Source organism: Peromyscus californicus, unplaced genomic scaffold (assembly GCF_007827085.1).
Source record: "Peromyscus californicus insignis strain IS unplaced genomic scaffold, ASM782708v3 Scaffold_20__1_contigs__length_68692818, whole genome shotgun sequence".
Lineage (NCBI taxonomy): Eukaryota > Metazoa > Chordata > Mammalia > Rodentia > Cricetidae > Peromyscus > Peromyscus californicus.
The window spans coordinates 51,703,650-51,775,738 of record NW_026294503.1 but is presented as its reverse complement, the minus strand read 5'-3'; the positions used below and the strand labels follow the sequence as shown (position 1 = coordinate 51,775,738).

The window sequence follows — 72,089 nt, the reverse complement described above, 5'->3', positions numbered from 1 at the left end:
CCTCTTTTAGCCCGTCCTGCCTCTTTCCAGGCACCTGGCTTCACATCTCCTCCTTTAGCCCACCCAAAACCTACACATGTACTTCCCCAACCAGAGATGCCTATCCATTCTGCCGGTCTCTGAGTCCCTGCTGCTTATCTGGTGATCCCTCCCACTTCCCACTGCACATTCTTGCTTGCTGAACAGACCTAAGATTCCACTGTAGTCTCCCAAGGACTGGAATATCATCGATGACACATTGCTGCTGTGACCCAGGACTACAACAAGGGCTCAGCAAGCATGCTTTGGGTGAGTATGTGAAGACAGCTAATGGTGCCTCAGTGCGTAGAGTTGGTGAGCATGGGTGTCAGGCAAGGGGCTCAGGTTCCATTTGCTTCCCAAGTGCCAGGACCCACTGCTATGGGGCTTGATCTACATTATTGACTACATCTTACATCTTTCAGGGTGTCCTGCTTCCTCAGAGTAAAAGTGGAAGGAGGCTCTCTCAGATGGGAGGAGCTAATGGCAGCAGTCCCACTAGGTGAGGGATGTAGCTCAGTTGATAGAGTGGTTGACTCTCATGTAGGAAACTGTGTTCATATACACTTGTGATCCTAGCTCTCAGTAGGCAGAGGTAGGAGAGTCAGAAGTTCAAGTGCAACCTTGGGCTATTAAGCAAGTTCAAGGCCAGCCTGGAATACATGAGAGCTTTTCTTAAAAAAAAAAAAAAAAAATCCCCAAAAGGCAACAGTCCTTTTGCTGCTGAGTGGGGTCCCCTCATCTGAGATGACTTAGATGACAGTCACACCTGCCTGAATGCCATCCTTACCCTTCCTTACTGTTTCTCTGTCTTTAACACCTGGCACCGCTGAGTCTCTGCAGGAGAAGCCATCCACAAACTTTCTGAGGCAGGATAGTTTTTGGTTTCCTAGTCCTGTTCAATCCTTAAATAATTCAAAGCACACAGCCCTTGCATATCCCCGCAGGCTGGGCACCCTCTCGGGGAAACAGTTGGAATGAGAGGAAAGAGCCGCCTCTCAACCCTGAGTTCAAGAGATGACCAAAGCTTTTAATTTAGTTTGATTGATTTAATATCCTGCGTCCTGGGAGCTGAGCTCAATGTGATCCCTGCTGCTCTCCTCTCCCTGCTAAGCTGGAGCAGCGTCTCACAAGTGGGCTCAGAACAATAATAAGACGCTTTCTCTTCACAGCACACAGTGGCCAGGGACCATTTGCAATGAGTGATGGGTCCTGGCGACTGCCAGTACATAACCCTGAGCTGCGCTCCTTGCAAAGTGGAATCCTCTTGCTGTGGGAGCCCTCTTCCCTTGGCCTCCCCTGGAGGACTGAACTGTGTCATTTTACAGATACAGTTCTGGACAGAGAGCCACTGCTTGGGAACACTGGAGCTGTGTGCTCACCTGGGTAGCAAGCTCATGCTTGGGGTTACTGTGTACACAGTTCCACACAATGGCCTCCTTTCCAATTTGTCCTACGCCTCCACCAGTGAGAAAAGTTTCCATGAGTTTCCTGCCACTGGATGCGCCTCCACTAGGAAGTTCTTTCACTGCCCCAGAGACTTAATCCACTTTCTTGGGAATGGTTCCGGAGACTGCTTTTACTCATTACTTACTTCTGATGACCCCTACAGGAAATGCTAATGCAACTCTAGACAGATTCTGGTCAGGTTTTGTCAACTTGACACAAGCTAGAGTCACCTGGGGAGGGGGATCCTTAACTGAGAAAGTACTATCTATCATCAGGTTGGCTGGTAGGCAAATCTGCAAGGACATTTTCTTAATCAATGATTAATGTGGGCAGGCCTAGCACACTGTAGGTCAGTGGTTCTCAACCTGTGGATCGTGACCCCTTCAACAAACCTTTATTTCCAAAAATACTTACATTATGATTCATAACAGAATTACAGTTACGAAGTGGCAGCAACGATAATTTTATAGTTGGGGAGGTCACCACAACATAAGGAACTGTATTAAAGGGTGGTAGCATTAGGAGGTTGAGAGCCACTGTTAGGTGGTGCCACCCCTGGACAGATGGTTCCAGGTACTCTAAGGAAGCATGAGGAACAAGCCATGAGGAGCAAGCCAGTAAACACTGTTCCTCCATGGCCTCTGCTTCGGTTCCTGCCTCCAGGTTCCTACCATGCTTGAGTTCCGGCCCTGACTTCCCTCAATATTGGATTGTAGGTTGTAAGCTGAAATCAACCCTTTCCTCTCCAAGTTGCCTTTGGTCATGGTGTTTACTACAGCAACCGAAAGCTAATTAGGACTGCACCTCAGAAGGGAGAGCCCAGAGCACCCTGCAGAGCAGAACACACACACACACACACACACACACACACACACACACACACACACACACACACACATTAGTTGCCCTATGGAGGTGGGGTCCTACATCTATCTGCATTGTCACTACCTGACTTTCACCTGAAGACCCCACTCTCAGGATCCATGAGGGAGCACCCATGAAGGAGCACCCACGAGGGAGCATCCATGAGGGAGCACCCATGAAGGATCATCCATGCTGTGAGTCAATGGCATGAAAATCCCCTGAAGGATGGAGATGTTTCTTGGAGCAATGTCAAGGGAGAGAGACGGAAAGGCAGAGATCAACAAGGGCTCCTTGTGACTCACCCTGCAGGAGTTCTGGTCAACCCTCTGACTCCTACAACAGGGCAGCTGTTTGCATGTCTCCTCCAGGCTGGTGAGGCTAGCACTCACCACTGAGTACTGTGGCTGCCATGCAGTCAATACCATCACATGTGCCCAGGCTATTAGAGAGCTAATGTTCACGGGCTTCATGTGGAGAGCCTTGTCATCTCTGGTCACCCATGACAAAGCTTCTGGAACCCTGTCAGCACCCCCCTCTACAGAGGACACCCTTCTCTGAGGCCAGGGAAAAGTGAAATGGGAGGTAATGCTGGGTCTGGCTGGGTCTGGCTGGTACATCCACTCTCATCTGCCTACATTCAAAGGATGCCTCATATACAGAAGCAGCACAGCTCAGTGTATCCCTGAACCTCTGGGTATTTCCTGCCTTGTGCTTGTCACTACCACAGCCACAGAACTCATCACGACAGGTCTCCAGAGCCACTTCAGCAACAACAGGAGCCAACAGCACAGACTGGCCATGGCTGTTCTAGGATTGTGATGTGACTCAAGGGCCAGGAGACCAACAGCAGCTGTGGCTGGGAGTTTAGCCACTCCCAGGAGACAGTGGGCATATGATGTGCCAGGCAATGATCATGGTCCAGCCTGCATCCAGCAGCCAGGAGCGCCTGGTAGCTCAGTGAATGGAAGGCCCTCATCCATGGGGGACAGATGAGGAGATCATTGCCACACCAGGGACTTGGAGCTGGGCTCAGCCAAAGCTCTACATGGTTTGCTCTGGTTCAGGGCTGACTTTGCTACCCATGACATCTGTGACCCTACAAGTCCCACAGTTCTAAAATCCTGATGCCCTGGGCCCTTGTGTGAGCTGAATGATATGGTAACTGAAAATTCACTTTGAATTTGGGGATGGTATTAAATAAAAATTACAATAAGCACACCATGTAGATAGAGGGTTCCACATGTGATGGTCATCTGTCAATCCCAGCATGCAGGAGGAGATATGGAAGAGACATGACCACATAGACACTGTTAGCCACTTGGACCTCAGTGAAAGGTAAAGTTGGTGTCCTGGTGTCTGCAAAGTTGGCAGAAGCCAGTGTCCCAACCCATCAAGGTTTGGAAACCCAAAATTAGGAGGTCAGAGATAAAGACCAGGAGTGGGAGGTCATGGGTGAGAGGTCATGGGTGGGGGGCACTCCAGCCAAGGTGCTATCCTGAATTTTGCCCGAAGGAGGAACATGTTTAAAAGCCCTGGGAATTGCTAGGTACCAAGGAAAGGTGAGTCAGGTAGGCACAACACCAGCACAGGATGCTCATGGGAGATACGTCAAAGGAGCATGGGCCTAAGCCAGGAAAGTGTCTCCCATGACGCCAAACCCCTGAATCAGCTGCCTGTTTCCTTTTGTATCTGTGGATGGACTGCTTATCTTGGAATGGTCACTGGGAAGGGTTTTGCTGGCCCCTGTAGGCTCTGAGCTATCGGAGTGCTGGCTGATACTCCTGCAGGCTGAGGGGCTGCTTGAGACAGTGTTGGTTTCCTAAGCAACAGCATCCAGGGGAGAGACAGGGAGCCACTTCTGGACCAAGTGCCCCAGTTGGGAAGGCGTGTAGTCCTTCAGCCAGGCTGTGTATTTGTGAAACACTTTGTTGCTCTCCTATAAGACCTGCATTATGTAACTGTGTGTGGATGTGCTTCGTGTGTGTGTGTGTGTGTGTGTGTGTGTGTGTGTGTGTGTGTGTGTGTGTGTGTGGTGTATGTGCACTGTGTGCAGCTATCCACCCCCAGATACTCACATCATTCACACACAGAGGCCAGGGAAGACACAACCCCTTCTACCTCATTTCTACAATACAGGGTCTCTCATTGAGCCTGAAGCTCACTGTTTTGTTATTTTGTTTTGTTTTCTGCTAGCCTGGAGAGCCAGCAAGCCCCAGCAATCCTTTTGCCTATATCCCAACAGTGCTGGGTTAAGGGAGTACATGGCCAAGTCCATGCAGGATGGAGAGATAGTTCAGGAGTTAAGAGTGTGTATTGTTCTTGCAGAGGACCTGAGTTCAGTATCCAGCACCCACATCTGGTGGTTCACAGCCTCCTGTAACTCCAGCGCCAGGGGTCTGTTGTGGTTAAAATGTGAGCCCCACATGTATGAGAATTTGAGCTCACATTCTCAGCATTCATATAAAAAGCCATGTGTGGTGGTATGCACCTGAAACCCCAGTCCTGGGGATGGAGAGGGACAAGAGACATGCGGGACTGCTGGTAAACTGACCTAGCTAATCAGTGAGTTCTGGTAATCAGTAAGAGACCCTGTCTCAAAGAATAAAGTGGAAGGCATCTGACATGACCTCTTCTGACCTCCACACATGTATGCACACACATGCATGAGCACGCGCATGCACACACACACACACACACACACACATACATACACATATACATACACACATACACACACAGACACATACATACACACATATATACACACACATACACAAACACACACACATACATACATACACACACACACACACACACACACACACACACACACACACAGTAAAGAAGCCATTTTTGGAGTCTTGGAGTTTCCTCTCTACTCCTGTAGTGTGGCTGTTGTTACATACCTGTTTGGTTGATTGTTTATTTAAAAACTAGGGACTTAACTTTCATTATAGGTTTAGGCATTGTAAATCCTGAGGTCATTTTTTCCCTTTTATTTCTTAATGGTATTAGTGCTTCACCACACAGACACACAGACACACACACACACACACACACACACACACACACACAGTAAAACTCTTTGCATTCCAAAAATAAAGTCTGATCCCATGGCCTACCTTCACAGATACATTCTTACACACAACTGCACCTGATTTGGTGGGGTTAGTGTCTGTGTTCATACTCCTATAGCATAAATTAGTATACTATATTATTTTTACTGCTCATGTCCAATGTCCCTGTCAAGAACATTTCGGTCTTAGAAAGCAGTAGGGTGGGCCCTCTGATCTTAATGCTCCTTTGTGTTAGGGGAAACAGGGAATGCTTGCTCTTTGATGGCCCAGGGGGCTCGCCCTTGACCCCCACTTCCCAACTCTTTGATGGTGGTACTCGGGGTGGAGGAGGAAGGGAAGATTGTCAAGCAGTTTGTAAGACAGTTACGAGTCCATCCTGGAGTTCAGTTTCTCCTATAGTAAATTTTTGTATTTTATGCTTTCCTATAAAATTTCCATTTCATCATAAATATCAAATTTATGAGCACAAAATTGGCTCTGAGACAAAGCTCTCTCCCTCTAAACTGCACCATAATCATGAAAGGCTTCGTCCCCCATAGTTTCAACTTGAGATTGTGCTGTTTACTCAACTCTGTCCCCAGAGCTCTGCGTATTGCATTAATGTTGCCAAACAAACTCTCTTAGCCATATTGACTTTTCCTATTATTTGGAGTGTTTTACTAATGTATACACTAATAAATTAATTTTCTAATTTCTTTTCTTTAGGATGTTTTTGGTTTGGAATGTGTTGTTAGCCCTGTGTTCAGGCTTGCTCTGTTAACTGACTCTGCTGGACATTTATGACGTTTCCAGTTTCCTGTTTGTGCTAAAAATGGAACATTGATGTTAAGCTAGGATTCTGTAACCTTTGCCCCTTTGGTTCTTCCTTGAATGATGTATTAACATGTGTGTATGCTCACACACACACACACACACACACACACACACACACACACACACACACACAAACACACACACGGTTTCCCCTGGAATATCTTCTGTCTAGCACTTTGTTCTAATTGTTTCTCTTTAAACACTCTTCACCCACTTACAATCCTTTGAAATTTGGCCCATCCAACCCCCCTGGGAAGGTATGTTCTGGTCGTTCCCACTTTGAAATAATCAACATTCTAACTGGAGCTGGCTTTCTAATGGTGCAGACAGGCTAAAGATTTAACTTCTCCTTCAGCCAAGAGGCAAGTTTACCAAGAGCTGATCAGGATCATTCAGCCACACACATCCAAAGGAACATTTCATCTAAGAAAGAGGAACAGTTTAACCTCAACTGTGAAAGCGACATGTTGAATGTGCCCCTTTTCACTGCCCTGCCCCTTGGCTGTACGAAGGTCTTCCCTTTCACTTTTAGCCTCATGTTCCTGTTCACAACTATCTCACTATTTCACTATTACTAATTTGAGATCAACAGCAAAGTCTACCTTTTTTTTTTCCACACCATTTCATACTGCTTGTGGAGCTCTTGATTTTATTTATAGTTATTTTGTTTAGGTATATTTTCGAGCTGTCTTTCACAAAGAACCCATAGACGGAAAATTGATTTCCTGTGGTTTCTCATGCACGAAAATCACTTTATTTCCTTCGACTTGAATTTTTTTTCTGGGCTTAGAATGATAGAATCGGAACGCTTTCAGAAGCTTCGGGCTGTTTTCTTTGGGATGCGGGTTGATGTTATGAACTTGCCACTAATGCGAACTGGCTCATTCTAGAAACCCCTTCTTGTGAAGTTAGTAAACAGGTTTTGATAGAGTTTCTTAATGATTAGAATTCTGGGGCTGATCCAGAGCACATGCGAGCACTTTTATTGCTGTTGTTTTTTTAACCTGCTGTGTCCTGCCCCGCACTCTTCTCAACCTAAGCATCATGAGCATGCTGTCAGAAATGTGGGGCGACATGTCTGCGTCTTTCCACAGTGTCTGGATTTATTGAATGACCACAAATGATGACCACAAGCCATGTCACCCTCACTGGCTGCACTTCAGCAAGTAGTCCCAATTTCTCTCGATAGCTGGCTACTGACTATCACAGGCTTTCAACATTAACCCCATGCACTCAGGTAGGCTGACATTCTGAGGGCCATGGCCAGAGCAGTGTTAGGTAGCTACTGCCCAGTGGGGGCCAGGTGGGAGAGCTGTACCATTTCTCAGTCTGTTGGGTTCTGTGAGTTCTCAGCTGGTTTTTCTGACATGGTTTGATGAGCCCAGATGTTCCTATTTCCCATCCTCCTTTCCTAAGTTTGTAAGTGGCAACTTTTAACTTTCAGGAATCTGACTGCTAGGTTTGTCCCACGCAGTTGGTAGTCAACAGCCACTGGTGTCTCCCAGGGACAGCCCTCCTCTGTGTTTTCACTCACAGTGCAGCCAAATGCTGCTTTTAGAGTGGCGTCGCCAGGGTGAGGCACAGCCTAAAGCCACTGTTTCCCAATATGAAGTCACTTAGAACAGGGAACAGCCCGGTCACCATAATAAATGTCAGGCAGGGGCCCATCACTCCAGGAAAACCATCTCTTCTCTTGAGCAGCCCCTTTCCCTGCCCCCACAGTCTGTCCTTTTTTTGTATCCACAGTCCACACCTCCAGGGGAGAAACGACCTCTTCGGTTTGCTGCAGCCGCCCTGCTGCTCAGTCATGGGAGGCATCTCAGTCACTCCAGGTTCCCACAACTCTAGGAATTTCCGGTCGGCTCCATACTTCTCAGGGTACAATCTGGGCATTTCACCTGAATAGAATCCCAATTTATCAACTTCCTAAGGTTCAATGGGAGGGCACCATGAAAGGAGAGAAACAGGACAGAGGCAGGCTGTGGTGGTTAGACTTGCTCATCACCTTGACTGGATCTGGAGTCAGCTAAGACCTGGATGGGTTTGTGAGGGGGTTTCCAGGAAAGGAAAACTAAGGGACAAGGACCCTTCTCCAGTAGGCAGCACTTTGCAGCAGGCATGCCAGATACACCAAGATCCCAGGGGATACCGAGACCTCTGTCTCCTGCCAGCTCTTCTCACTGCTGGGCTGCCAAAACCTGGTGACATCATCCATTGTTGCTACCAGAACATGGCCTCTTTGAATTTTCAATACTGACTGAAGACTAGAGACTCTTGAGGAATCTCTCAGGCCCAGAGAACCAGACTGGGACTACCCAGGTACCCAGCCTCGTATACTGAGCAGGTACCAGGTTTCTGGCCTCTCCAGGATGCAGATGGCCATTGTTGAACTAATGTGCCCCCATAAGCCATCATTGTAACTCCCCTTTCAGGAGCTCTGCCTGACACACAAAGACAGAGACAAGAGAAGACAGACAGACCAAGAGTATGCTCCCTCTGTCCCTAGGTCCCCTCCATTCCCGTCCGTCTCTGCAGCTGGCTCGCTCTGCCTTTCTCTTCAGCCTGCCATCCCGTTCGTATTGTGGTAAGAGAGAACTCTACTGACATTCCATCCACCAGAACTTGGGGTTGCACAGTTTCATTTTAGAGGAAGTTTAGGACTAGACACTGCCACACCCAGGCTTCCCCAGCATTAGTAACAAATATGACAAGGAGGTATCCATCCTATGCTGCGATGGTCCAGCCTGGGCTGCCTCTGCCACCTCTGCTCACGCCACCCTATACCTCACCCTACCCCAGAACTCCTGCAAGGATTGCACAGAGCTAAGCCTAGGTCTCGGTCTGATGGTCACATGGCTGGCTCCTCATCCCTTTACCTGGAGCTTTTGTCTGTCAGTTCTATTGGTAGTCACATCACCCATCTAGATCCCAAAGGACACTGTGTCCAGGATTTACCCTAACTTACCCAAGTCCTGGCAAGCGCATATGTTTGCTGAGTGAAAACTCACCTTGTTAGGCATTTCCATTTGGGCAGATATTTTGCATTCAGAGGCCCACTCATCTATAGGTAGGGTTTGGGGCCATTCTGCTGGATCCTAGGGCCCATTCTGATTTGTTGAACATTCTCTGGGGTATTATCTCAATGCATTTGAGGCAGCTTCACAGAGTACCTAAGACAGGGTGTTTTGGTCCAAAGGCTTCTTGCTGATGGTTCTGGAGGCTGGGAGATGGGTCCAGAATTGAGTGATCTCCATCTGACCGTTGAGTCTCATCCCTGGAAGGAGGTGGGAGAGAGAGAAGAGGAAATTCACATGTGCACAAGGGGTAACTATGAAGAAGGAACTAGACGCCTTCTATACTTGTGACGAGGGCCCAAACGCATGCCTGTGGAGCCCTCCAGCCCTTTCTTCCTCTGCTAGACCCCCTGTCTCCAATACCTCTGAGTTGAGGGTAAAATTTCCAGCCCAGAGATCTCCAGGGCTCAGTCAGTAGGGCCTCAGCACCCACCTTCACGAAATTCCCTTTCCCACTGCATTGTAAGAGTGTGGGAGTTATCAGCTGGGGGAGTGAGCAGCCTGCCAGAGGTAGGGCAGGATCTGCATCCAGGCCTTTTAAAAACTCTCAAACCCACCTCTCCACCAATACTGCTTTTTGCTGCCTCCCCTGACAAGTCACAGCCACAGAATACACGGGGTTTGAAGTTCCTTCCTGAATTTTTCAAAACACTATGAAAGTTTAATACCGAAAAGCATTAAAAACTCCCACAAAAAAAAAAAAAAATACTGTCTGTCTCAGCCCTGGGATGTGTTTCCTCCCGGGGGACAGGAAGCAGAATCACCCCCTTGTGTGAAGGAACATATGTATCTGGCTTGTCTAGTGAATCCAGCTAATAAAGCAAATTAAAGATTGAAGGCCCGGGCCAGTGCCCTCTCAGAGGTGGGACTCAGCTTCCTGGCTCCCACCCCAGCCCTTTCTTCTCCCCTCTACAGTCCTTCATCAATACCTGCCACGGACTCAAGACACATAGATGGAAATGGCCTCTGACTGGGGTCCCTGAGGGCATCACTACTGCAAATATATCTCAAGCAAATGCTTAAGGGTTCAATGGGTTTTGCTAAAGAGAGTGGGGGAGCAGATGTAGCTTTCAAGCCGTGGCCTATACTAAGGCTGCTTATTATCTCCAAACCCTGATGGGACAGTCAGGAGGGAAGCTGATGGGACTAAAGAGGCATACCACCATACCATGCCTAAAAGGGACCACTGAACCCATTTCTGCCTTCCATATGCTGGAACTCTATCCTCAGAACTTCATTATACCACTGCATTTGAGCGCAGGGTCACTAAAGAAGGGAGTGAGGTAATGAGAGGATGTGGGTAGATCTTAGGTAGCAAAACTGGTGCAATGATGCTGGAACACATATAGGGATGGGGAGATGGCTTCATGGGGAAAGGTGCCTGCCACACAAGTAGGAACACCTGCGTTTGACTCCCCATAACTCACGTAGAGCTGGATGCATAGTGAGGGTGTCTGTAATGTCATTCATTACTCCTGTGTGTATCTAGATGGGAGGTAGAGACATGAGAAAATTCTCAAGTCAGCAAGCCTGGCGTACACAGCAGAAAATCAACAAGGAGACTCTGTCACAAACGAGGTAGAAGACAAGGAGTCATGACAATGACCCAAAGGAACTTGAGAAGGAAAGGGTTTATTTAGTCCCACAGTTTACAGTCCATCATGAAGCAAAGTCAGGGCAGGAACCTGGAGGCAGGAACTGAAACAGAGGCTGTGGAGGAATGCTGTTTACTGGCTTCCCCCCCCCCCCCCCGTGGCTTGCTCAGTCTACTTTCTTATATCAGCTAGGACAGTGAGCTTAGCCATCCCACATCAATCATTTATGAAGAAAATGCCCCCACAGATATGCCACAGTTCAATCCAGTGGAAATATTTCCTCAATTGAGCTTTGCTCTTCCCAGGGAACTCCAGCTTGTGTCAAGTGGACAAAAATAAAACTATCCAGGACAAGGACTAATGTCCAAGCTTGTTAATCTGACCTCCAGATGTGTGAAGTGGCACACATAAACCTGCCTTCACACATATGCACACACACACAAATACTACACACACACACACACACACACACACACACACACACACACATCACAGAGAAATACAGAGAGAGGCAGAGACTGACAGAACAGACACATATCCAAGGATGGCCGTGCAAGAATACAGGGATTAGACAGAGATGTCTCAGGAGGAACCATCCCCATGGACCTTGAACTTGTCGCATCCAGGCTGTGATATGGCACCCTTCCATTGTTTAAGTCACCCAGCAGCTTTATGTCAGCTTTCTCAGCAAATGAACACAAGGCCTCGCAGAAGCTTCTGCAGGAGGAGACCAGTACCTCTGTGCCTCTCCCATGCAGAGAAAGTCATTGCCAGAAGAGACATCTAAGTTTGCAGGGCAAGTAAAAGCTAGGCAGGGACTCCAACAGGAAGAGATACTGGGGTCTGCAAGTTCAGTGGCTGGTGGATTCCAGAGGTACAAAAGTCATGGTGACAGAGACATCTAAGGGACACCAGGATACCACTCAGAATGAAATGCCAAAGGGAAGTTGGGGTTATTATGACCTGGTGCCATGTCCCCCAGTCATTTGAGGCTTACAAGACAGTGTCCATCTATGGCCTGTGCAGTGTGGAGACTGGCCCCATGGCACTGCAGGACCCCAGTAGATCTCAGCTGCACTTGAATCACCCAATCTTAGAATCCTACAGGAAGATAAAGCCACTCCCTGGCCCTTGCTCTAGTGGTGAGGCAAGGGTTTCCTCAGAACACTACTAACTCTTGAGGACCACAAAAAATGGCCCTGGCTCCCCAGAGGTCTCTGGTCGCAGACACCCCACCCACCCTGGCCATCACTTCCGATCTCCCAGCTCTATCATTTCCCTATACATAGTGTATTCTCTCCTCCATACACGTGAGGGAACACAGCCTAATGCAATCAGGACATCGTGGCCCCTTGCCTCACACTGAGTTCTCAGGTTGGCTTCCTGGCTAGGCCATATTTCTTCACGTGTTCCATCAAGTGTCACTGAAGCCCATGGGGACTGTTGTGATCCAGTCCCAAGCAGGGATTTCTCAGTCCTTGGAACCATTCAGCTTGGATGTAAGGCAGTCGTCTCTGGGCTCACACTCTCTCCCTTTTCAGTATCTCTAGGTGGGCAAACTTCCCTCCTGTGGCTCCTCCTAAAGCTCCCTGTAAGTGGAATAGTTTTCCTCACACACCTCAGACACCTGCTGTGGAATGTTCTGTATGGCAAATGTGTTGCTAATTAGTTAATAAATAAAACACTGATTGGCCATTGGCTAGGCAGGAAGTGTAGGCGGGACAAGGAGGAGAATAAAGCTGGGAAGTGGAAGGCTGAGTCAGAGAGACACTGCCAGCCACCATGATGAGAAACAGCATGTAAAGATGCCGGTAAGCCACGAGCCATGTGGCAAGGTATAGATTAATGGAAATGGATTAATTTAAGCTGTAAGAACAGTTAGCAAGAAGCCTGCCATGGCCATACAGTTTGAAACCAATATAAGTCTCTGTGTTTACTTGGTCGGGTCTGAGTGGCTGTGGGACTGGCAGGTGAGAGAGATTTGTTCTGACTGTGGGCCAGGCAGGGAAACTTAAGCTACAAATGGCGTCCAATGTGGTGGCAAGAGTTTCCACCTAAAAACTGACAAAAAAAAAAGATTCTAAAACGGAGCTAAAAACAGCTTCCTAATTGTCTCTCTCAAATGAGCGGCAGCTGCTGGTTTGAGCTACTGGTGGGTTCCTAGCGTGCGTGCTCGACCTGCCTATGGCGGGAATGAGGCCTTTGCAAGTGGCACTTTGAGCTGCATGGTGGATTTAGCCTTTGCTGGTGCAGAGCAAAAGGGGAGGTTTCTGGGCTACACGCTGCTTGGCTAAAAGCATAGACCCCCGATAGCTCCCAGAGCTGGCGGTAAACCATGGCCATGTTGGGAAGCTGAGGTGGGTGGATCCAGCAGCCACAGCTGCTGCAGTTTAAGGCAATAGATTCACAATAAGACAGATTCAGATGTAATAGTTTACAATGTGTGTAAAAGATACGTAGGCTTGAAAGAGACAAAAAAGATGATATATAGAGTTATAGAAACAAATACATAGTTTTAAAAAATAAAGTCTTTAAAGAGACAGTAAAGGTAGTATAAAAAATAAACCACGTAAAAATGGATATTACACAGAGAATCTGCATTGTGTTGTCTTTGGGACTTTTAACTGCAGAAAAATATTTGATTGTAAAAGCTGTTGAGTTATGCCAATATGTATATTTTAAAGGTACCTTGACTTCAAAATTTGGATATAAGGATATGTTACTTTGGAAAGGAGACTCTGCTTTTGTTCCCACAGAAAGCCAAAGGCTATGGATTTGTTCCAGATTAAGATACATCAGGTTTGACCAGCCAAGACCCCCTGAAAGGTCTCCTATGACACCATGGCCCAGATGATCCAACATCCAGAATGGTTTCAAGGCAACTAGTTCAGACGATACAGCCTCATGGACTATTCCATAATCCTAAAATTTTCTTTGTTTCCCCATAAGATACAGCGTCCCCCTCCAGCAGGAAGTAGTAAGAGAAGCTACGCCCAAATTCCCAAATTATATGTAATTTTACTTTGTTAAGGTTAAAACCTTCCTTTTTGAAAAAAAAAGGGGGAAGTGCTGTGGAATGTTCTGTATGGCAAATGTGTTGCTAATTAGTTAATAAATAAAACACTGATTGGCCATTGGCTAGGCAGGAAGTGTAGGCGGGACAAGGAGGAGAATAAAGCTGGGAAGTGGAAGGCTGAGTCAGAGAGACACTGCCAGCCACCATGATGAGAAACAGCATGTAAAGATGCCGGTAAGCCACGAGCCATGTGGCAAGGTATAGATTAATGGAAATGGATTAATTTAAGCTGTAAGAACAGTTAGCAAGAAGCCTGCCACGGCCATACAGTTTGTAACCAATATAAGTCTCTGTGTTTACTTGGTCGGGTCTGAGTGGCTGTGGGACTGGCAGGTGAGAGAGATTTGTTCTGACTGTGGGCCAGGCAGGGAAACTCTAGCTACAGACACCTGTGCCCACCCTAGTCTTTCCTCTAAGCATTCCTGCTTCTCTCCATGCCCCTTGAATATCCTTCCTCTCAAGCCACCAGGTCTCCTCCACCTTTCTCTGGATATCCATTCACCATTATCTTCCCACTACTTGTCCCTTTCACCCAAGCCCTCCATCACCAGGGCTACCTCACAGAGGTTTCCTGTCTGTCAATTCCCACTCTCTTGCTCTAGGAATAGAGGCCACGTACAGCTCTGAAGCTGCTCTGCCCAGAGTCTGGCTTCCAGCTGACTTGGATGAGATGTGTGAGTTGATCTCAACTCTGTCCACGTGACCCTGGTCTCGCCAGTGTCATTTCTAATGTGTGAAATGGTAAATGATAAACCTGTTACAGTCCTTGTAAGATTGGATGGCTCAGTTCATGTGAAAAGCATGGAATGGTATTTGGCACATCTCAAGAAAGCAATTGATGCTAGATGCAGTTATTGAACGGCATGACTGAACTGCTCTACCACCACAGACATCTAAGACACAGTCTTCCCCTCCCCCACTGCCATATTGAATTAGTCCAAATCCTTAGTATGGCTCATTCGCTTGTCCACTTCCCATTCAGCAACTAGCTGTTTCCCTGGCCATAATCAGACACCATACATACCTGTGGTGTCACAGGGTCCCTCCTCACTTTATTTACATGTAATTTAGATGTTTAGTTCTCACCGGAGTGAAAACTGCCTGTATCCTATACCCAAGGCAAGCCTATGAGAGAAAGCAAACATTAGGAGCCCGCATCCTGTTCAGAAACCCAAGGGCACAAGATTACAAGGGCTATGGCTGTTATCAGGATGCCACTCACTACACTCGGCCTCAATGCATGCTGGGAAGAGTGCACAGCTGACAGATGGACTGCCTCTAGGCCTGATGCAAGACATGAGACCCTGCTCCAACACTGACATATAGCAACAAAGACAGAAACATGGCCTCAGTCTCCTCTGGAGAACAAAATGCTATCACCCAAAGCCATGTGCCACGTTGGAGCAGATGTCTGACTGGCTGCCATATTGATACTCTGGAAACTGACTGTAGCTTGGGTAGGCACAGCTGTTCCAGTTGGCCGTTAGGGTGGTGGAAAGATTCCAGCTCTGAAGAAGGAGACTGCCCCTAACAGCATCAGGGTACATTGCAACTCCCTATCATGTGGGTGGACCATGTCAGCTTGATGACGTAAGATTATGAGGACAGTCACAATTCCCCATGATCCCTCTGTGCACAAACCTGGAGGCGGACCAGAAACCATCATGGTGAGCACACAGAGTTTGGGTCATTGTCAAGGTCGCTTGAGCAGAGGGATTGGAGAGTCTGGCTTGTTCTCACTAATTCCCAATGGGGGCAGTGATGCAGGTTGCACCTGGCACAAGGCAGGTTGTGAGGCCACTTCCTCAAAATTGAATCACTCCCTCCTGGAGAGAGGCTCTTACCACCCAGGAAGATAAAAAAAAAAAAATAGAAGGCTCTTCACCCAAGGTTATTTGAGCAGAAATAAGTAGGAGCAGGATTCTGCAATCTTCCAAGACACCTACAAGTTACTCAGGGGAGCCAGGGATGCAGCACTCATGAGTTGGTACCCAGGACATCCTTAAGTTGCCCATGCTCCTGTAAGTAGTCCCTCACCCATACTCCTATAAACAGCCCCAGTAAACCCATTGTTCACCAAGCTAGAAATGGCTGAACTGTTTCTTTGATCTGTCATTAGCATCCTACCTGGGAAGAATGGACATTTGTTTACATCTCAAGAGAAGCCACATAAGCATGATAACTTAAGACAGGTTAATGTTTATCTGTCCATCCACCTGTCTACCTGATGAGAAACATTAATCACTTAAACTGAATATGGTAGCCAGCCAGTGGCACAGGAAGCTACCTAGCTACCATTTGAAGACTTCTTGGATCAGCAGGCAGCAGCTGGCAGCAGGTAGAGCTGTTGAGGGGGAGGCACCCAGAGAGGAAAACCAGACACCCCTCACTGCATAGACCAAGGGCTGAGGGGCTTCCTTCCTCATGGCTGTCATTTTGGATCCCATATTGAGGAACCTAGCCCTCAGCTCTGTTGACCCCATTATCTTCCATCAAAGTCTACAGCTGAGGTGACTATTGGAAGTCTTAAGAGGTGTGTTATGCCAGCAAGGTCCTGGTGAATCTCATCCCTCCAGGGACAGCTAATGCTGGAGACTCAATATTTGTTGAGTGAAGAGTAAGTCCCAGATATGAGTCTCTGATACAATGGCATCCAGCACAGAAGATGGAATGTTGTTGCCACCATGACAAAGCAGCTGACATTTTCAGGGCATCAAGGTATTGAGCATTAAGGCAAGGGAACCATTCAGGCTCTGTCTGAGGTACTTCTCATCTCCAGGAAGAGCTTGCCTTTGCATGCAGTATCCAACTCTCCATGCAGTTCTGGGGGCACTCCCCAAGACCTGGAAAGAGGTGTTTAACATGCAGCCTGCCGCTCACAATCACCTATTTCAGGGGGGTAGGGAGCACACTGACCTTCCCACTGTGGGGAAGTGGCCGTCTTTTGAAGCCATCATGGCTGGCTTACTTAGAAAGTGATTTCCCCCAGGATCAGATAAAATGTGTCTGCACAGCCCTAGCCAGGCTGTAGCAGGGAGATATCCCCAGCCCCACTCATGGTCGGCAAATCCCACAGATGGCAACTTGATCAAACAGCAGTGTCTGAGCTAAGCTCCTTATCACTCCCCATCGGCGGGGGCTCTTGAAGCTCGCCCGTGGGAGGACAGCATCCTCTCCTCATCCTTCCTTCTGCTTACAGAATTCTAGTTACTCCGCCAGGAGAAAGCTCAGCTTTTGTTCAAGTCACAACCCCCAGGCTTTGGGTACAGGGAGGCCTCACTTAGGCAGTGTGGCTACCTGCTGCCCTCTGCCTGTGCTTTCTCCGGATTCATCTGGGAGCATGCGAGGGCTCTGCAGATGGGACAGGTGGTCTCTTCATGTCTGCTTGGTCACACTGTAGAGAATGATCCAACTATGAAGAGACAGTTGGGACCTGTGACCTCCCAGTCTCTCTTCAGCACAAGCCAACTTCTAGTGATGCATTCGCTCGGTTCTCCACTGCTGCTGGATTTCCACCTGCAGTGTTGGGATACACGAAGTGGACAAGATGATCTCCAGCCTATAAGACATCTTATAAAGCCCCACTAGATGTTTTGCATAGTGTTGTTTTCCCCATCTCCTAATCTTACTTACCCAACCCTGATCCTGAGAAGCTGCAACACCCCTGCTTTATAGTCCAGGAGCTTGAAGCTCAATGGGCTACACGATGCTCCTTGTCCAAGCAGGTTTAGAGTCTAGAAACTGTCAGAAAACCCCAGAGCCATGACTCCTCTGCATAGCTACATCCAGACAGAAAGGAAGCACATGATAATTAATTCAGAAGGAATTCTTCTCAAGGTGCCCTAACAGGAACATTTTGACAAACCCTTCCCTCTGCTGAGGCCACTTCTTAACCCTGGTAAGGCACTTCTGGGAACACTTAGTGTCACTCTGGTCAACAGGGTTCAGTGAATGGCATCCCCTGTGGGCTCAGGGATTAGGAGGGACCAATGGCCCACAGGTAGGCTCAGGCACAGAAGGGCAGCTATGCTTTACACTGTGACTCGTGGCACCTCTGGGTCCCTTAGGGGCTATGTTCCTCAGGACTCACCTGGCACTGGAGAGCCATAGATGGTGGTGATATAATAGCTATGCATCCTGCATGAAGCCCTGCCATGTGCCCAGCTTTCAAGTCACGTGATAGATGGGTCCTGGTCCTCCGGCTGAGGGCTGAGAACCAATACATTCGGCAACTGACATCAGCTGTACTCTGGACTGGCATCTTCAGTCGGTGGGTCAGTGAAGAGGAGGGAAAGCTGAAGGACTGCTTGTGTGCCACTCATAGGCAACTGCTGCAGGCTTGCAGGCATTTACTTGTGGAAGGGGATAGGAGCCTCCCAGGCAGAGATATGCATGTGAATAAAGCTGCCAGTTGCCAGGAATGCTGAAGGGCCTCCAGTACAGGCAGCCAAGAGTCCCTGAGTTCTTACCATGGCTGTAAATTGTCAGGTAAAGCAGAGCAGTCACAGACAACAACAGCAGAGCAAGACCAAAGCTCCTACAAGGGGCTGCCTCCCCTCATCCTACCCAAGCTCCAGTGACTCAGGTGACAGGGCTGGAAGCACAGCATTATCCTGTGTCACAGATGAGAGAGTCACAGAAACTGTCTTAGGACACATCTAGCTCTAGACTGGATGCAGTCCATCAGACATCACAGACTGGCCTCTCAATGATGAGCCTGCTCTCTGAAGCACACAATGGGGTAGAACTTTGTCCCCATTGCCTGGCCCTGTCTCTTGGTCTCCTCAGCCCTGCCTCATGCTCCTGCCCCCATCCCTGATCCCACCTCTGCCCCTGTCCCTGCCCTTGGCCCCACCCCTGGTTCCAACCCAGCTCTGCCCCTGACCCAGCTCATGACCCCTACCCATGGCCCTGCCCTCTAGCTTGCCAGTTCCATGTCATTGGGATGGAATCCACCAAGCTTTTTCCTCATGCCCCTCCCCTGCCCATGTCAGAAAGCAAGAGGGATCATGTGCCTCAGCCTGGTCCATCAGCTCATGGACAACAAGTTAATATTTCTGAGAAATCCAGTGAGGTCAGAGATTGGCAAATGACTGAGAATAACTTCCTTGTATCCCTGTGGATGATCTCATAGACAGGCCGCCTCTCATCACAGTTGGTAGAATAGCCCTTGAGGTTGTCTGCTGCCCATCTTGCTCCAGTGTGGAGAGAGCTGTTTTGAGAATGAAACCAAGCAGTTACATGGGACCAGTGAGTAGAAAGATGGATCAACCCACTCCTATAGATAGACATCTTTGGAAACTTTTAGTTATAGGAACTGTCTTAGAGTTTCTATTCCTGTGAAAAGGCACCATGACCACAGCAACTCTTTTAAAGGAAAACACTTAATTGAGGTGGCAGCTTACAGCTTCAGAGGTTTAGTCCATTATCATGGAGGGACATTGCTGTGTGCAGGGAGACATGCTGGAGAGGTAGCTGAGAGTTCTACATCTTGCAGGCAACAGGAAGTAAACTGAGATACTTGGTGTGGCTTGAGCATATATGAGACCTCAAAGCCCATCCCCACAATGACACACTTCCTCCAACAAGGCCACACCCATTCCTACAAGGTCACACCACCTAATAGTGCCACTCCCTTTAGGGACCATTTTCTTTCAAACCATCCCATTCCACTCCCTGGCCCCCCAAAGGCTTGTAGCCATATCATAATGCAAAAATGTGTTCAGTCCAACTTCAAAAGTCCCCATAGTCTATAACAGTCTCAACAATGTTTAAAAGTTCAAAGTTCAAAATCTCTTCTGAGATCCATACAAGTTCTTACCTGCAATCCCCTATGAAATCAAAATCAAAAAAACAGATCACATACTTCCAACATACAATGGAACAGGACATACATTACCATTCCAAAACAGAGCGAAGGGAGCACAGAGAGTAAATACTGGACTGAAGCAAGACCCAAAACCAGCTAGGCAAATTCCAAATTCTGCATCTCCATGTCTGATGTCAAAGCGCTCTTCAGATCTCCAGCTCCTTTCAGCTTTGTTGACTGCAGCAGACTTCTCTCTCTTGGGCTGGTTCCATACCTGGTTAGCAGCTCTTCTCAGCAAGAATACCACAACTCTGGAATCTCCAACTTCTTGGGGTCTCCAAGGCTACCCAAGCTTCAACTTCACAGCTTCACACAATGACCTCTCTAGGCCTCCATTCAGGGACACCCCTGACACATGCCTGCTCTCAGCAGCTTTGCTTAGTCTGGGAGGCAATTTCCACAGCCCCTTTATTCTATCCTTAAAACCAGAACCATGTGGCCCAAGCTGCTTCTGCTGCTTTCTGGGGCTGGAACATGGCCCCCTCGTTCAATTACATCTTCTAACTTTCTCTTTTCAATGATTTCCTTTACTGCCTAAGCTTAGCTGACCCGAAACTAGATCTGTAGACCAGGCTGGCCTCCAACTCAGAGATCCATCAACCTCTGCCTTCTAGATGATGCGATTAAAAGCACACACCACCACAGCAGGCTCTAAGCTTTTCTTTCCCAAGTTGGAAACTTAGGTGGGTAGGATCTTGCCACAGGAACCAATGCATTTAGTATTCCTGGAGTTAGGGCCTTAAGACTTGAACTTGGGGGTCACAATGTAGTCCATCCCTGCTCCATTTTTTATTCTCACAACAATGTCTTTGCAACAAGGGCTTTTGTCCTTAGTACAATCCCAGGTGTCCTTTTGTTCTTCTCTGGGTTGTGTTATGTTAAATCTCCAGCAGTGTGGCCCCTACAATGTCTCCCCAGTGCCCTGGTCCTGATAGTTTTCTACTGAACTTATGCTGGAGGTTCTACAGACTGCCTTGACAGTGGGATGGCACAGTCATGGTGGTGTGGAGATGTGGGCTCTCAGCTGGTCTTTTTCTCCTTCTGATGGAGTTAGCTTTTCCTTTATTTTGTGGTGCTGGGGGTTGAACCTAAGGCCTCAGGTGTGAGGGGCCAGAGCTCTACCACTGTGCTACAACTTCATCCCTTGTCTTCTAAGAAAACCATGAGATTTCCATGTTTGCTCTGTTCAGGTCCTTTTGGGGAGTCTGCATCCACAACCCATCTATTCCTTCACATTGTCACTTCCATGCTGCCTTGATTACAGTATCTTGGAGTCAGACTCACAGTCTAGCAATACAATTCCTGGTATTATTGTCTCTCATAAAGCTTTGATCTAATTTACTTGGCATCTCATATAAATTTTTAAATTATCTTGTCTCACAAAAATTCTTTGGTTTTCTTCTTTTACAATTCCATATATGCACAGAATGTACTTTGATCATGTCTACCGCCCCTCATCACTTCCTCACCCCCTTCTACTCCTGCTGATGATCCCCCTCATCACTTCCTCACCTCATCTACTCATGCTGCACCTCCTATTCTCCCCAACAAATTCCTCTCTTATTTTTATATCTTCATCTTTGGTTTTTAATTGGGCTTGCTTACACGGGTATGGGAGGGGGCATTTTTTACTGGAGCTCGGGTAGCTGACTAGAAAGTATACCACTGGAGAAAATGACCTCCCTGCCCCTGGTATCCTCGAGGTCCTCAGGAAAGGGTGGAGCCTGCTGAGATCCTCCCCTACCCATATGCTGGAGTGTTGATGGGTTCACTTTGTACTGGTAACTACAGCAGCTGTGAGGTCACGGTTGCAGAGGCCACGCCATGCCTAGAACCCAGCATCTCACAGTACTCCTCCCCATCTGCTAGCTCTTAAATTTTCTCTGTCCCCTCTTCTGTTACATCATCTGAGACTCGGAGGGAGTGAGGTAGACTTGGAATATAGGGTCAAGCACTCAGCAGTCATTTATTCTCAACATTTGAAACAGCTACAGTCTCTGCAACAACTGCTGCCCTCCAAACCAAAGTCCTCTGACCAAGGTGAAGGACAACACTAATCTGTGGGTATAAATATCCATTTAGAAGATGGTTTTGACAAACTATCCATTCAGCAAAACAACAGTAGTAGGTCCCCTCCCACCCAGGGCCTATCAACTCCCCATACATGAGCCTTGGACTGGGTTTAACGTGTAAGACATAAATTTCCTCCTATGTAACAGGCCTCAAATTCGGTAATAAAGCAGTTGGTTACCCCCACATCACTCAAGTCACTATTACGTCAGTGGGTACATGCCACTATTGCCTGGCAGGTTGATATTATAGCATTCAGGGTCCAGCTAGGGATAAGACCACTAAGCCCTGCTCTCCCTCTGCAGCCTGGCCAGAAACTTCCAGCACTACGAAAATTGGCCTTCAGGGAAGAAGCTTCCCAGTAAGTTCTAGATTTCTCTATATCCTGCAAGCAAAGTGTGTGGTGCCATCAGCAATTGGGTCTTACCATTTGGTTTTGGTGGGCAATCAAAAGCAATAACAGGAGCCTGTGCTGTTTTATACAAGTTTATAATGTCAAATACAGCTGATGAATGAGAACATTTTATTCTTTCCCCAGTTTTAGGGGTAAGTAACTACGCCATTGTTGAGTAAGACGCTAGCTGTAAGTTGGAGAAATGCCCTTCAGTAGACAAAGGCCCATTACTTCCCTTCTTAGTTTATTTTGCTTTTTTTCTTGTAAATAGATTTGAGTTTTGTCCAATGATTATATGACATTATTTCTCAAAGAGTTATTATTATTCATTACATTTCTAACATTGATCCAGTTTTGAATTCTTGTAACAAACCCCGTTGAATGACAATACATTAATTGTAAGTTTGCTGCCAGAACCAGTAGTTGGTTGAGTAGATTTGCAGACATGGACAGTGCTAACATTTCATCTTTGCTCTCTCTCTCTCTCTCTCTCTCTCCCCTCTCTCCATCTCCCTCTCCATCTTTCCGATTCTGCTTCCCCTTCCTCTGCTCCTGCTCCCCCTTCTGCACCTCAACCTAGTTAAGTGTTTGTGTAATGTTTATTTTATAAAATGAAAGAAGAAATTTTTCCCTTTTTTTTCAGTATGTCTTATATAACTAATAGTGTTTTAAGTACTGGGTACTGGGTGGAATGTTCCTTTGGCCTGGAAGTTTCTTTCTTGGGGGGCTCCTAACTGCATATTCCATGGAATTCACAGAAATATGATGGCTGAGGTTCTATTTCATCTTGGGTGAGTTTTAAATAATCTGATTTTCAAGACCTTGGTACATTTCCTGTGAGGTGTACAATTTACTTACATGTGTGGGATTCTCTTTTTATGTTTTTCTTTTATTTAACAACAAAAAAAGCAAACCCTTGTTTCTGAGGACGATAACGGCTTGATTCCCATCTGCCCTTGCTAGCCCTGCACTAATTGGTCTGACCTTCACAGGGAATCAGCTCCGGTGTCTGGATACTTCCTATTGCTGTTCTCGGTCCCACTGACCTCTGCTCTCACCCTGTCATCTTCCCTAACTTCCCCTGTGTTTATTCAGCTCTTCACCCTCCATTTTTCAGGTGAAGTTAAGAGTATTTGTTTGAAAGCATTCGTCTTTTCTGACAAAGCCATTAGACGATTTAGATTTCCTTGCTGGAGATGCATTAGCTACAGCTCACAAATTTTGTGATACTTTATGCTCATTGTTACCCGGTTAAAAATATTTCTAAATTCCCTTCAGACTTCCTCTTCGACCAGTTACCACCTCTGCCGTGTTGATGAGTTTCCAGGGGTCTGTTTATCATTCTGTTGTTGATTTCTAGCTTAATTCCGTTACAGCAGGAAAGAGGGTTGGCTAAGAGCTCAGAGGTGGTCTGGCTGGGTGCCCTGAGCACAGCTGAAATGTGAGTTCGCTTTCCTCCGACAGGGCATCCTGAAAACAGTGACCACAGCAGAATTTCACAGCGGGTGCATGTCACCACCCCTGATGCTGGGCCAGTCCGGGGTCTTCCTCACAGGAGTGTGTTATCTCCCATTGGAGCTGAGGATTCACGCCTTCCTTCTCCTGGTTTCTGCAGCTTCTGTTCCCTTGCTTTGGAAGCTCTTTCATTAGAGCAGATGCTGCTGCCATCACTGTGTCTCACCAGTGAATATATTCTCTTATCATTCCTCAACATCCTCATTTATCCCATTGAGGTCTACATGTCTGTTATTTGTATCACAGGCCCAATTTTTGTGATCAGTACTCAGAATGGCAGCCCCCCTCCTCCCACCCACCCCCGTTCATATGCTCATGACACTATGTTTGAAGTGAGCTCTCTCTGTGCATTATGAGTAATATTTACATCCACTCCTTAACAGTGTTTTTTGTTTGTTTGTTTTGTTGTTGCTGTTGTTGTTTTTATATGTATAGAGACCTGTTTTGCTCTAATTGATACATTTGAACTTGTTTCCATCATTTCTTTTTATTTACTTTTTCTCTCCCTCTTTGTTCTGTCTGGTTTTCACGTTTCCATCTCCTTCCTCCTTTGGGGCTATTGGAATATCTTTAGTATTCTGTAGTCAGAGGTTTGAGGGACATTGCTTTGCACAGTTTAATTTTGAGAACGAGAAGATGCATATAGTGCACCTAGCTTCCTAGTGGCTTTAGGAACAGGATGCCATCAGGTCAAGCTCAGCGCAGAACTGGCCTCCTCCAGGTCCCCCTGCCTGCTCCCATATGACCATTGTCTTACACATTATGTCTCCTACGTGGGAATGCGATCAGGCAAGGGCACAGTGTTTCTACTTTCAGCGTCAGACATATTTTGAAGCCTGTAAAGTGCAGAAGGCTCTTCAACATTGGTTCTCTTGTGATACCCCACGTCGTCTCCTTCCTCTGTCCTTTTCCTCAGTCTAAAGTCCTCCCCTTGAGAATCTTTTCAAGCATTTCTGCAAACCCTGAATTCTCAGATGGGATGCTCAATGTTGATTGCCAATTTGACTGGATTAAGGAATGCTCAGGTCATCTGTTAAGTAAGGCAGATGTTAGTTCTCTCTATAACAGCGTTCTAGAAAGGGCTGGCAGAGGAGGGAGACTGTGAATGTGGGTGGCACCATTCCACGGACTGGAGTCCCAGACTTAATACAATGGGAAAGGAAAAAATTAATGGAGTACTACCATTCCTCTCTCTGTTCCCAGGTCCACCAGTAAGCCAGCAGCACCCAGGTTCCTGATGCTGCCACTGAGAGCGACTACCACCACCACACCTGCCCCACCAAGGTGGGACACACCCTCCAATTTCGAACCGTCCTCCGCTGCTTCTGTCAGGTGCTGTTCTGAGGAAAGCAGGGAGCACACCAGGGCTTCCTTCAGCTGGGAATGTTCCGTTTCATCTTCATTCTGAAAGGTATTTCCTGTGGGTATGTATTTTCGAGGCAGCAATTCTCTCCTCTCGGCACTTTGAAAAGCTCAGCACCACATCCATCCCACCGCAGCGGCTTCAAGTGGAGAAGATGCCTGTGTTGCATCCCTGTAGGCACTCCAGCATGGTACTGACTTCGACTCTGAAAGCTCCGCCCCCCACCCCCATACATTTCCTGTTCTCGGTTTCTCTGTGTGCCTGGGTCGTATTTCCTTCATGCTCATTTTCCCTGGGTTGTTGAGCTTCTTGATTGTGTTAGTTTTTGTATTTTTCCAAACCCAGAGAGTTTTCAGCAAACATTTCTCGAACCGTTTTTGTCTTAAGGTTCACGTTCTTTCTCTCAACCTGTGTCTGATACCACAAACCCTGGACACCTTACCTGCTGCCAGGTCCCTGGCTTGGTCTTTGCTGTGAGGCTTGGGTGCTTCCTCCTGGAATGTCCTTGCACTTCTTTCTCTGAGTTCCTTCCCTTCTGCGATGGAGCCTGTCTGTGTGCTTTTTATTTTGTGCAGTTCTCACCCCCGCCAGGGCTTAAGGTTTCAGTTTCTGATTTTTGTTGACTGTGAGTGTGTTTGTGATGTGTTTGCTAACAGCTTTTTAAAGTCTCTCAGATAATCCCAACAGCAGTGTGTTCTGGGTACCAATGTCTGCCCACTGTCTTTCCCCAGAACGGAGATGATTCTGTTCTGCTGTTCTTGTGCTAAGGGACCTAGATTTTCACCCTGAACACTGTGCACCTTGTGATGTGAGGCTCTGAGAAAAGGGAGGAAAAGATGCTGATGCTGTTTGTGCAGGAGCTGCATCCAGGCCCCATGTTCCCAATTCTTTAGACTGGTCAATTTAGTTTGCGAGATCCTACTTTTTTGTTTGGATCTTCCCTGTGTGTCCTCCAGTGGCCAATGAAAGATCTGCCTTATGGTGTCTAATCAGACTCTAATCATTTGGGATGCTCCACCAGGGCTATCCAACCTGCAGGCCATAGGACCCATGCATTGCAGAATAGCCACAAAAGTGGCCAAATAAACCTATTTAAGATGCGATCAGAATTTTGTTTTGCAATAACTTTGTAACTAGATTGCATGGTTCTCAACCATGAAATTTGCAGATGACAGTGTCTTGTCACGGCATCAATACTGACCACACATGCCTGTGAATGAGTGCAGAAGATGGCATCCCCATGCATCCTGTTTGTGTGTCCAGGAATGGGCAAGCCTAGGTTTATACACAGCTTCAAGGGTCCTCTGCTGGCTTGAGCTGCATTGTTCCTAGGTTCTCATGGGGCTTCTGCCCACAGGAAGAAAAAAAGTAGGAAGGACCTGGGGCTGAGTCTCTCCCTCTGAGAACATGCTTGAACTAGAACAAGCATCTTTCCTACGGAACACTCCTCCCAAGCACAAGGGCCACTTGGGACACTAAGCTCAGTCCTGGAGAAATGGAACCGGGGAAGGTCATACATATCTGAGAGAAGTTGGGCCCGAGGAGGTCAATCCTGGAAAAGCTGGGCCTTTAGAAGGTGGGACATAGGTACACAGGAAGATCTGGTCTGAGGATGCTGGTTGGACCTCGGAAAGCAGGGCCTAGTGTGGAAACAGCCCACCCTCCATTAGTCCGGAGCATATAGGCTTTCCAATTCTTCCCCATCTGTCTGTTGCTGACTTTCCAGGCCCCTCTGCAGCTTGCTGTTCATTTTTCTGCTTTTCTGGCTGTAACCCATTGACCCCCTCCCCCTGGAGGGGCTGACTCTGAGCTCTCACGTCATTCTCCCAACCTTCTCCCACCCAGAGTCCCTGAGCTAGAGCGTGTGCTCGAGCCCATCAGAACTACACTACCTGGCCAGTCAAGCAGTGGATTTTGATGTAACTTTTACATTTGTTTTTTGTAACATTAAACAGTGTATCCATGTGTTTATATTGATTTGGATTTGGGAAACGCTTTTTTGAACACTTTTAACAGAATTCTGGCTCCTTGTGTCCCAGACTCAAGTGTGTGGTAATAAGCTGAGAAAAAAATGAGAAATGGATTTACTTTTCTTTTAAGAAAATCAATAAATCACAAGAGATGAATTTAATAAAAATCAGAGTGGAATGAAGGGCCTTGCCTTATTAGAACTTTCATGTTGACACAAGAAAGTAGCAGATGTATGACAATCCCCAGGGGCCAAGACCAGGCAGCCTGGGTTGGGAACACATGTACAGGGAGCAGGGTGGTGTGTGGCTTCAATCTTGTGATGGAGACCTCACTCTGAGGCCTAGTGTGCCGTACTTGCTCTCTAAAGTCTTCAAGCTGGTACCTGCCTTCCTCAGGTGACTCAGCCTGGGAGGCTTTGGAGTTTCTGAAGCTCGCTGTGAAGGAGCGCCTGCTCAGATCCCAGCTACACACAAACTAAATGTGGAAATGGGGATCCTGTTGTGTCCAGAGAAGGACATAGGAAGGAAGAGGCAGGACACTGATAGATTGAAAGGAAGGCACATGTGAAACACAAAAGGGTCCAGGTACCTCTGACGTACGATGGATTCGCCTAGGGTACATGGTGAAAGTTGAGTTGCTTGTGATATCTGGCTCTTGGGGTGCAACAAGGCAGGCAAGAGTGGGTGTCACCATGGAAAGTAGAGGATTGGGTAGCACTGTGTAGAGAGAGAAGAGCGAGTGTCACAGCAGAGGAAGGAGGAGGAGGAGATGTCATGCCAGATGTCAAGCTTAGATTGCGAAGTAGAGGGAGGAGTTGGGTGCCTCAGTGGAGGGAGGAGCAATGGGAAGTCACGGGGCAAGGAAGTGGATGTCACCGTGAAGGATGGGGGAAGTGAATGTCACAGTGCAGAGAAGAGGTGTACACTCTTTCAAAGTGGATATAGGTAAGGAAGTGAACCTAGGAATGTATTTCTGATGGGCTCTGAGAAAAATATACCCCTGCTTTTGTGTGTGTACAGGTATAGCAAGTGAGGGATACATATGTGTTATATATGCCGTACATGTTCATATGTATATATTGTGCATATATATACATATACAGCATACATGTTTCCCCCACATCACAGGTATCTGAATTCAAATGAGTTAAAGAAGATGGACTTCAGGTAGAGCTTATTGGTAAGACCACTTGTCAAGTATGTTCACATTCCTGGTTCCTTCCCTAAGGACATACAAACATACACACACTGAGACACACATGCACACACAGACACAGACACAGACACACACACACACACACACACACACACACACACACACACGGACTTTTGTACATGCAGAGAGACATATATTCAGACGTGCACAAACATATACACACTGAGACACATGCACACACATGCACACACAGATATATGTACACACATAAACACAAGAGACGCATACACACACTGAGAGACATATATCTAGTCATACACACGCAGACACACACCTAAACACATCCATACACATAGAGACATGCACAGAGAGACACATACACACACACTGAAATGTATACAGACACACAGAAACATACATATGCATACACAGAGACACACAAGCACACACTGAAATGTATATAAACACACAGAAACATACATATGTGCTGTGGGATGTTCTGTATGGCAAATGTGTTGCTAATTAGTCAATAAATAAAACACTGATTGGCCGTTGGCTAGGCAGGAAGTGTAGGCGGGACAAGGAGGAGAATAAAGCTGGGAAGTGGAAGGCTGAGTCAGAGAGATACTGCCAGCTGCCACGATGAGAAACAGCATGTGAAGATGCCGGTAAGCCACGAGCCATGTGGCAAGGTATAGATTAATGGAGATGGATTAATTTAAGCTGTAAGAACAGTTAGCAAGAAGCCTGCCACGGCCATACAGTTTGTAACCAATATAAGTCTCTGTGTTTACTTGGTCGGGTCTGAGCGCCTGTGGGACTGGCAGGTGAGAGAGTTTGTCCTGACTGTGGGCCAGGCAGGAAAACTCCAGCTACACATATGCACACACAGAGAGACACATGTGCACACACAGATACACAGAGATACATACACAGTCATGCAGACAACGCACAGAGACACATATACACACAGGCAAACTCACACAGACACAGGTACACACACACAGGGACACAAAAATGATTAGTATTGTGAAGAAAAAAGTGACACAGAAATATGGTCAGGGAGAGATGAACACTGGGATGGCTAACACTGCTGCCAACATTACAGCCTCTAGAACCAGTATGATGGCAAGGCTCTGAGCATGCTATGAGGAATTGCCTAAATTAGGTTAATTATGGAGAAATGAGTAGCACCATCCCAAGGTTCTTAGTCCTAGGCTTTAATTTAAAAAACAAAAATGCATTCAACTCTGCGCTTTACTGCAGATGTATTGTGACCAGCCACCTCAGTCTCTGGCACCAGGCTCTCCTACCCTTGAGCTGTGAGCCAAAATTAACTCTTCCTTCCTTAAGTTGCTTTGGTGATGGTAACCAGGGCAGCCAACGTGAAATGAGTGGTGGACAAACTCACCAGGAGAAGCTGCGTCACAGCTAACATGGACAGTCACCATGCATGTTCTTCCTCTTTAAACCGATTCTTGAGCTGGAAGCTTTGGCAGTGTGAGATCTCCCCTTCCAGGAAGCAGGGGCTCTCCTGCTGCAATGCAGACAGGAAGTTTCTCACTTGCAGCTCACAACGTGGCTGCGACTTTAGACAACATCTTTGCTACATCTTTAAACTTGCCTGAACTCTTTCCCGCATCAGACTGCATTTTCTGTATCTTTCTGCCCCGCTGCTGCCTTGGATAGACCAGGGAGTAGTCACCATACACCAGGTCTGAATGCTCTGCTGTCTTGAAATCCCCTGGGCCAAACACCTTTGTAAATTACTTTTAAAATTCAGGCTTGAATTTAGATTTAATTTAAATTTGAATGTGATTCTCAGGACATGGGCAGAATATAGCCAGATCTGTATCCAGAATGAAGCCTGCATGCTACTAGTCTGGTTCTTTACAGTGACCATGAAGTATAGAAGCTTCATGAGCCAGGCCTCTGCTGTCCACATTTCACTCATCATTCCTGTCTTCCGTTAATTTCTGCTTATGGGATTCAAGAGCTTTTCTATCCCAAAGTTCCAAACTTGTCTACATTCCTCCTGCAGACCAACTCTGAAGACCTAAGAATCATCCTCACATTTATTCCAGTAATGGCCCACCACCCACAGTTCAGTACAAATCTTCTGATTAGATTTTTGTGTATTTTTGCCTTTGTGTTTGTTTGTTTGTTTGTTTGTTTGTTTCTTTTAGCTGCTGCTGGGACAAAATGCCTGTCAAGGCAATTCCAGGAAATAAGAGTTTACTATGGTTCCCAAGTTGAGGGCACAGCCCATCAGGGATGGCCTGGCAGTGGGAGCTTGAGGCAGATGCTCGCACTGAGTCAGTGGTCAGCACACAGAGGTGACTGCTGGTGCTCAGCTCACTTTCTCCTTTTTATGCAGTCCAAACCCAGGGCCATGGGATGGTACATTTAACCCGATTTAGATAATGTCTCACAGGCATGCCCAGAGGTTTGTTTCCATGGTGATTTTATATCCCTTTCCAGCTGACAATCAAGATGAACCATTGCAGATGTTCATAATAAGCACGTCAGCAAAGTCATGGAGGGTGAGATGGACAGCAAGGGCTTGTAAACGGGAAACCTGTGACAGGAGGAGACCAAGGGAGGTGTCCACCTCAGCCTACTGAGAATCCTGAGTTTTGATAGAACCCTGGGAAGGTTCTTCAAGTCCTGAAGCCAGGATGAGGACGCGGGTAGAGAAAGAGAGGGAACAGAACGGCACACAGACATGACTCACTAGGCTCCTGCTGTGGCATCCTGCAGACGAAATTTCTAAATGGTCTTATTAAATAAAAAACATGGAGCCAAATATAGGGGTGAAAGCCTTAGAGAAAGGTCAGAGAAATAGGGAAAGCCACAGATAACCTTCCCTAACCAACTCAGCAGCTCCCAAATGCGAGTTACTTCCTGTCTACCCACGTCTTTATTGCCTTGCTGTTCTGCCCTCTCATTGGCACTCTTAGTCCAGCTACCTCACTTCCTCTTCCTACACAGCTCTGTCACTTTCTGTCTGTCTGTACAGACCTCCAGGTCTCTATGGTTGTTACTGGGATTAAAGGCATGTGTCACCACACTTGACTCTCTTCCCTAGAGTGACCTTGAACACACAGAGATCCTGCCTGCTAAGTGATAGGATTAAGGGCGTGTGCTACTGCTGCCTGACTTCTGTGTTGACTTAAAATGGCTTGCTATTTCCTCTGATCTCCAAGCAAACTTTATTTATTAAAGTACAAATAAAATATCACCACATTTCCCCTTTTTTTGTCTGATAAAAATTCAAAAAAATTTACAAAAGTTATAACTAATATAAGAAAAACTATTATCTGATACATGGAATACTCACACCAAATGTGAGGTCAAGCTGTGGGCCTTGTGTACATCCTACTTCACAAATGAGTCTGTCAGACATGCTAAGCCTGTAGGCTGAAGATGATGCCCCAATGCACAGAGAAACCTCAAGTGACTGTCCAGGAAGCTGGCTGTCTCTGTCATAACTCATTTTTTGGAAGTTGCTCATTTGCACTTCCTGTTTTACTAGGTAATATTATTTCCTTTTGGGGTCTTTGATGTAGTTGATGACTAGATAGTTGTAATTATGGTTTTCCTTGGTTATGATAAAAGATAAATTAGATATGAAACTTTAGACTCACAAATATATATATATATAGGATATAGGATAGACAGATTATTTTCTTTAATTTTGCTAAATACAAATAGGATATTTTCTTTAATTTTGCCAAATACAAATAGACAAGATATTGTAACTGTAATTTTGCTTGATAACTGTTTTGTTGTATGTAATTTTACTATGTTAAAGTTAAAATCTTCCTTTTAAATAGAAAGAAAAGGGGAAATGATGGGTGATACCACTCTGTAGGCTGTGAATGTGTTGCTCTGATGGTTGATAAATAAAATGCTGATTGGCCAGTAGACAGGCAGGAAGTATAGGTGGGATAAGCAGACAAGGAGAACTCTGGGAAGAGGAAAGCTGAGTCAGGAGTCACCAGCCAGACACAGAGGAAGCAAGATGTGAAGACAGAGCTCAAAAAAGGTACCAAGCCACATGACTAAACATAGACAAGAATTATAGATTAATTTAAGCATAAGAGCTAGTCAGTAGTAAGCCTGACCTAATGGCTGAGCAGTTATAAATATTATTAAGCCTCTGTGTGATTATTTTATAAGCAGCTGAGGTACCATGGGGCCAGGCAGGACACAGAAAAACTTTCAGCTTCAGCATCCTATACCAGACCATACAATCCTGAAACCGTCGCCTCTGGTAGTGAGAAAATGAAGGTTCAGTGATGTCAGCTGTTCTCAGGGTCACCCAGAAAGTCACCCAAGCGAAGGGTCCACTCAGGGAACCATAGGGGGAGCTGAGGCTGGAATATGGCCAGGAAGAGGAAGAGGCAAAGCTCATGAGTAGCACTGCGTCCTGAGAGGTGATGGTGGCTGGGGTGGGGTGGTCTTTAGCAGAGGGAGAGGTGCTGACAGACAGCTCAGAGACGCAGTCATTCTCCATGCAGAGGCTGCAGCTACCCCTTCTTCTGCACAGTTGTTTTTCAAAGTCGCCTGCAGTCCCTTGTGCCTGGTTTGGAAATACAAAATGAAATATTCCAAAAATGAATATTTCCCACATTAAAAATTCTGCCGTGTTCTGGTCATGAGATAAAGGCCCTTGTCATCCTGCTCCATAACTCAGCACAGGAGTTGCCACTCACCCAGGGTGCACAAACCAAGCATGCTGTTGGTGGCTCATGATGGCCATGATGGGAAGCCATTCTGGGTGAAAGGAGAAGAAGGTTTCTGACCAGATAAGGGTTAAAGACCACAGGTTAAGACCACAAAGGCCCAGATAAAGTAGAATCCTCCACGACATAATTGTGAAGAAAGACAGAGCAGCCCGTGCTGTTCCACAAGCACACTTAAAACTGCAAACGTTACATGCACAGTGTGTGGGGAGCATTTACTTTCAACAAAGGAGGCAGGAGACGTGGGTGGAAGACTGGAGCAGAAGAAGGCCCTGAATGAGAACACCGTTGGCTTTACTCTCAGTTGTTGCTAATCCCATATGGTGCCTAACGTGTGGAGCTTGCCATTAGTCTGTATGCTTCAGATAACCAGGACCTGGCTTTACCTGAGGTGTCAGCCATTCTCTATGGGTCACAGACCATGTCCTAGGTGGCTTTCTGTTGCTGTGATAAACTACCCTGACTAAAAGCAACTTGTGGAAGAAAGAGTTTATTTCGCTTACAATCCCAAATTACAGTCCATCACTTCAGGGTTGTCAAGGTAGGGACTCAAGCAGTTAGTCGTGCCGTACCCATGGCCACAAGTACAGAGAGAATAGATGCAGCCTTGCTTTCTGGGTGCTTAGTACTCAAGTTAGACCTCTCTGCTCTTCTCTTATACTGCCCAGGGCCCCAAACTAGGAAGTAGTACCGCCATCTACAGTGTGCTGGGTCAAGGTTCCAGTGTCCCATAAGCATGCCAACAGGTTAACTCAATTTTGACATTCTTCCACTGAAGTTCCTTTGAGGTGATTCTAGGTGATGACAAGTTGACATTTATATATTTGTACACGTATTTTCCTTTGAATATGTATATATATGTATATAAAAAGTATTGAATATCTATAGTCAAAGAAAAATAAGCTATCAATTTGAGAATGGGAGATGCTGGAGAGAGGAAAGGAAAAGGGGAAGTGATACAATTATGTTTTAATTTTAAATGTATTAAAAATATACATATATATATCTTTATAACCAGTATAGACTGTACCCCCCTGAGACACGAGGGATGGCTATGTCTGAATTGCCTGAGATATATGTCTGCAGCTATAGGGATATGATAGACAGTGGGGACAGGTACTGAGTGAGGGCACTGAGCACTTGGGGATGGCTGGGTTGTTGGCCTTAGATTCTTCCCTGTGGCCTGGAAATGACCCTGGCCACCTGTCTTCACTGGTACCAGGGCTATAACTAGGCTGGGAGAACTCCCAGGCGAGGATGAGCAGAGATGGGGCCCTTGAAAGGGACCAGGAATGTCCAAAAGGTTGGCAGGTACCCAGTTCTGGCTTCTGGGGTCTTTGGGTTAGAGAAAAGTTCGCTGGTTGGTGAGGAACATGAGCATCTCCAGATGCTCTGGCCCTGGCCATGTCTCATGGTGTGGGAAAACCATATCATCCTGTGGCTGTGACATGGTCCAGGACAAAAATAAATGGCTGTGGTGCCTATGGGTGTGCCTAGAACTTGGTCTGATTCAGGTGGGAGGTCTTTGGACCTATAGTTCTTGCTGCTGGCCCATTATAAGGGCAGCCAAAGCTATGACACCACATACAGACCCCAGCAGCTGCCCAGGGGGACCTGTGGGAGCCTCATCTGTGCCACCAACATTCAGGCAGAACCAAGCTTGCCTGCCAGGGTGTGTCTCCGTGTGCTCACAGAGTCACCTCTCATTTCGCTGGAAATCCATCACCCTGAACTGCTCCAACGCAGCCTGTCACATCACATCCCTGACAGGTGTGGGCTGAGGACAGCACTAAATCTTATATAAGAGCTGCAACTGGTCAGCACGGGGCTATTTTCAGCAACATCTGATGGGAACAGACTTTGAACACAGAGGCACTTTGACAGTCTGTGATGGATTTGAGGATCTGGATTTAAAAGTACATGTCTCCTTGCATTTGAGTGTATGCAAAGCCCTTGGTGAGAGGACCATCTTTTTTACTTTCCTTCCCCTGCCTCAGAGAGGCATCCCTCACCTCTAGCACTCTGGGAGCCCCTGGATCCTCATAAACTTCCTAATCTCTGGAACAGACTCAAGGTGGAGAGGGGCTCATGGTGTGTATACCTGAAGCCAGAGGTTTGCAAGGATTGTTGTAGTCCATGGAGGTCACCCTGCTTCCTACACAGGACAAGGACCAAGTATTTCATGTGTAGTACACAGGGGATGTCTCCACTTCAAACTCTGGCTTGTGGCTGATGAGAATCCACCTTCTTCCAGGACATCCAGAGAGCTCAGGGTCATTGTTCACCCTTATATGGAGGCTCCCTCTTTAAGTGGCCTCATTGGCCTTGAGCAGAAGCTCTGCTCTGCCAACCCACACTGGAGCTCCTTCTCACACCACACACCAGACTCCAGACTCAAAAGACTGTAGATCTGCTTAGCTGCTGAGACCAATAGAGAACACTCAGTCCCTCTCTCCACAGCCATTTACCATGGCAGTGACAGGCACACCTACACATCCCTTCAGGACATCAGTCAGGAATCCAGGGTCACCACTCATTGCCTTCTTCTTCCTATACCCCAAGCCCAGTGCATCACCAAACACCGACTCACGGCTGCTGTGACATCCCATTACCTAGGTCTCCATCTTGACAGCAGACCACAGATACTCTCTTTTCTTGGCTTTGCTATATGGAGGCCCGTTTGTGTAGGCAATAAATGCAAGTGGCATCTGGGGCCACAAGTGAACCAGAAACAGTACTCTCCCCAAGTAACCTGCTTCTTGCTTCTCCCGCCACATCCTGGGTGACCACCACCCAAATGGTCTGGCCTGGCTTGAAGTATCTTTCTGAGTAGGACACACAAGTGTTGGTAGGCAAGAATGACCAGGAACTTCTGATTCTCCCGTCTCTATGTACTCAATGCTTAGACAGGTTTAGGTCACCATGCCTGATGCATGTAGTGCTGGGGAGGAAAGCCAAGACCTCAAGCATATTGGGCAAGCTCTCTACCATGCAAGCTATCTGCTTGGCCTGAGCCAAGGATCTTTTCATATCTGACCCTGTCCATTCTGGGTTCCAATCCTCTGCTGCCCCTCCCCCCATGTACTCAGTGAGACAGGCAGTCCTGCATGCCCCATACCCCCATACTTTGATGCCCCTATCTTGGCATTAGTTATCTGTTATTGCACACAACTTAATACATGCTTAGCAGCTTAAGTGACTTGAGTTTGCTAGTTCCAGATTCTCCTGACCAGGAGGAGCCCAGCTATTACCAAGCTCAACGCTCAGCTCAAGATTTCAAAATGCTGCAATCAATATGTCAGACCCAGCCAAGCTCTCATCTAGATGCCTGGATGATGGAGGCTCTGCTTGCGATCCCCTCCGGACATTGGCAGAATGTGTGTCCTGTGACCTGGTCAAGCATGTAGCTTCTAACTGTAATTTGGGAGCCACCTGCAGTCCCAGAAGCCATCTGTCCTCATTGCCTACATAAACAGGGTTCACCACAAGTGCTACAGTTGGCCAAGTAAAGGGAAGATCTGTGGTCTGCTGTCAAGATGGAGACCTATATAACAGAATATCACATCAAGAAACAGCTATCCTTCACCTTGCCACCCTCTGTGTGTTGGGAGCATTACATATACAAAGAGGGGAAATGCTGAAGGCTGTGAGTATTGGGAAGTGGATTACAAAAGGCACTCTGGGTTTCCCTTCATCCTATAGATTCCATATACCTTGGCTCATGTGCCATCCACCTTTGATAAATGTACAGGCCTCCGGGGTTAGGCCAGGCCAGAGTTGGGCACCTGTACCACATACTTAAACCCATGGGAGCCAATCTCTGTTTGATCCACACAAAATAAAGCAGCACTCACTGCATTATCTACTTCATGGAGCTATCAGACCCAGCATGAAGACTCTCAAATATTTCACAAATACCTCCCAGGGGCTCACTGTCTGGGAGATTCTATTTAGTTCAAGTCAGAGATAACTCGAGTTTTTACTTGCCATTAGCCCTTGTCTAGATCCTGTTGAAAATGGAGTTTGATGAGAATGAATGAGATTTCCAGAATGGTTCTGCTAGTGCTGAAGCCTTCTGAGGCTTAAACTTAATTTCACGATATTTTGTTTTCTAATCTCTGTCTGTAGTAACAAATCTTGGAATTTTGCACCCTGGAAATTGCTTGTGCTACTCAGCAGTCGGCATTTCTGAGAGATGCCATTTGTGCTGGGCCGTCAATCCTGGACATAGAACCTAACCCATGAGACCTCTGGCTCCTCACCACAACAGACAAGTGGATGGGGAACTCAGAAGAAACTATGTTTGCTCCTGTGGCCACAGGGGGCTGTCAGGCCTTGGGTATCATGAATCTTACTGTGAGATTGATCCTAACATCTGAAGCCTGTGTCAGGGCTTTTGAGTTATGATCCTTTTGTGTGACCATGTACACACCTCCAAATCACATCACTTCCCATCTCCATCTGTGAAGTAGAGTGAAACAATTATTAATTCAAAGATGTGTCTACACTATGAGTGAATTTTAATTATATTTTTTTCTCAGTCTTCAGAAGCTTAAATGTTTCGAGGCCAATCCTTTACAAAATCTCTTAACTTGTTCCTTACAAAGGCCTCACCTACTCTGCTAGCAGCTGAAGATCTGGGTCCACAATTACTCATATTTGAGCACATTCTGAGTGTATTACATTTTATTTAAAGATTTGTTTGTATCAATTCTTCAAGAACTTCATACTACATATTTTGGCTATATTCATTCCCTCTCCTCCAACTGCTCCCCAGATCCACTCCACACTTCCCTAAGAACCCACCTTCATGTTCTCTCTCTCTCTTTTAAACAAATTGAATCCAATGTGTGTTGCCCAAACACTCTTGGCTGTGGGGCCTAGACATTGCAAACTATTGGCATTGTTCTTGATTACCCTTCAGAACCTGACAGGAAGAGCTGATTGCTGAACATGCCATATGCTTGAGTCATAGGACATGGAGAAACCAAACAGGTACTGACCTAGAAGTATCATCACTCCTGGCTAGCTTTCAAAGCACTAGAGGGTGCTTTGTGTGCCACCAGTGAGAGAAAAGTAATCATCAGTTTACCCAGCTGTGAACCCTGCAAACTACAGTAATGACTGTCCTGGCAAGATGTGCCCACTGATGCAATAGTGGTACAATTGTTACGGGAGGAACCAACCACTTTCTGCTTAGGTTTATGTATTTAACTATTTCAAATTCTGTGGCTATGTTGTAACTAGACACAGAAGTACATATATAGGACACAGATTCCTTTCCAAACACAGACATAACCCTTGCAAACATCAATGCATTTTATTTTTGTTCAGGTCAGTATGTTTCATTTCTCAAAGTTTGTTATTTTAAATTAACTTTAAATTCCAGGTGTTGGGAATCCTATAGTGATGTTCTTATTTCTGAGTGCCCCTTTGATTTGACTGATACAAAGTCTACTCAAAACCCCCATTATGAATTAGAGAGTCCATAATTGGTTTTCATTCCAGATGAAAGGAGGTTTGGCAAATGACCCCAATGTTGTCAGGAACAATGAGTGTGCTACCATCAGAGACAGTATCTATATATACTGTTGGCCCATACTGCTTCCTCTGGTTTGAGTCCTCTACAGTCTGGCCCGAGTTACTGCTGGTCATTGCTGATGCTGAAAGGATTCTGCTGTATTTCCCACCATGGTCCATCTCTAAGTACTGCTCTGCTCATTTTGAAGTAGCATCCCTGCCTGGTCACTATGATGCTGGGGTGTCCTCCTCCTGTGTGACACTTTTGCCATTATTAAACCTATATCCTTGCATTTCCAATGCATTTTCTTGACCTAAACCCCACTTTCCTCATTTAACACTGGTTTGCCTATAGCAACTTTCTGCTATTGTTGACAGACTTGTGTGTTTTTCTAGCTTTTTGCCTTTCTTCTACACTTTCACATTTGAAGAAATCACACTTGAACAAGTGCATATATTCCTATGGTATATTACTTCCTGATATATTGGATTTTCTGTTTTGTATTTATTGTTAACATTTTGTTGATGATTAAATTATTCTCTGGATTCTTTTTATATCCATTACATGTATTTTATCAATCTACATTTCCTTTCATCTTCCTGTTCTTTTAACCATTCCTTAAATTTTGTTTTTAACACCTCAGAGAAAATTCTAGGACCTTGTTGATCATAATTGTATGTGATCTCTTTCCACTGTGTGTCTTGTCATCACACACACAAACACACACACACACACACACACACACACACGTTTGCGCTTGGGTATACAAGAAGACATCAGATATCTTCCTCTTTCACTCCTTGCCTTATCCCCTTCAGACAGGGTCTCTCATTTAACACTGAAACCCATGATTTCAGTTAGGCAGGTTGTCCAGAGAGCTTCCCAGACCCATCTCTCCCTGCTGCCAATGCTGAAGTGACAGGTACATGCAGCCAAGGGTAATAAGGATTCTAACTCAGGTCCTTTGGCTAACACAGCAACTGTTCTTACTCACTAAGTAACCCTCCCAGCCCTATAGTCATGATTTTTAAAATGGTAAATTTAGTAGTAAGGAAGGTCACAGGGCATCCAGGTCCTTCCTGAGTTTCCAGTCACAGGAAAATGTCAACCACACAGGTGCCTGTTTGCTGCTCATTGTAGTCACTTTTAGTAAAGAGTTCTGGGCAAGAGCATTCCAGGGGTCCACATTCATCTGGAGGGTGAATAGCTCCCAGAAGGCAACAGAGTTCTGTGGGAAAGTGAAGAGAGGCACACTGAGGAACATTTCAAACAGTAAGCACAAATCTCAGGCAGGAAGGACCCCAGCTCATTGGGGAGATGCATGGCTAGCCCAGGGTCACCCTCACCTGGAGGACAATATAGAAGAGTTCTAGCTGAGTCAGAGTCCCAATGGGATTTCACTGAGGAGTGATAGGAACTCTTTAGGGATGCTGAGACCAGAATAGCATGATCAAGACTGTCCAACTGCATTTTTAAAAGGTCATCTGGCTGTTTTGTAGAAATTATGTTGGAGAGACCAAGTATCGTGTCAGTAACCCAGGGAATTTGTCAGCCTAGCTATAAAGTCATAATAGCTAGAAAAAGGCATCAGCATGATTATGGGGAGGAATAGTGACAGGAGAGAGGCTAGTAAGAAAACAGGCCCAGGACTCCAGGACATGGTCATCAATCATGTGGCTTAAGGAGGGGTCTCTATTTTGGGGAAGAAGAGCACAGGTTTGAAGGAAGCTTCCAGACAGTGCTGGACAGATACCAGAGGTGCTACCAGGATATCCCCAAGTTGTGTTTTCTAGTTGTCGCTGAAAATGCTAATTTTGAATTTAAAGGCAAGATCCAAGCTATACAGACCTCTAGATGCTGGCTTACATGGGTTTAATTTGGCAACGGGAAAGGATGAAATGTCACAGAGAGAGAATGTAGAAGTGGATCCAGGGAGGATCATGCCTTGCAGTATATGAAGAGGACTTGTGCTCTTCAGTCTTAGACCAGCTGCATCTGCTCATCACCAGCCTTTTCTCTAAACACCTTTCTCCTGAAAATGATGGTGGTGGCAATGACACTGATGATGTTGTGGTGATGATGATGGTGATGATGTGGTGATGACAATGATGATGTTAGTAACTGAGGATAGTGATGGAAATGATGATACTGGTGGGAATAATTGTGATGATGACAATGATAATGATATTGGTGGTAATGGTGGTTATGGGAATGATGATGTTGATAGTGGTGGTGATGGAGATGATGATGGTGATGAAGTTGGTAACAGTGATGATGGTGATGGGAATGATGATACTGCTGGGGATGATGATGGTGGTGCTAACAATGATAATGATATTGGTAGTGATTATTGTGGTAGGGGTGATGATGGTGATTATGATGTTGATGGTAAAGGTGATAGAGATGATGATGGTACCAAAGGCAATGATGATGGTGATAGTAATGATTGCAATGAAGGTGATGATGGTAATTATGAGTTCTTTGGGGGATATGAGACTAGGATTCACTTTTAGTAGTTATCCCTCTGTTTCTCAGTGATCTTTTCCTGTCATGTTCTAACATCTGATCTGTCTCTCTAAATGGAAATATTTGAAGCTGTCCACTTATCTCCCTCCATGATGCCTGACTACATAAATTCCAAATGCCTTTGTCTACAAGATCTTTTGTGATAGGCTCCTAAAAGCCACCCCATTGCCAGCCTATGCCTTCAGATGCTGCTGGTGGGTTGTCATCTGTGAATTAAACTGGCCATGCCTATTTTGGTTTTCACACCTCTATTGCCAATCATTGTCCAAGGGAGTATCCAAAGTGCCCATTACGTGTGTTCCATATAGCTCCGTGCCCACCTTCATCTATTCTTAGCTTCCTATTGTGCAACCTCAACCATGACCATAACCAGAACGTCACCATGTGGCCCACACATCCAGTTCTTTTTCCATTGAGGCTTTGCCTAGACTGAAATCCCCTACCTTCCCCTTTGGAGATGGTGCAGCATGTTTGCCACATGTTTAAACATCATCAGCATCACCACTGGGAATGCAGAAAGAAAACATTTCTCATGCCATAGTACTAGAGCCTAGAGCCTTATGACACCACCTTACCAAGTAGGACAGTAAGGATATACCAGTTCCTTGAGGCCCTATAACCAAGCCCCATGTCTATTCTGTGCCTACCTTAGAGATCACATCTTCAAAATGGTTCCATCCTAGAAGGATAAAGGAGCCATACCTGGACTGGGTGCATAGAGAAGGCATTCTTTATCTCTACCCACCCAACATCTGTGGTGGACTCATGATGAAAGTACATTGGGATTTTGTGCCCATCTATAAGATATATTTATTTATTTGTTTATCTATCTATCTATCTATCTATCTACCTACCTACCTATCTGGGATGCATGCCTATACCATCCATCTCCCTAGCCCCACTCTTCTTTCAAACCTGGAGTAACTATGATGCTCACCCACCCAGCAGACTCTGGGGACACACAAACTTCTCATACCTCTCTTCCTTGCTCAGTTTTGCTCACAGAGGATTTTAAAACAAGACTGTGCACATAGTTTGGTGATTTTTTTCACATCTGTCTCTTCTCCCAGGATTCAAAATCCCAAAGGGCAGATATGTGTTGTCCTTACAAATCCTGTGCTGGAGCATCTTCCAGTTTTTAAGTTTCAGCTCGCCAGGGTGCAGATGCTGAGCCCAATATGAAGCAATGGAAGTTCTTCCTCTTTGTGGTCCTGACTTCTTCTCCACCAAGGAGCTCCTCTCTGGGTGGCCATGCCAGGACTGACGGCTTCGTTGTGTTATCTCCTCACACAGAGCCCTGGGATATGCACAGGGAACCTGTACTGACCAATCACACAGCATTCTCCTCCTAGAGACACAGTTCAGAATCAACAGTTCAGTAAGCGTCTCTGGAACATTTCACGTGTCCACGTGGGACAAGGGGAGACACTACACTCCTTTCTGCCCAACCATGAGCTAAGTGGTGCAAGTAGTGGAAGCCCCAGAAACTTCTTGTTGGAGTTTGGTTCTACTCCCAAAAGAAGCAAAGATGGCAGTGTCGAGACAGAGCCCAAGCAGCCCGGCTCATGTCTGAGTCCACCTGGAGGTTCTCCCAATGTCCATCCCTTGTCCAAGGTAACTAGGGTCAGTGATTCACTTACAGTCAGAGGCAGGAAGAATAACTGCCTCTCCTCCTACTGAGGGTAAAGCCAGCCCTCCAATTCTCAAGCATTGAGCCAATGCCTCTAGTTTTTCTCAGTGATGAACAACAAGTCATAAGCACCTACTGTTTGCCCAGTGCCAAGCTGTTTCATATTTCTAATCACGTCATTTCTTCTGCCTTTCATAGTATGGCTTTCCATTGGGGGTGGGGTGGGTCTGACCTGTAGCTGTATCCTTTGGGCAGCATCAAACCTTTACAAGCAGAACTGATATTTCTCACATGTTCATGCACTAGGTACTGTGTGTGGTGGAAACACCAGGAAAGAAGATTGCTGAGTGCCTCGGATTACATTCAGACCCCCTCTACATTCAGAGCCATCCTTTGCTGGAGTGGAAAAAATAAATGACATGGATGTTTACAGGGTGTTCCGCATGTACAGCATAAAATCTAACTGTGCTTAATACAAAGCTATAGTTTCTAGTGGCCTCAACCCTCTTTAGTTCAAATTGAACCGATGAAGTATCATGTGTTCTTGTCCTGGAGACAGGAGAAGGCACCAGTCCTTATCAGACAAGTACTGGGAATTCAAGGGCCACCCAGAAGGGACAGTAGTATCCATCTACCCATCCAAGAAAAGAGTCTGAGAGTTGGGCCAACACCTCAGCTTGAGTGGAAGAATGGAGTCCAAATGCAAAGCTTTCAAGCATGTAAGCTACATTCAAGAATCGCTAACTGGTTAAAAAAAAAAAAAAAAAAAAAAAAGGAGTACCGACTGGTAGAAGCAGGTACCTGTTTATTAAAGCAAGTTCTTTGCTTCCAACAGCAGTGGGGACACTCCCACACAGTCTCCTGATCCCTTAGGGCCATCTGACTGGCCTTCCTACAGACTGAGGCTAACAATCCTTGCCCCCTAAATCCAGTGGCTCTAGAATATGTCCATGCCTTACAAACTTAATCCATGCAGGTGAATAACAAAAGTGTTTGTAGAGATGAATCAGAAAACAACCCGTCATCAATATGGGGTGACTCTTTAGACAATTTGAAGAACTGCTAGAGGAAAAGTCCTAGGCTTCCCCACCCAGTTCTCTGGCAAGTATTTATCTGTGCAAACACAAACTCCATGGAAAACTGTATTATGTAGCAATGGGCCTTATCCAGACAGCTCTCTGCTCCTAAGTGAAGAGAAGGCATCATTCTGGCTGAGGAGCCTATAGCCCAGTGACTAAGTGCTTCCCAGTTGGAACACATAAATAAATGACTCCAGATGGAAGCTCTCACTCAGTTTAGAATCCTGTAGGCCTTAGGATCCTGCCATCTAATAAAAAGCCTCATAAAATAATGAAACCCTAGAAATTAGAATCATGGATGACCTCAGCCAGTCCACAGTCAGATAGCATCCTGCTGACTCGGTGAGTTCTTATTTCTGGAACACTAGACAACACTGAATTTGTTAGTTGTCCCTTGACTGTTAGTGTCAACAAACTAATTCCTTGCATCTAGTAAACAACTCAGTAGACACGGAGAATTCATTTGATAATAGTTGATGACAATCAGCCATGGTTAAGTGTGTCCCGCCCTATTCACTAGAGTCTGTTCTGAGGTCTCCAGCATTGGTTAGATTTATCTGTCAGTTTGGCGGGGAGCATTGCCCAGCCACCTTGGAAAACACCAGTGAAGACACTGCATGAAGGAGCCACTCACACCTATAACCCAGTGTCTTTGTGTGAAGTGGGTGAGTTCATCTAAGCATTCAAGGTTGCGGCTGGACCACATCGCTCATCTCAGAGTGGGCCTCGGCCATTCCTTGAACCCCCTGACAACTCACTCCTCTCCCTGCACACAGGCACACCTCCAGAGGTTGTGCTAACTGCACAGATAGCTTCAAGAGAAAAGCTGAACTACATGGTTGTTCTTCACCATGGCTCTTGGCTTGGTTTCCTACTGATGAGGAGCACCTGGCTAGGAAGGCTTGAGCTGGCTCCCCTTGCTGCTCTGAGGTCTTTTTTCTTGACTCCGAAAAGACATTATGGCTGGAGAGGTGACTCAGTGGTTAAGAACACTTGCTGTTCTTGCAGTAGGTCCAGGTTCAGTTCCCAGCACCCACGTGGCAGCTCCCAACCACCTGTAACCCCAGTCCCAAGTGATCTGATGTCTCCTCTGACCTCCACAGGCTCCTGCATGCATGTGGCACACATACAAACACCTAGGCACATACATGCACACCTAGGCACATACATGCACATAAAATAAATACATATATTTTTGAAGATAAAAAGAAATGAGATTAACAGTGGCCTACTCCCCCCTGTGGGAGGATGGAGCATGGTTAATTGGTCAAGTGGCCTCTCTCTCTCTCTCTCTCTCTCTCTCTCTCTCTCTCTCTCCCCTCTCTCTCTCTCTCTCTGCCTCTCCCCTTCCCACTCTCTTCCCTGTGTGTGTGTGTGTCTCTCTCTGTCTGTCTGTATCTCTGTGTGTGTGTGTGTGTGTCTGTTTGTTCACACTCTAGGGACAGCTGTTGCTAAGATTTAGAGCTTCCAAAAATCCAGGCTGCTATGGAAGACTTTTCACTTCACATAAATCACAATTAGTGGGAATCGAGAGAAGTGAGGAAAATTTATCTGGTTTAGGAAAAAAGCATTTGCAATAAGTAAGCCACCAGACTATCTGATGTAGAAGGAGGAGGGGGGAGAAGGGGCAAGAAGAGAGGTATTAAAGGAAGAAAGGATAGGAGAGACAGGCGAAAGGAAGAGGGAAGAAAGAGCAAAGGAAGAGAGGGAGAAAGAATGCAGATGGATGGTGGGGAGAGGAAGACCAAGAGAAAGAAGGAAGAATTCAGAGGGGCAAAGGGGGAGGGAAATGAGGAAGGAGGAGGAGGAAGGAAGAAGAAAAGGAAAGGAAAGAGGGAATGGAAGGCAGAGATGGGGCAGTAATAAGGGAGATAATTAGAGAGGGAGAAAAAGGGAAAAGGGAGGGAGGGAATAGGAAGGAGAAAAGAAGGGAGGGGAGGAGGAAGGAGAGAAGAAAGGGAGGGGACAGGAGGGAGAGAGTAAGAGGCAGGGAGAGGGAGGGAGGGAGGAGGGAGCAGAAACTGTTCTTCTCATGTCTACCTAGATACTAATTTAATCCTGGCAGTAGAGCTGGCCATGTGACAGCCCTGGGGTGATTTTCCTATCTCCTCAGCAACCAGGTGTGAGCTCCTGTATGTGTGTTCACACACGAACACACACACATACACACACACACACACACACACACACACACACACACACACACGGGCCTGCCCCACTTCCCCCAGGTCCCCTTACCAGATCAGCTGATGTGGGAGTAGGTCCTGCTTATGTCTCTAAACCAGACCCTGGGCAGAGCTGGCCTGAAGAGAGGGACCCTGGAGTAAGTCCAGATTCCCAGGAAGCAGGGACTCTTCAGGGATCAGAGGCTGGTGCTTCATGCCAGGCCTTCTGCTGCATCATAGAGGAGCTGGTTCATTCTGGAGCCCAGAGCCCTGGAGCTCTGAGAGCAGAAGAGTCGGGTTCTGCAAAAGGCTGTCTGTCTCAGTGTGCTGTATCCAAACAGCAGCTCAGTGGGAATGTGATGTGTGTGTATGACAGAGCAACCAAGATGATTCCATGCAGCCAAGACAGAAAGATGAAGCTGGGGCTCCAACTTACTACTGTGAGCCCCAAACTCCAGTGCATCTTGCTTGACTCTGCTGTTTCTCAGAGTGCATCTCGTCCCTTATCATTCTGCTGTTCTATCCCAGCACTCAAGTTGTACAGAAGATGGCTTTCAGCACTGTCCTCAGTGGACAGCTCCAGCCTCCCCTCAGTGCCGGACAGCCCAGGTGACTGCTGCCATTAGGAGCCAGTACCTGCTAGTTGGCGGTGTTCGCAGCAGAGGGAGAGTCCCCTTTTTTTTTTTTTTTGGTTTTTCGAGACAGGGTTTCTCTGTGTAGCTTTGCGCCTTTCCTGGAACTCGCTTTGGAGACCAGGCTGGCCTCGAACTCACAGAGATCCGCCTGCCTCTGCCTCCCGAGTGCTGGGATTAAAGGCGTGCGCCTCCACCGCCCGGCAGGGAGAGTCCCCTTTAAGCAGGAATGATAAACAACCCTGGCCTAGAGCCTCCTCGGAAAGTGATGGACCAGGGAAGATATGGCCCTCCAGATCAGCACCAACCACTCACAAATATGTCAGGCCTGCTGATGGCCAGGACAGCATGGGAAACCCCAGGAAAGAAAAAAGAGTGGGGTTGGATAAAGTGCATCGCCCCAGGGTTTGCGTGATGCCAACAGCTTTGATTTACTGGGAAAGATCAGAAGAATAAAGCAGCGTTCCCAGGCAGCTTTTCACAGGAAAACAGACTATTTCCGAATAGCAATTGTTCTACTCACCTAGTACATTTAAAAATACTTTTTGCACTGGGATGCTGAACAATGGAACCCAGAGCAGGTGGGCCTGGGAGGAATGGAGGAGCAGCCTCTCCCTGCCCAGTGACCTTTTCTGCTCACAGCAGCCCAGCAAGGTCCCAAAGCCACTTAAACTGATGTCTTACCTTTCATAAGGGTTTCACAGAAATCCTCCATAATGTCCCCGGTCCCCGACTCTGGCTAGACAGAGAAGCTTGCTCCTGAATGAAACCCTTGACAGGCTTGTTCTCTGGGGCAACCTCTGCTCCTGTATTCACAGGATCAGAAGTAAAACAGGGTTTTGTCTCTATCAGAATGACAACAGGGATTCGGGGGCCACACCCTCACTTTGTGTTCAGAGGTACAGGCACCCTGTCAGAAATGTGCCGAGAAGTGATCCCCAAGCACATATGCTCTCTATGTGCTCCATTACCCATCACCACATGGGGCAACTCAGGATATCAGTCCACTTCAAGGAATGTAGTGTTTCTCCTAGGTTGTTCCCTGGGTGGGGAGTGTGCCAGCCTTAGCCAAACAAGTAGCCAAAGAGAACAGGAAGAAGGAAACTTCTCTCTTGCATCTTGAGAGAAGTTATTTGAGCCTCAGGTACAAATGACATCTGTGAGATAGCCTCACCTACAAACATCTTCGGTGAACACACACACAGGCACACAGTGTTAGTGAGCTTCCTGTGGATGTGACAAGTACCTGCACTCGTCAACTTTTAAAGAATGTATTTCTGTCTTTTTTAGGGTGTCAGTCCATGATGACTGTTCCCATCACCTCAGGCCTGTAGCAAGGCAGTCCATCACATCAAGTTCATATTCTGGGGCAAAATGGCTCACCTGACTGCTGGAAGGCCACAGAGAGTAAAAGGAAGAGCCTGGGGTCCCCCAGTGACCTAAAGACCTCTCATTAGGTCCCATCTCTTAAAGGTTCCACCATTTCCCTACAGCATGAGTGGGGACCAAACCCTCAACACATCCTAAGCACAGTACAGGGGGAGGAAGGTGAAGATGGCGCCCATCTAAGGATGAACAAACGGATCTGCAGCCTCTGCGCACCACGAGAGAAACCCTGCACCTTTCCCTCAGACCTATTGTTGTATGACTAATGGCTCCAAATTGAAATGCTCCCTCCCGGAAGGAGGCAGGAGCCTTTTTGAGACTCACAGAGGAAATGACACATTCAAGGCTTGGGAATCTCAGAGAACTGCAAAATTCACAAGCCCCCTTCCCAAAGCTTTATAAGCAGTTGCAGGGGAGGAGACTCTTCCAGGGAGCTGCTTATAAGTTGCACAGGAAGGTCCTTGGCCATGCTGGGAAGGGCTTTTCTGTGATGCAGGCAACTTTGAGTAGCCTCTGCTCCATCAGTAACCCCAGTAAACCCACTGATTCACTGAACTGAACTTCCAAGGAGTCATTTCTTTGGTCTGTTCTCAATGCCCTGTCTGGAGTGAAGACACATTTGGCCCTATCTCCCTAGGAAGAGTCACACAACACCTGTATGCTATGAGGGGGTCAGTTCCTCTCCTTGCCCATTTTGCCTTCTCTAGTGAGAGAGCAGAAATTTCAGGGCAAAAATGAGCCATCAGATGTGGGACTACCAAGTAGCCCCTTAAATATAGTGGATGTGCCTGAAGCCTTGATAGCTTCCCCTGCCCTCTGCCCACTAAGGTCACATCAGCTGTAGATGGTACCATACATGACCTCAATGTCCTGGGTTCCTTTGACACAAGGCTGACTTGCTTCCTTGTACCAAGATCCATTCCAAATGTCTGCCTGACCACAGGCAGCTGCATCCCAGTCCTGGCCATGCTTCCTGTGCCTCACTAGCTGATTTGACCTGAACTGTCTAGCCAGCTAATCGTGCTTCTGCTCCCCAGTTTTCCAGTTCCTAAGTGTAAGAGTCAGCTGTGACTCACTCCTGCAGCAAAGGGAAGGCAAATGACTCAGATTCACCCCAAATTAAACTGTGGCAGAATTCAGAGGCCATCCCCACTCCAGCAGGGAAAAGAACTCAGCCAGCTCTCTGTAGGACTCCTTCCTGGACCTCTGGGAAATGGAGAAGGAGAAAGGGGCTCCCCGCCTCCTTGCTGATAGCCCGGTGGGATGGGAGATCTATTGAGCAAGCAAGGTCTGTGGCAGGCTCTCATATGGAAAGGGGGGCAGGATCTCATTTAGAGCAAATTGTGGAGCAATGCAGGCCGCTGGGAAGTGGGAGTTTCCCTCCAAGCCTGTTCCTGTATTAATGGCTCTCCACTATCCTGGCTCAGCAATACCAGGCCAACGGATTGCTCATTTTGTCCCCAGTGGCAGGCATTAAGCAGGGCGATTTAGGATGAGAACACTCATATTTGGAAGTCTTTTCTTGGAGGACAAATGGAAAATTACCTTTTCTTTGGCTCTGTGAGCGCAAGCAGCAGGTGTGAACACTTTTCTATCAACACTCAGGGCCCAGCCTCCTGGCTTGCCTGTGATGTATGCTTACTACAGCAGGGAGGGCCGAAAGAGGCAAGAGGAGCCCAGGAGGGAGGTCCCCCAAGCCTATCTTCACTCACTCCCTGTTGGGTAGCAATTTCTAAACTGAAACATTCCATCCGGGAAGGATACTTAAAGCTCCGGAAGTGAATGAAACCACAGATCCAGAAAGACCCTGAAGCTTACAAGACAAACAAGGATGCTGACCAGGGCTTATGAGCAATGACAATTGTTGGGGAGAGGAGAGTTATCCATGAGGTTTCAGGGGTTAAAACTTTCCAGAGCAGTCACCCAGGCTGGGCTGGGCTTCTCAGATATGCAGCTGCCTTCAAATCGCCCACACTCCCCTACGTCCTCACACATGCTCTTGTCCCTCCTGTAAGGAACTCCAATACACTGGCCTTTCATAACTCTGCTAGACTTGAGTAGAGTCATTTCTCTGGTCTGTCTTCAGTGCTCTGTCTTGGATCAATAGGCATCCATTTGTGTCTCCCCAGGAGAAGCTACTCAACACTCAAAGCTCTCCCTGTTTTACTCAGGTGAGTGTGGGTTTAGTGACTCTGTGTCCTCTTTGCTAGCAAGGTGGAAGACTGGACTGGCATCATGTGATTCTGCCCTCATCTGACTATGTGTAACATATGGTGCCTCTGAACAACGAGTGGAAAACCCGCCCACGAACCTCTCAGCCTTGGAGATGCAAATGCAAAGGACAACTTGGGACTCCTGCATCAGCTGTGATGCTCCACGCCCCTGCCCCTGTCCTTTAGACAATGTCCTTATGCCAGCTTTCTGGCCACTCCTGATTGGTTAGCCTGGAAACCCCCTTTATTCTCTTGTTATCTAGCTGTGGTTGGATATGGCCAGCTGTGCTTCATCCCCCATCAGATGGGAAGGAATCTTGGGGACACAGCTAGGGGTTCTGTGAGGTGTGGGCATCTGCGTATCTGTCACTAACTCATCCTGAGCCCACGGTCACTCACAGCTACTGAGGAAGACCAAACTTTGCTTCAAAATGCTCATTTTTATTAGTTTTAATTACATATAGATGTGTGTGTGTGTGTGTGTGTGTGTGTGTGTGTGTGTGTGTGTGTCTATGCGTATATAAGTGCAGTTGCCCAAAGAGGCAGAGGTATCAGATACCTTGGAGCTGCAGCTACAGATAGTTGTGAGCTGCCCCATGGGTGCTAGAATCCATACTTAGGTTCTCTAAGTGAGAAGTAAGTGCTTTTAACTACTGAGCCACTCCTCCATCCCTAAACCTTTAACTTTTGTGGTACTAGGAATTGATGCTAGCTAGAGCTTTGTACATGCCAGGCAAGTGTGCCACTTCTGAGCTACATCCTTGGTGCTATGATTTTTTTTTTTTTTTTAGTCTCAGTAATTGTCCAGACTGACCTTCACCTTCTCTGCTTCCTGCCTCAGCCTTTGGAGTAACGGGGATTACAGGCTGGCATGCACACTGTGTGACACTCCTGAACATGAACAGCTGTGTGCAGTAGCTCCACTCAGGTAGCCCTGAAGGCGGCAGTGGAGGGACATCATCCCGGGGACCAGAAGTCCCGGCTGTGTGTTTGGTTTCCACTGTGTCAGAGTGAGAGATGGCTGATGGCCAGCAGGGTGAACCTGCTCTCCGCTGTGGGCATTCACTAATGGCTTGGAAAGAACGAGGTGCACAGACTGCTGACCGCAAAGATGTTTGTGGAACCAAGTCCTGGGATGAAAAGATCCTGTGATGATGTTTGTATCTCGTGAGATGCCCACTGCAAGGGCAACCACCTGGAAGAGATTCCTGGCCGTCAAGTGGACAGGGTGACACTGGCTAGTCTCTACCTCCATCCCAGCCAACCCAGGGCTTGCTCAGTAGTTTAGGAATAAAGTAACCATGGTCTCAGCGTTGGAGGCTGACCAAGGGCTTCATGAGAGGCTGCCCTGAATGTACACAACTGTCTGGTCTGCCAACAGTTGAAACCATACAGAGGCTGAGCCCTGATGTAGACCATTCCTGAGCAGTAGGGACAGTCATCCACGTGATGGAAGCTTGCTGGCACAGGTCACCTCCCATTGTGGGGACAGATTGGTCCCACAGGATTGAATGCTGCCTGTGGGCTTGAACCTGCCTTCCCTACTTGTACTGGCTTAGCCCTCATCACCACACATGGGTTCAAGACTACTCCCCTCAATGGGATGTCCTTCTAGCAGTCTCTGGCCAAGGAATGCCCTCCATAGCAGAAGGCTCCTACCCATGGGCTAGTCTGTGGTAGCATACACCGCCTCACAGATGCAGTGGCCAAACCAGAAGGCAAATGCCACCCTGATGCCTCTGTGAAGCACAGCAGGGTTACAACATGGCGTGCAGTGTAAGCTTGAGTCAGGACTGCACTGTGGTGCTGTCTTACTGGGCAGGAATGCCTGGGTGTGAGATGCCAGGTGAGAGGGGCTCTTCTGCCACAATGCCTCTCCATGCAGCATGCACATGTGAGTGAATGTAGCCTTTGCAAGTTTCAGTAATGACATTTCCAACTTAAAAATTGAATGTTCATTTAGCAGATGTCTTAATAGTATTTTAATTTGCACACGTGATATTTAGCTTTTATATTTGTCTCTGTGATTTTTGGGCTTCTGAGTCAATTGTGGAGCTCAATGCTACATGGCTGACCTACTTCATGTTTGGTTTAGATCAGGGCTCCTCTTTTTTTACACCACAACCTCAGCTTTTTCTCACACTGAGAACCATTTGCTTCCTCTTTGCTTGTGTTGTTACTTTATTATTATCCACAAAAGCTTATTTCCCTCTAACCAGCTCAAACCTTACCACATTTCTCATTCCTTAGTGGCTTCCAAATTCCACACTTTGGTTTGAAAAGCTCATTTATGTGTTAAATCACTATGATAAACTCCCTGGTTTCCTTCAGATCTCCATGCTTGGTTTTACTAACTGGAACCCAATGTTTGATGCCACCTGCTCTTTATGTCTGTTTTTCCTTATGTGGTTGGGTGTTCATGCTGTGGATGGATTGGACAGTCCATCTCTTCTCAGAATTTGGAATGCCTCCTTCATGGCTCTACTATAAACTAAAATCTGATACTTATAGGAACATGCTTCTCCTGTCTTATTCACTAATTAATGATGTTTGTAGCACCAGTGGCATGCCACTTTGGTTACTTCACCTGTATACTTTCACATCTTCTAGGACCACTCTTCCCTAGTTTAGATTTTCCTGGTCAACAAAGCAGGGATTTTTGAATATTTTTATAGTGTAAACTTTCTCCCTTACAAACTCCAAAATGGATCTGTCAAGTGGCATGCAGGTATTATTAGACCAGAGAGGATAACACGGACGCTGTAGATGACTTTATGGGCAATTTACCAAGTTGATGTATAAGGGAAGTCCATTTACAGGGTCATAAGGGATGTCTTCTCTTATAAGGGGAATTCAAGTGGAGCCAGGAGTGAAGTGGCCTAGTGAGTCGTGAAGAACATTCTATATAGAGGAGCAGGGCTGTGGGATGGTTTGATGAACAATGTGCCTAGTGTTTGAGAAACAGCTGCATGGTCAAGGTTAAAGTAGACCAAACTGGACAGGCCAGAAAGACCCCAGGGTGAGACCCTGAGTCACTGGCCCTGCAGCGAGGACATTGTCCCGCTTTGTTCTACAGTAATGGGAAGCTCAGTAGACAAGGTTGATTTTTGTATGTTAGGATGTCACTGAATCATAGTGTGGAAGGGTAGAAATCAAAGCAGAGAGGCAAGTGAGAGGCCCTTCCATGGGTTCAGAGGGGAAACTGTGTCACAAAGGAGCAGAGGAAACCTCAAGAAGGTTAGTATTTTAAGTCAAAGATAAGAACGACAGAGGGATGTGATCAATGTGTGGTGTGTAGCTACAGAATAAGATAAACAGTGCCAAGGAACCCAGCCTGGGTGTCCATAGAAGAGACAGCCCTCTGACCATTAAGAAGTATAGGTAATCTTCGTGTATGACATGGTCACATCCTGATAAACCCATCACAAACTGAAGCGAGGGTAAATCAAAAAGCACAGAGTACCCATCCCAAGCCTTCTGATTCATCAGTACAGTGTACTATGCACAGTCCAATTGTTTACCTTCCAGATCACTGGGCTGACTGGAAGCTATGGAGAGATGTTTCTGCCCAGCATTGTGGAAACCACAGAAGCCACATTGCAATTCAAAGTCAGGTTTCTACTGAATGTATTGTTTTCACACCAAAGCAAGCCCTACATCAGAACCTGTATAGAATGAAGTTCTTCCAGGGTCTGATGAACATCAAAAAAACATCATATCGCTCCAAGTTCCATCAAGTCACTCCAGCCCCTCTTCGTCACAGCAGCCCCCTTCCCTTGTCTTATTTTCTTTTAAAGTAGCAACTGTCACTGTCCTATATCTTTACCACTCAGTTGTCTAGTTTCTCCACTGAAGCAGAAGGTCCCTGTGGACAAGTTTCCCTTTTTGTTTCCATCATTCTGTCTTCTGGGGGTCTCCAAGGGCACCTCGAATATATTAGGGGCTGGATAAAGACCTGTTGAAGAGAAGGAATGGATTAATTACTTCCTGTTGCTGTGAAGCAAGGCACACCAAGATCAAGGCAAATTATGGAAGATAGAGTTTGTTTAGGCTTATGACTCCAGAGAGTGAGAGTCCATGGTGGCATTAGCAGGAAGCTAAGGGCTCAGATCCTGAACCACAATCATAAGCGGAGAGAGCAAACATGAAACAGTGCAAATCCCTAAACTCTCAAAGATTGCCTCTGGTGACATGCCTCCTCCAACAAGGCCATGACTCCTAGGCCTCCCCCCAGCAACAACAACTGTAGACCCAGTATCAGAATGCCTGGTCCCATGATGGGGTCATTTCTCATTCAAACTGCCACAGGGAGGAAAGAGGCGTCGAAGGAAGTAGGCAGTCTAGGTAGCAATCTTGCACAGGTCAAATGTATGAATGTGTTTCAGATGGGGTGGAGAGGAGTCAGAATTTTCATATTAGAAAACTGTTGCTGGGTTGGCCTCTTACCCAGCTTCCTCTCTGAGAACTTGTATCTCAAGTGCATTGTTGTTTCTAATGCATTTCCTTTAAAGCTTTGTCTAAAACATTCTCTATAATGTATCACTTCTTTTCTTGTCTTATTGCATTGGGCAAGACATACAGAAACACTTCGAAAAGGGGCACCTTTCCAGCTGAGATAGGCCATCTCTCACTAAAAGCTACCGACACTTGGTCCTATGGGTGCCATGGTTTCTGGTAGATCAGCTTGAGCCATGGCATTTTTGGTCACAGGCAGTGGACTTCACTTGTCACAGTTACGACTGTTGTCTGTGCTCTTGCTTCTGTACTTGAAGCAACCCAGCAAGAAGAATTTCACCATGGCCACTTTTGGGTTCAAGCTGTCAGTTATAGTGACAACATCTGTGTATTCTCAGTGGCTGTGGACTTAGGTTCCCAGGAGCTGACAGACAAAGTATATCCTGCTTATGGGAGCAGACTTTCCTTTGTCGGTTGTTTTGCAAATAAACATGTTCTATCTTCAACTCCACTCGGCTTTAGAGTTCTACTAATGAGAGTAGCAACCATCCATGGCAGCTGTTTTGCGGATGTCCAAATGATCCCTCTGGTCCAAGGTGCTTTTCTAAGAAGATTTCCACCTCTGGAGTTTTGTACATAAGATCAAGTGCACACAGATGGTCGTTATCCTGAGCCAGCCTCCACCAGCTCTTCACATCTTCATGGTCACAAGGATTCTAATTAAACACACGTTTATTGATTCTGGCTTGAAGAGTTGAGGTTGTCAACTCCACTCTGTAATCAGCTAGGCTGTGTTCCGTCCCGTGCACAGTTTGATTTCCAATTCTCGGGGAAGCAAATTCTACAGAAAGCCAAGCAGGGGTCAAACAAAAAAGTTTAGGGAACACAGAAGAAAAGCTGTAGGGTGATGAAGGGGGTAGGGGTGAGATGAGGTAGAGTGAGAAGAAAGGAAAGGAGGATGAGGAGGAAGAGGAGGAATGGAACACAGAGATACATACAGGTAGGCATGGCTGGGCTGAGGACCAAGCCAGGATGGAACTGGATTTGCAGGAGAGTCAGTGCGGGAACAAAGTGGGGAAGGAGGATGACAGGGATCTGTCAGACAACTACACAGGGGGAAGATGGTAGGCTGATAAAGAAAGGCTGAAACTATAGCAGAATCCTAGGAAAACACTGGCCAGGTTAGAGGAGAATCCTCATGCCGAGTTGCCCATCCGATGCATCCCCTGCCTCACCATGCTGAGCCATCAGCTAGGAGCAATGCTCAGGAGACCACAGGGTGGAAGATGTAGGACCTCTGGAGGGCACTGTCTAGAGTCCTGAGTCTTTTATGGAGAAGAAGGAACCAGTAGAAAATATAGGAGAGTGGAAGGGAAATTGAAGCAATCATAAGTATGTATTTTCTATCTGATGTAAAGTGAATTAATAATTATATAAAAGTCCATGCTACTGCAAAATGAGCAGTATTGTCAGATTCTTGTTTTCCCACACACATATATTAGTTTGTTTTCTGTGGCTGTGATAAACACCATGAAAAAAGGTAACCTGAGAGATGAAAAGGATGATTTGCCTTATAACTCAGAGTTTGTCAGGGAGAAAAGTCAGGATAGGAACGCAAGGTAGGAACCTGGAGGCAGGAACTGAATCAGAGGCCATCGAGGGAGGAATGCTGCTCATTGATGTGCTCCCCCTGGTTTGCTCAGCTACCTTTCTGATACAGCCCAGACCCACCTGCCTAGGTGGAGTGGACCCCTCCAAGCCAATCAGCAATCAATAAAATGCCCCACAGACATGGCCACGAGACAATCTGATAGAGGCAATTCCTCAGTTTTTGAGATTCCCCTTTTCCAGGTATGTGTCAAGTTGGCAAAAATGAAGCAGCAGAATGCACACGAGCAAACAGCAAGAATTTATACACTCCCCAGAGCCTCACCCAAGAGAACAGGACATGGAGAAGACCGTAGCACAAAGCAGAGGGATAAGCAATGGAGGACCCTTCTTTGCCATGGAGGGAAGGGCAGCCTTTACAATTTACATAAATGTTCTTCCAGCGATCTTACTGTTTTCAGCAGGAATCCACTGGCTCAACCCCAAGACAGTGAGGAGAAATGTTCACTTCTACTTTTCCCATTGGCTTTAAGAATCACAAGGTCATCTTGGGTTGAAGCAATATGGCAGGTGGTTTAGGGGAACTTCTGTAGAAGGGATAGAGAAGAACAGCATCCTCATGCCACAGGTGACCATCAGGGAACATGATGGAAAGGACTAAAGAGAGACAAGTCCTCCTTATTCAGTTGCAGTGTTGAAATGCTTACGACTCTTATGGGGACTGGAGGGATGAATCAGTGGTTCACAACACTGACTGTTGTTGCAGGAGACCGTGAGGTTCAAGTTCCAGCTCCCACATGGATGTTATAGTTTCAGTTCTAGTACCCTCTTCCAGCATACATGGTACGCAGGCAAACACTCATACACATAAAATGAAAATAAATAAACATTTAAAATTTAAAGAAAATATTGTGACTTTCACTGGGAGTAGGTGAGGCCACTGGGGGAGGAGTGGCTATAGTCTCAAAGGGGAAATTTAGAATGAAAGTTGACAAAACTATAAAATTGCTATGAATAAATGCTACCACAGACTATTCATATTTATTTGTTTTTTTTTTTCTTTCTTCAAAAACTTGGGATAAAATATCCATGTCATAAAGGCAGGCAGGCACACTGCTAGAAAAGTAACCAAGAGCTCAAATCTGATCTGCAAGCTGCAGGCAGAGAGCCAGTGACTGGGCCTGGTGTGGGCTGTTGAATTGTCAAAGCCCACCCTGTGACACATCTACTCTGATGAGGCCACTCCTATTCCAACACGACCACACCTTCTAATCCTTCCCAAACAGTTCCACTATCTGGGGACCAAGCATTCAAAGATATGAGCCTATGTGAGCCATTCCCAGTCAAACCTCCACAGGAGACATTTTATTGTGTCAAGTCTGTATTTCTGTAATTAGTGAAAATTTTGTCTGCTTTCCTTGTGCTTAGCTACCATGGATCTTTTCCCAGGTAGTAACCACTGTTATAAGTGGGTTTAGGGTCCCAAGAAAACAACCACATGATACACCATATTACAACAAAGCTTTACTTGTTTGTGCAGAAGGGTGTGTAGCCATGCATAATGAAGCAGGCAAGCACAACCAGGTTGGGTTTCAGTGGGCTTTTATTCCTAAGACAAAGGGATCCTGTGCCTCACTCTGAGTGGTCTGAGCTTGGTCCCACACACTTAGACAGTTGGCTGACACAGAATGGAGGAAAAGCAAAGTACAATTTTTTTTAAATTTATTTATTAATATGTATACAGAAGAGGGCACCAGATCTCATTACAGATGGTTGTGAGCCACCATGTGGTTGCTGGGAATTGAACTCAGGACCTCTGGAAGTACAATCAGTGCTCTTAACCTCTGAGCCATCTCTCCAGCCCTCAAAGTACAATTTTTGAGAACAGGATGTGACTTTGAGCATGTATTTTAATTTCAAGAAGTGTTACCATTGAAGGATTTGAATCTCTGCCAAGTAGCATACACACACACACACACACACACACACACACACACACACACACACACACATAAATATATATATATAAACTGGAGTTTGTTTTATTTAACCTGTTGACAGAAAAGACCATACATTTTGTTTACATTTCCCATACTACCCAGCTCCTCTATCTTTGACCTATGCTTGTTCAGCCTGCTGTCACCGAGTTCTGCGTTAAGCCTGTATACTCAGGCCATCTGTCCTGAGACAAAGGTTTGCATTGCTGTGCTGTCCTGGGTTGCCAATGCTTTCTCCCAGTCTATGGCTTCCCTTTCCATTTTCTTAATGGTGTCTTTTGATGTGAAGACGCTTTTAATTTTGAGGAAGCTCAAATTGTCAATTTATTTTCTCTTCTGGTTATTGCTTTTTGTCTCCTGCACAAGACCTTTGCCTGCTCTCAGACAATTTCTTCCTTTAGTCTTCCTTTAAAAGCTTTATGGCCATAGATTTTTTTTTAACATGGGAAACTATCATCTCAATTAATTTTTGTGAAAGAGGAGCTGATTTTCTTTTCTAAATGGATGTCTGGTCGGAGCATTGCTTCTGCAAATGGCTTCCCTCTCTCCATCGAATTGCCTCAATGTCTTTGTCAGAAATCAATTGCCTTTTAGGTCTAAGTCAATTTGGACTCTTACTTCCCATTGATCTCTGTCCTAAATGGCTACTGTCAGCCCATTGTCCTACTTACTGTGGCTGTCTCACAAGCACTGAGATCCATTATGAATTGAATCATCAGATTGACTTTTGTTTCACATACTTCAAAAATTGCATAGTGATATGAATTGTAAACTCATCTTATGACCATTAGTTAAAAATGAGCCTGGACTTTTACTTTAGGGAACTGTGTTCACTCTGTAGAGCTTTAGGTGAGAACATGACTGGTCAATACTGAGTCCCCTATTCTATGAACATAGTACATCTCCCCAGTCACATGCCTCTTCTTTGACATCAGAACACATGCCTATGTTTTCCAAATACAGGTCACATGTAGCATTTGGCAAAGTTGTATTTAAGTACTTTGTTGACTTTATTATTATCCTTAATTTTTGTTTATTGTTGTTATGTAAGAAAGATTGATTTGTTTTCTGTGGCAATACCAAATTGAAATAATAACCTATTATTTTTCTATTGTGGAAATGGCATTTTATTTCCTTTAAAATATTTATGCCATTTATAATTTTTGGTTTCCTGGCCTTTACTAGGAGTCCCGATGTAACATGAAAAGGTACTGCTAGCTTGCCCTTTACTGCTCTGACCGTAGGATAAGGACACACAGTGTTCTTCAGGGGAGGCACTGGCTGTGGACTTCCACCTGTGCCCTTTGTTCTTGTGGTGACTCACCCAGTCCATCAGAATGTAAACAAGGGCCATCCCAGCTTGCTGGTGCACATCAACTGCCTATAAGTAACTACAGAAGTTATAGTCCCTGCTTAGCATCTCTAGGTCCACACCAATGAGAGCATGTACCCTGATTTCATTTTTAAATAATTTATTAAGTTTCACCATAGCGTTATGGTGGAATTATGGACTTTAGAAATGGCTATTCTTTTTCTCTACTTTTTTCTTAAATAGAGTGAATATGATTGGTTATATTTCCTGCTTCAGTGTTAATCATTTAGGCAAACTAGACACAGACTTTCTATGATTCTATGCACAATGAATATTTATTGATGAGTACACAGGACTGTTCAGATTTCCTTTTTCTTCTTACATTGCTAAATTATATTTTTATGATTTTTATTTTTTTAAATTACTTTACATCCCAACTGCAGTTTCCCCTCCCTCCTCTCCTCTCATTTCCTCCCCCAACCTCCCCTCCACACCACCCCCCCCAATCCACTCCTCATCTGTTTCTGTTCAGTAAGAGGAAGGCCTCCCATGGGTGTCAACAAAGCACGACATATCAGGCTCAAGAATCCTGCTGAAGAGAGGGAGGAAGGACTGCAGGAGCCAGAGGGGTCAAGGACACCACAAGAAAACCCACAGAAACAACTAACCTGGCTCAGAGGGACTCACAGAGTCTGAAACAACAACCAGGGAGCCTGCATTGGATGGACCTAGACCCTCTGCATATATGTGATGGTTGTGTAGCTCGGTCTACTTGTAGGACTCCTAGCAATGGGAGCAAAGGCTGTTCCTAATGCATTGGCTGGCTCTTGGGAACCTGTTCCTCATACTGGAATGGCTCGCCCAGTCTAAATACAAGGGCAGGTGCTAAGTTGTATTCTTTGATGCGTGTGTCAAGTGTTCCTGAGTGGTAAAAATTCCTGACTCTTCTTAGCATCACATGATTATCCCTTTCACACCCACATCCTCTCTGATGTGGCATCCTCTCTTCCTCCTGCTGAGCCCCACCCCCTCGCCTCACCCCCACCTGATTGCCTGTGCCCGTGGCTTGTGTCTGCATGTGTGCCCTTTGCTCTCACTCTTGCCAAGGTTTCAGAGATTCCATTAGCCTCTTCAAAGAACCCTGCTCACTTTGTTAAGTTCTTAATTGCAGGTTTTCTATTTCATTTAGTACTCTTCTACCCTTTATTATTTTTATTATTCTCCCTTCTTTGGGACTAATTTGCTCTTCTTCTTGCCTCTTAAGGTAGATCATTAAGTTTAAAACTTTCTTCCCTCCTAATTATGCATTTAAATTTATAAATTTCTTCCTAAGCTTTATTTAAACCACAGCTCATGTATTTTAATACATCGTGCTTTTGTTTTCATTCAGCTCAATGTGGTTTTTGATTTTTTTATTTCCCCCTAGTCTTCGTGGTGACTTCTTTGAATGGTGGATTATATGTGTGTTACTATAATTACTAACCATTTGGGTATTTTCTTATCCATTTCTAACCAACTGTAGTTAGTAAGCAAAACAGGGTTGTTCTCAACTATAATCCCTGAACTTGGGGGATGGAGACAAGAGGATCAGAAGTTCAAGGATCAGCCTCAGCTACATCAGTGCATTCAAGTCTAGCCTGGGCTACATGCGAGCCTGTCTCAAAAAGCAAATAATAGTTTAATTGTAGTGACGGTGTCATGTTTTCTGGTACTATAAAATGATTTGTGAGGTATTCCTTTCACCTCTACCACACTTTACTGTGGATAATTATCATGTATAATATCAATCTCACACAATTTACTTATTCTGTAAGTATAGGTGATTATTACTTATTCTGTAAGGCAGGTGATTATTTTCCCCTCCTCGTGAACATTCAGAATGCATGGAAAAGAACCTGCCACAATTGGACTCTGAATTTGCTGGTGGGCAATTCAGCCCTCTGCATATCCTGAATGATGCTGTGCCCACCTGTTCCCTCATCCTGAAAGGTGAGTGGGAACATCTCCAGAAAAGACCATGGACGTGTTCACTCATCCTCTTACTTCAGCCTATTTTTCCTTCATAGAGTGAATTCATCGACAATATATCTTGTATCTAGGAAATGCTAAGGCACATCTTTAAAGAGAGAGAGAAAGAGAGAGAGAGAGAGAGAGAGAGAGAGAGAGAGAGAGAGAGAGAGAGAGAGAAAATAAACGTTCAGCAATGTCACGAGACACAAATCCACATTCAGCACATTCATCTGTGTTCTGCTTTTGTATTTCATGCCGGTGGGGGTGATGCACACAGACAGAATATAAGAGGCGGAGGCAGAAGGGTCACGAATCATTGACAATAAAATTAGAAGAAAATTTCTTTGCAAAGAGAATCAAAAATAATGAAATATTTGGAAGGGACTTGGGAGACAGCTCAGCAGGTAAAGGTACCTGTTGCCACTCCTGACAACCTGAGTTTGATCACTGGGGAGTCACACAGCACAAGGAGATTAATAACCCTCACTACACCCCCATCCTACGCAAAATAAATACAGGAAATTTTTTTTACAAAAATTATTATTTTTTTACAAAAGAATGATGGAATATTTATGGATGGTGGGGAGACAGCTCTGTGAGTAAATTACTTGCTATTCAGGCATAAGGACGGGAGTTCAGACCCAGTATACCCACGTAAAAGCAAGCAGCATGCATCCATAATCCCAGTTCTGGGGAGAAAGAGACAGGAGGCTTCCAGAGGGACACAGGCATTGCCTATCTAACCAAACTGGTAAACTCCAGGTTCAGTGAGAGGCACTGTATCAAAAAACGACATGAAGAGTAACAGAAGACTTGCAGTGTTGACTTCTAGCCTCACAAGGAGACATATGTGCACACACCTACACATGCACGTGCACACCATGTATGTGCATATGCATGCACACATAAAGGGTGAATGGATGAGAATATATGCAAAAACACTGGGATTATGCACAAAACATGATAAAGAGCTGTAGAAGTAAAGGTCTAAATAAAGAGGCATTCCTTGCCGCTGGCTTAGCTCTCACAGCACAGTCAGGACGGCGAGGCTCACTGCACACTCACAGTGCCAATAGACTTTTCTTTATGGTACAATGTGTTCATCTCAATACATAAACACAACTGTGTCCTGCACACAAGAGCCAAGACAGTTTTGAGAAAGAGAAGCTTTAGAGGCATTCAGAATTTAACTGGATCGATCACTCGGGGTTTAAGAGCATCTGCCACTCTTTTGGATGACCTGAGTTCTGTTGCTAGCATACAGTGCCTCACAACTGCCTGTAACTCCAGCTATGGTGGATCTGACACCCTTTTCCTGGTTTTCAGAGGAACTTGCACTTATTTACACACACACACACACACACACACACACACACACACACACACTCCCTCGCATGTGGGTGAGTAAAAAAAAAAAAATCTCAAAAAAAATCTTACTGTAAAGCTATAAAAATCTAGAACACACAGAAATAGCATCAGAAGAAACGGAGATCTGTGATCTTAGCTGAGCTGAGTTCTCATAAATATGACACCTAAAGAGTGTTCACACACACACACATACAAAGTGAATCTGATAAACTTCATTGCATCAAAAATTAAAACGTTTGTTCTTTAAAGGGAAATAAGAAAATAGAAGAAAAATAAAATATTGAGAAAGTAAATTTAGATTATATTTATGGTGAAGACTTGTACTCATCCAAATATAGATGTGGAATTTTAGAACCCCAAATAAGATCACATAAAGAATTTTTAGAACCCCCAAATAAGACAAAAAGAAAAAAAAACAGTTCTAAAAAGTCGCAAGTATCTGAATGGGCATGGTGCCCAGGAAGAAGGCACATGGTTTTAGGTTCATGAAAAGATAAACTTTGGCATCTTAAAATGCAAATTAGAGTCCCAGTGAGAGATGATAACACTTGTAAAATGACTTCAGAGAGATGGAGAGCAGAGGTCAGTGGGAGAGGATTCTAGAAGCTTTGCATGGACCTGGGAGTGACTTATCTTCTTATGCAGCCACTTTGGAAATATATCTGGCCCTTTCTTCAAAAGTTAAGCATAGAAGAACCATGAGCCCATCATGCCACCCATCAGCTTCTACCTGAGACAAATGGAAACACCTCTACAAAGACCTGGACTTAAATGCTGACCGGTTTTCATGATATCCCAAGATGGATGCCCACAAGCTCATAGGTGGGTAAACAAAATCTTACCTATGGGAAAGCAGAACATTACATCGTTCAACAGTGAAGAATGTCTCCAAAGGTGATGTTTGCCTCCCAGGTTCCATTATGGATGATGTCTGTCATTGTGGTGGGATGTGCATGCCTCCAAACTGAAGAATATAGAGGCTTTTGTACCAGGAAGTAGCCCAGCCACAGCAAGCAGGCAGAGATGAAGGCACTTGGGCAGTCACTGTGTCCAGGGAGATCACACATCAGTTAATGGCTTCTGGAGCCTTGGATCAGCAAGGTGGGTGGCTGTAGACATCTTCATGAAGAATAAGGCATGAGGGGTTCTGAAGGAGCCCCCTTTATGCTTTTCCTGTGTGGCTTTGGATACAGCCTACCTCTAAACTATTTATTAAAGCTGGTGGTGAGATGTGAAAAAAATAAAGAGTAAGCATTTGGAAATGTTTATGGAAAATTGACAGAGTAATTTCATGTCTGTTAAAATTAATAACAAAAAAAGTGGAGTCAATTTTGTATGCCTTTTGGTTCCTTTCTCTGTCTCTCTCTCTCCGCTCTTGGAATAATTTCTTTTTGCTGTAATTTTCAAACCATAGTCTGTGATAGACTGCAAAATCCCCCTCCTCCACACAGACCTGTGACTAGCCTACGGGTCCACCTGGCAGGAAAGGATTGCAAGGGGCAGGAGTCCCAGGACCAAGGACTGATGTTCCTATAGGAGCTAAGGGCCACTTTGGTATCTCCAGGGGGCACATGGGTCACTTGGATGACTGCCATCATGTCGACTGGAAGGTGGGTGACACGATCTGCCACTAACCTCTTCTGTGAGCCCTGGGATGTGGGAAGCTTGGCAGCACCACAATGCCGAGAGAGCGCCAAGCCCTGCAGATCCATACCTGCCTGGTCACTCAGACTCTGTTACCTGGGCCTGAAATGATTATGAACTTGGCTTTCTAGGTCCAGGGGACTTTCAAAAGGGTCCTGTAGGCATTGGGTTCTGTAGTACAAATAAGAGTTGGCCAGGGATGCCCTTCTGGGAAAAAAAAAAAAAAAACTTCAGCTGTGAAATGTATTTATTCAGGGTAATTATGGGTATCTATCTGGATGTTGGGGAACATTGGGAACATGTGGGAGAAGCCCTCAGAGGCCTGAGGAGGACAGAGAAGCCTTGTGCTTCTCAAGGCCAAAGTGTGAGGGGAAATAGAGGTGGTGTGTGCAAGGCCATGATGTGTGTCTGCATGTCTTTGTATGTGCGTGTGTGTGTGTGTGTGTGTGTGTGTGTGTGTGTGTGTGTGTATATATATATATATATATATATATATATGTCTATGATTATGTACACTGTATCTATGTGTATGTGTCTGTGGATCCATGGCTACATGCTTATTAAGATCTGTGTGTGCGCACACACACACACACACACACACACACACACACACACGTTTACATGTATGTGAGGGACAGAAGGAGGAAGGAAAAAGGCTTCCCCTGTCTTCAGGCCCCAGAGCCTAGGCTAAGCCCAAGACTAAGCACGTTCTTGTTGTCCCAAAACACCTGCACCAGGAACTGGGCCTTTCCTGGTTGAGTGGTGCTTTACTCCTAAGCTCAGAAGTCCAGCCAGCATGTGCCTTATAGGACAGCATGTCTTCTGTCATATTCTTCAGGTGTTGAAACAGGAGTCACATGAGTGAATGCGGGGTAGGGTCACTCTGTGGGAGCTGCACAGGGAGCCATGGAGTGAGAGCCAGCTCATCTGACTCCAGGAGCCACTCAGGGTCTTAACCTTTCTAACCTTCTGGTATCCCTGCTTGTTCTGGGGTGGTGTGTTCCCACCACTGAGGATCCACCCTGAGAGCAGAAGGAAGGGCCAAGACAGCGGAGGAGTGGCTCACTGCTGTAGGCTGCGGAGAAGGCAAATGACCTCTAAGGTGGAAACAGAGGCATTGACCAGGACTGCAAATGGGCATGCACGGAGGCCTCCTGGGTCTGAGAGCAGCAGCCTTCCACTCTATGCTGTGGAGGAACCCTTGGCAGAGGCTACCCCTGATCTGAGCAGAAGAAACAAAGGAGGTACAGAAGCCACCTCCTTGAGGCTGCTCAGCCAGGTCCCTGGATGTGTGCTCCCCACCACCGCACAGACCGTTAATGATAGAGTCTGAGAATGAGGAGAGATAAGAAGCGAGGATTCCGAGTAACTGATGGAAGCAGAGATCCACAGCCAAGACTGGGCCGAGCTCCGGGAAGGAGTCCCCCTGAAGAAAGGGAGGAGGGATTGTACAAGTTAGGGGGTTCAAGATCATGATGGAGAAACCCACAGAGACAGCTGACCTCAGCACATGAGAGCACATGGACTCTGGACCAACAGTTAAAGAGCCTGCATGGGACCGACCTAGGTCCTCTGCATGTGTGTGGCAGTTGTGTAGCTTGTAGCTTGGTCTGTTTGTAAGGCTGCAAGCAGTGAGATCAGGACCTGTCCCTGGTGCTTAGCTGGCTTTTGCCTGCTCAGCCTTGATGTAGTGGTGGGGCAGGGGGAAGGAGAGGAGCAGGGTAGGGGGGCTCAGTCCTGCCTCAGCTTGATGTGCTATGCTTTGTTCAAGCCCATGGGAGGCCTACCCCTTTCTGAATGGACACCAGGGTAGGAGGGGTGGAGAGGGCAGTGGGGAGGAGGGATGGAAAGGGAGAACAAGAGGAGAGGAGGAAGGGGAAACTGTGGTCAGTATGTAAAACAAATGAAAAAATGGTAATTAGATAAAGTAAATTTAAAAAAAAAAAAAAGAAGGGAGAGCCCCCGGATCAGCCCTTCTCTTCTGCCTCCTGCCACAAACCTGAACACTCTAGGACTCAGCAGTCTCTGCTGCCCTAACAGACAGCAGACATGTACTGGTTCCCAGGTCCTGGTGGCTGAGAAGTCCGAGAGCAAAGGGCTGTGCTGTGTGATCTTGGCCTGAGCAGATGATCAAATGGCTACCCACCCCAGATAGCGCACCATTGACAGTCAAGAAACCAATCCCTTGTTTTCTTGTCTAGCTTGGTGGGTGTGGTGTTTGAATGAGAAATGTTCACCATGGGTTCAGTCATTTGAATACTTGGTCCCCAGTTGGTGACACTGTTTGTGGAGGTTTAGGAGGTGTGGCCTGGCTGGAAGAAGTATGTCACTGGGGGCGGGCTTTGAGAATAAAAACCTCACACCATTTCCTGTCCATGTTCTCTGCTTTGTGATTGTGGTTCAAGATGTGAGCTCTCCGTTTCTTGCTCCTGTTGCCTTGGCTGCTACTTTTTGCCATCCACCTCCCCATACATGCCATAATGGACTCCAATCCTTGAGAACCATAAGCCAAACTAAATATCTTCTGTAAGTTGCCTTGGTTGGTCATAGTGTTTTATAATAGCAATATAAAAGTAACCTAAGACAGTGTGCCAATGAATTTAATTGGGGTTACTTCCAAGAATATGAGTCAGCAGCTATTGAAAGGAGCATGGACAACATACAAGGCTATGGCTCTCTCTCTCGCTCTCTCTCTCTCTCTCTCTCTCTCACTCTCTCTCCCTCTCTCCTCAGAAACCATTGACTACCACAAATACTCATCCCCTCCCTGTCCTTTGACAAAATGTTAATTTTGGGGTGGTCTCCTGTGGTTTCTAAGAGTTCAAGAGGGCACCGACTATGCTGAGCTGTGGCCAATATTTCTCAACAGGCTCTTCCCCGTGAGTATTTTGTGGTATTATCGTGATGTGTCAGAGGGCGTCAGGTGGATGAGGAGACAAGTAAGAGAGGAACATTTTACATAACCCACTGTAGTCCCCAGATAGAGCCAAGCTGGCCTGACTATTCTATAGAAACCTCACCTCACAGCACCATGCACGAGTCCTAGTCCAGCATGCAATGTGGAGACACACAGGAACTCTCTAGGTGAGTGGGAGTTCTCTGAGGAGCCTCTCAAAGAAAGTGACATTCTGGCATCCATCCCCACTCATTCTCTACACCTACAAATGTGTGACTAGAACAAAAAGGAAAAGTGATGTATTCCATGGGAGCCTCACAGGGGTTCCAAAAGTGAGGCAAGAGTGCTGGTGGACCTGCATGCCCCAGGGATCCTGATCCTGCTCTCTAGCAGACACTGAGGAGCCAGTGATCAATACTAAGATAGGAAACAGTTTAAACATGAGACAGAGGCAGGTCCTTATGGTAGTACTGGGGGCTCCTCTTTTCCAATCCTGGTGTACGAAAGCAGGCACCAGCCAGTGCTCAGCACTCCTGTATTCCAGAGACACATCTCCAGCCAAGGAAGCTAACATCCCCAGAGGTTACAAAATAACACTTGGCCCTGCCATAAAGAATGGAAAAAAATTGCAGCATTGTAGTGCATTGTACTACTAAAATGATTAGAAAGAAATCAGAAAGCATTGAAGATTGGACACTCCGGCAATAAAGAAAAGGAAACAACAGGAGGGGCTGAATCTTCCAGTGTAGTCGTTAACACTGAAAGCTGGGTACAGCTGAGAACGAACCATAGTGGCAGCTTGGCGGGCCACACCAGCCACCAGGAGGAAACACGATCAGATGGAAAATACAGGGAGATATGGAAGACAACAGGGTGCAGGGCAGGGCTGCTGAGAACACAGAAGTTAAACAGTCAAAGGGCAGATAGATGCTTTCAAGGAGAGAAGGAGTGGGGAGGGTGTGTGTGGGGGGAGTAGTTTGAATGAGAAGTGTCCCCATGGGCTCACGGATTTGAATACTTGCTCCCCAGTTAGTGGTCCTGCTTGGGAAAGTTATGGAACCTTTAGGAGGTATAGTCTTGCTGGAGCAAGTGGGTCACCAGAGGCAGGCTTTGAGGGTTTATAGCTTTGCCCCACTTGCAGTTCACTCTCTCTGCTTTGTGTGTGTGTGTAGTTAAAATGTGCTCGGCTCGCTTCCTGGTCATGCTGCCATGCTGTCCTCACTGTTATGGACCCTCCCTCTGGAAGCATAAGGCAAAACAAGCTTTCTTCATTAAGCTGATTTTGGTCATGGTGTTTTATCACAGCAACAGAAAAGTAGCTAACACAGAGGTTGAATAAGGACCACATATACAATGACGTGCATGTACAAATGCTTCATGATTAAACCCACACAAAAATTAATTTAAAAAAAAAAGAAGAGGAAGAAGAAAATGGCAAATAAAAACTAAGAAGTAGAAAGTATGAGACCCCAGACTGCAGGGACTCCGAGTGCTGAAAAGAAACCAATGTGGGAAGTGTAGAAAAAATTGAAGTAAATCTCAAGATAAAGCTAAAAGAAATCGAAAGGCTCCCAGCTAGGAGGTAAAGCCAAGCATTGCAAAAGCCCAGCTGGCTGGCAACAATGTTTCAGGGAACCTACAATAGTAACTTTAATTCTTCAGGGAAAAATTATGCCCGGGCTGTTACATCAAAGCTAATCTATTATTTACTGCTAAGATAAGATGAGATTTATTCAGGCATAAAACTGTTGATGGATTTGAGGATGCTGAATTCGGGAGCTTATGTTCCCTAAGAGATTCTACAGGAGTGAGAAATGAGACACGTGGCGGGGGAGATATTCACAGCACTGGTACCCCCAAAACTATGGAATTCATATCCAAAACATCTGATGGCGAAGCTGGTTCAAATCTGTGGAGAGACAGCCCAGGACAAAGAGGACAAAGGCAGGAATAAAAACTTGGAAAAGGGTAACAGGGCTGGGGGAATGGTTAGGGGTTAAAGAGCTTGCCAGACAAGAGGGAGGGCTGGAATTTGGATCCCCAGAACCCCTGGGTTATAGGATTTGAATGAGAATGTCCCACATAGTATCTAGCATCTAAACACTTGGTTCCCATTTGGTGGAACTATTTTGGTGATGTTTAGGAGGTGTGGTCTTACTGGAGGAAGTATGTCACTGGGAGTGAGATGTGAAAGTAAAAATCTCATGCCAGTTCCAATTCATTCCCTGTTTCATGATTGGGGTTCAAGATGAGAGCTCTCAGCATCCTCTTCCCACCACCATGCCTACCGCTTGGTGCTCTGCTTTCCCTGCATTGACAACTCTTATCCTTCTGGACCCGTAACCTCAAACCCCTCCTTCCACAGGTGTCCTTTGCCATGAGGTTTTTCTAACATCAACAGAAAATTAACTAATTTTCCATGTAAATGCTCACAGGGTGTAGTGGCTCACAACACTCTTCAGGCAGAGACAGGGATTGCATGAGCAAGCCCACTAGCCAGCCTCACCACATCAGTGAGCTCTGGGTTTGATTGAAAGACTTGCTTCAATGAATGTGGCAGAGAGCTACACAAGAAGACATCAGACTTGGGCTTTACATACATGCAACATGTGTACATGCAGTTGGATTCTATTTTCCCTTCATCCCAGATCCCGACTCATCACCTGACAGAGTTACTCTTTCTGATGGATTTGGAGCTATCAAGGATTTGTGGGACTTTGAAAACTGAACTATCACTTAACTGTCAGGGTTCCACGACCCTCTTAAATTTTCGTGTGTGTGTGTGTGTGTGTGTGTGTGTGTGTGTGTGTGTGTGTGTGAAAGAGAGAGAGAGAGAGAGAGAGAGAGAGAGAGAGAGAGAGAGAGGCATATGCATATTTAATACAGCAGAATATTTATGACAGGATATTGCTACAATTGTCTTGTATTGTTGCTGACTGTTATTCTCTTCCTATGCTTGGTTTATAAATGGACGTTGGTCTCAGGTCCACTCATCTAGGAAGGCAGCAGTTTACATGAGGATCAGGCTGCAGTTCCCGGTCCACCAGCATCTCCAAAGTGTGCTCTCTACAGGAGAGGGACACTGCTGAACGGGGATGACACAGGGTGAAGAATGGCCTGAACTCAGGGACACAAAGGAGTCCAGCCTGGGGTGACTATACACAAGAGATCTCTGGAGACTCGCTGACCAACCCACACACAGCCTTTGTGTCCTTTGCTGTATGTAATTTACGGCTCGGAGAAGAAAATAAGGAGCCATCCAACAGGGTTGAGATGTGGGAGAGGCTGGAAAGAGAGAGAAAAGGGAAGAGAGAAAGGGAGGAGAGAAAGAGCAAAGGGAGGGAGCAGGGAGGCAGGAAGGAAGAAGGAAGAGAAGGAATGGAGAGGGATGGTGGAGGAAAAGGAGGAGAGAGGAATGAAAGGAGCTGAAAAGGAGACCAGTGTCACAGCACAGGGAGAGGTCCCGTGGCCTCCCATCCCCAGTGCTCCAAGCCTTGGGGGAGCCCAGAGCTCTGCATTGCTGATCCCTAATAAGAAACACAGATAGATACGGAAATTTACACTGACTAACGAATGGCATCGTTAAAGGGCACCATCGGGGTGTTTACATGGATTATTCCACCAAGAGGTTGCTTTGTTTTGTTTTGTTTTTCCATCAAACAAGCCAGGGCTGCATCACTAGTCTGAGTGTGTTTTAAGGGCTCTACATGCTGTGTCGGCAGAGCCAACTATCAGTTCAGGGAGAGTGCAGGGATGCACATGCCTCTCAAATTGCATCTTGCAATATAAAAAGCACAACAGACAGAATTATGAGCGAAAATAGAGAGGAAATTTATCACTCGGGATCTCAGCAAAGGCCTCCTAGAAGCTAGCTGGTCAAAGGAACAATCAAAAAAAAAGCTGTAAATAAAAGAACATAAATACATATAAAATTTGAATGACAGGACTAATAAAATCCAAAGCAAAATGGAAGTCCGTGTGTGGAGGGCACTCTCACAGGGTGAGGGATGAGGCTGGAGCCACGCTGCCGCCCACGGGCAAGGGGAAACCATTGACAAAAGATGACTGGGAAACATCACGGTGTGTCCAAAGCATAAAATGTCATCCTGCTAAAAAGGCTTGGGAAATAGGAACGCATAAGAGACCCACAGCACAGTAGATCTGCACCTCAGTGGGGGTCTCAGGAGGTGAAATGTATTCATCAGAAACCAAGATCACAGTGGTAGCTGTCAGCTCAAGAGTAAAGCAAGACAGGGCAGGGGTGGTCCAGAGATGTGACCTTGAATGGGGATAAAATAGGGAACAAACATAGGCAAAATCATGACCAGCAATACCAGAGTGGTTCTGTATGAAGATCAGTCAGACACATGGGGCTCCAGGAAATCCAGTCACTAAAATGAGGAGAAATGCAGGGTCCAAACCCAGACTCCAAATGAGGAGATAACCAGACAAGCACCACAGCATCTTTTAAGTAAAGACACAAAATTTGAAGATGTAGGCAAAATGGAGATCAGCCTGGAAAAGGTCTAACTCTTCAAACTAGAATGAGAAGAAACGGGAAATCCCAACTTAAATATTGCAATGTTAATTAAAACT

At 46.1% G+C, this 72,089-nt stretch overlaps 2 long non-coding RNA genes across 2 annotated transcripts; both read right to left on the bottom strand.

Annotated features, from left to right (window-relative positions):
- Positions 1 to 13,466: 13,466 nt before the first annotated feature.
- LOC128116311 (uncharacterized) lies at positions 13,467 to 18,738 on the bottom strand. Its single transcript, XR_008220428.1, has 3 exons — positions 18,057 to 18,738; positions 17,600 to 17,745; positions 13,467 to 17,482 (listed from the first exon to the last, which is right to left on the bottom strand). It is a non-coding gene; the product is annotated as an uncharacterized LOC128116311 (long non-coding RNA).
- A 15,360-nt stretch (positions 18,739 to 34,098) lies between these two features.
- Positions 34,099 to 46,616, bottom strand: LOC128116919 (uncharacterized). Its single transcript, XR_008220629.1, has 3 exons — positions 46,046 to 46,616; positions 42,075 to 42,446; positions 34,099 to 39,800 (listed from the first exon to the last, which is right to left on the bottom strand). It is a non-coding gene; the product is annotated as an uncharacterized LOC128116919 (long non-coding RNA).
- Positions 46,617 to 72,089: the final 25,473 nt, after the last annotated feature.